The following is a 72,089-nucleotide window of genomic DNA, read 5'->3' as shown; positions in this document are numbered from 1 at the left end:
GGGCGGTGCATATCATTACGTTTTCGTGCGCAGGTGCCTGTAATAGCCAATATTACAGTCCGCTCAGCTTGGTTTTAGCCAGGTATAGCAGCCGACCAACGCCTGTGTGCCAGTGCCAATCGTTGTTCTTTTAGGAAAATGAGACAATATATTTTAGGTTTTAGCGTTATTAAGCAATTCTGTAAGACAAGCGGCCGTCTCAACGATTACGATTTTTTACGGAAGATACCATCGAACTTAATACCTACTGATAAATTCATTCTTATGCCTTATGGCAAAATTCGACAGTTGGTTTTTCCTACTTTCAAGTTATGCAAGAAAATATTTCCTACTTTTAACTTATGGAGTTAACGACTTTCCCTGATAAAAAGTTATGAAAGAAAATTCTTGGGTACTTATTTATTTATTTAAACTTTATTGCACAATTAAAAAAGTACAAATGGCGGACTTAATGCTAGCAGGCATTCTCTACCAGTCAACCATGGGCTAAACCGAGAGATCGTGTTGGTGCAGGGTCATAAAACACAACACAACACACTTACGTACCTACTTTCCAAATTTTTTTTTAAATATTATAGCTTATACTGAAATATTACGCTACTTCAAATAAATCATTATTCTTGACACTGACAGATCCGAGCTATAAAGTAAGATCTAATATTTGACGTGTCTGTATGTAGTTCAAATTGTGACGTTATGTTAGTCGGCCATCCATAAAACGAGCATTCCTTGTAAAAGCCTCCATTACAACTTTTATTATAACAGCCACTTCCCTCTAAACATCAGGCAAGTGATTTTAAATAAAAGTTGCCCAAGTAGCTCACAGGTGTCATTCAGCGTCCAAAGTCCGTAATTAAGAAAACTTTGGCATAATGGATCTTAATTATAGAAAAACGAACTTCAGCCGATGAAGTCGTTTTTGTATAGGCACCATTATTTTAAGTATTTTAACCTTAAGATATTAACGAGAAGCAATAAAAAAATTAACCCTAAGTATAATACTTTGAATAATTTTAGGGATAGAGGGTGTTTTAATTAAGTGCGTAGATATACTTATTTTATGGAGACTATTGGCTGGGTGCACGGTGACAGCGTCAGCTGGCGGTTACAATTACGGCGGACTTTGAAACGCCACACGGCTTTCTGTCAATACGAAGAGAAAGTAATAAATAAACAAATAATTCTAATGAAATAGCGTAATATATCATTAGACCATATAAATTTATAGTGTCGATGTCGATAATAACATTCACTTTTTTTAATTTCCGTCTACAATGTCACAATCAATAAATTTCAAGTAGTACACACGAAGTGTGTGTGTGTGTGTGTGTGTTTGTGGTGTGGTGTGTGTGTGTGTCGCTGTGGGATATGGGTTAAATTGTGGCGTAGGCGAGAGGCTGGCAACCTGTCACTGCAATGTCACAGTTTCGTTTTCTGTCAACCCCTTTTGCCAAGAGTGGCACTGAAGCTTGAGTAGTTTCATGTGCTCTGCCTACCCCTTCATGGGATACAGGCGTGATTGTATGTATGTATGTATGTACACACGAAGTTTCTCATGGAAAATATGTAAATACTTAAAGAAGTAAACCGATTTTAGCGAATAACGCATTTCATATATATCGGAGAAAACTATTTTATGGCTGGAGTGTCGTTAATAATGCAGAATTTTTGTCATTTTTAAATGTTTGTTGTTTTTCCCCTCACTAGCTCGGAAACACGTGTTTTGTCCTTTAATACCAGCGGGTAAAAACGCATTTTATCCACTAGTGGGTAAAGTAATTTGACCTTGAATAAAGTCAAATTAACTGCTTTAAAATTGATAAAAGTAGGTGAATCTAAGTACTCGTAATAAAGATGATTTACCACCTGTGGAACTACTGGAAGCAGTGATAAACGCATTTTTTGCGTTGTAGTTTCCTCGCTACAGTGAGGGGAAAAGTTTTGTGTTACACTATGCATTTTACTTCTCGTGTGTTAAAAAACTCGCAAGTTCAGGATTCTATTCTCGAACCACTCGCTTCGCTCGTGGTTCAACTATAGAATCCTTTCACTTGCTCGTTTTTCAATTCCACACTCGGCGTTAAAATACAACTTTGCCCCCTTGTATAACAAATAACTATTAAAAGTATGTTAGATTACTTATTTTTTCCGGCGATTATCCATTTAATTTTTTGGTCTCGTTTCCAATTTGCTTGTGCAAATTTATAAAATTAGTGATCACTGTTTTTTCTAGTGTTCTTACAGTTAACTACGCAGCAAGTATCGGGACGCATATTTATTTATATTTACTTTAAATGCACGGATACGTAAAATCGTAAATATCGCTGTAAAAAGTGACAGTTGGTCTGCCGACACTTCCTTTTTTGGCCACGATGCGCGCTGCGATCGATTCGTAGTTCTCCCACCACCTACTTTGCACCCAGCCAATAACGACATATTGCAATCAAATCATCTAATGGATTAAATATTTTTCAATCAAGGTTTATAGTCTGATATTAATCCCCTCTAGGTCGTTTGAATGTAGCTGTCTTATTGACTTGCTGCTTTATTCACGTTTTAAGCAAGTATATATGTACCTACACGTATTCCAATTCAATCATACTCATTTCAACGAGATATGATATGATTTGTGTAAATATTCTATATTCTTAAAATACGCACGCTGAGAGCAAATGAATTGTCTATGAATTTGAAGGACCAAATTCCACGCCAAAAGGTCCCGAGTAAATACATCGTACCTTTTTTATAAAAGGATTGTCGTCAAAGCGATAACAAGTAGGTAACAAAAAGCTTTGTTTGGTTTGTTACTGTGCTTGAAAAGACGTAAAAGTGCAGAAAAGTTGGTGTAGGTGTTTCTCATGTTGACAGTTGAGAGGATTTTCGAAACGCGGACGGCGAGACTACTCTGTTTTTGCAATTACCTGAATACCTATATTTGCTTGTTTTTTTCTTTTCTCCGAGCGTCGAAATTCGGCACTGTGCTAAATAAAGTTGCCGCTTTTGAATAGATAAATATTAGGTATGGACACATTATTCTTCGTTTTTACTGCAAACGGCAATATATACTGGAAAACGTCGTACGATACACGTGAACGAAATTCGTAATTGGTGTCGATTTAAAACGCTGTAATCCCTTCGGTAGTGTTTAAATTTATCGTTCAAACTACCATCGTATTGCTCTATGTATTCTATCTCAAGGCGACTTGGCGAAACTGTGAAATAATTAAAGACGTGTAATGTAAAATACCCTATAATGGACGGTGATGCCATTATGGACAAAAAACACAAATCCTTAAAAATAAGTACCTATCTAAAATTAGATTCTAAAACTGACGGCAATGTACCATAAACTAGGGTCATAGAGCTGTTTAATTTTGAAGTTTAATTTAATTCGGTTATTTCTGAAGGTGAAGGATTTGGCGGCAAGATAAAAGTCATCAGTTTACTGAAAAAAAAATATCAAGACGAATTCTTGGTAATGTTGCTCAGAGAGTTGAGTATAAATAATAATAATAGTCCCGATAGGCAGCTTTGGCGAGCTGACGGTGAGTGGCGACACCGCGGACCCCTATTCCAGAGGGCACTTCCATCTAGCCCTCGCCTCTGCGCTTGCCTTAACCGGCCGGCCAGAGTGGATTCGCAAGAGCGGGACCTATGCTCCAGGTTGGAAGTGTAAAATGTCATAACGCCGGCGGCCTGCTGAATGGAACACCAGGAACCAAGCTACCGCAGACTCACCTCTCGACAACCTTTTAGCCACTCTCAAGTGTTGCTCTGTTGTCGCACCGTGCGTGCGGCCGTTTTGCAGGGCCCACTCAATGAGTTGGCGAGTCACCGCCTGCCTTTTACAATTGTGAGACTAATTGTCACGGCAGGTGTCCTATAGTCTCCTCCCATAGCCCTGTAACCAGTTCATCCAACTTTCAAAACAATAACCTATGACCTTAGCTCCCATCGCAACACAAAAGTGCTGCACTGCAATAGTCTTTGCACCTGGCGGGGACCATCTCCGGTTGTATCATATTGTGCGCTCGGGGATGGTATCCGCCACGTGTATCCCTTGCCTTTAGATTAAAATGTCTAAAAGGGCCTCTGTGCTGTTGGCTTCGGCCCCACGCATGCCTCCCAAAGGTCCGGGACCCCATGGTCCCGAGATATGGAAAAGACAGACAAATAATAATAATAAATAAATATAATAAATAAATATTATAGGACATTCATTCATACACAGATCGACTGAGGCCCACGGTAAGCTCTAGAAGGCTTGTGTTGTGGGTACTCAGACAACGATATATATAATATATAAGTACTTATATAGACTCAGGAACAAATATCTGTGCTCATCACACAAATAAATGCCCTCACCGGGATTCGAACCTGGGACCGCTGCGCAGCAGGCAGGGTCACTACCGACTACGCCAGACCGGTCGTCAAAAAAAAAAAACTCGGTACTCGGTGTAAACTTGAATGAGTTTTACTTACTGCATTATCCATGAGAAAGATATAAAATATACTAGTTAGTTGCTCCAAAGCAAAATTTTATCTTTAACTGTCCATGATTGAGTCCGTTACCTTATTAATCAACAAAATAAAGCAATGAATAATTATAATATGTAACTAAACTGTAAACTCAGTAAACATAACTACTTATTTGCTTCTGACCGGAAAATGGTTAATGGACTGAACTTACATACCGAATTACCGACCGAAAGCAAGCTGACCTCAAACCCAACTATTAACTTTATATTTACCACGAAAGGATTTCGGCACAAGGAGTTAGTTTTGTTATTATTCGTATGTTATTGCCGCGACATTCCAACACAATTACCTAAACTACTTAGGTACCTACATATTTCCACATTCGCGAATTTCTGGTTTGCCCTATGGTTGACTGGTAGAGAATGCCTTAAGGCATTAAGTCCGCCATTTGTACTATTTTTATTGTGAAATAAAGTATAAATAAATAAATATTTAAAAGCGTGCGGAAAAAAACTAGTGAATTAACCATTTATTTCAGGAAACATTCACTATTGTGCTGTTATAGAAGAAATTATAAAGAAAATGAATAAATATACTATTTAGTTTACCACAATTTCCATTACTTCGGTGCAATATGAGTTGGAAGTTGATTGTCGACCTAATAATTCACATCTGTAAAATTAAGTCCCATTAGTATTTTGTTATGAGACTGACAAGGTTTATATCAAATTTCGTCAAACGGGAAAATACTAGAGAAGGAAGCAAACCACCACGTACCTTGTTACCTCCACTGAAATACATTATTTAAGTTGGAAACAAAAAAAAAATACATATATTTATTAAATAAAATACCCATACGGAAACCGTGAACAAATTAAAGTAAGGTACAGCGGGGCAAATCTCGACTGGGGGGCAAATATTGGGTTGGTAAGAAAGTAATGAGCGAATCATAACCAATATTGTAATTTTTATTTAATTTATTATTTTAATCATTTATAAAAAATATAATGGCCTTCGTTATCTACTACTTGTCTCCATCGTTCTGGTAAAGAATGAATAGCATCGGCGAAGTAGTTCTTAGGTTTAGATTCAAAAAACTCAGCTATGTACTGTCGTAGATGGGCTTGATCATCGAACTTTTTTTCATTCAAGGCATTGCTTAGCGATCTGAACAATGCGTAATCCGTAGGTGCCAAGTCTGGAGAGTACGGTGGATGAGGTATCACTTTCCAACCTAGCTCCAATAGCTTTAGCCGAGTCACTTTTGCAATGTGTGGGCGAGCATTGTCGTGTAAGAAAAAAACTTTAGCATGCTGTGGACGATTCTGACAGATTTTTTGGTTTAAATTTTCAAGCTGATTACAGTATACTGATGCGGTAACAGTCATTCCACTTGGTAGGAGTTCCCAGTGAATATCCTTTTTCGTTTGGAGCTAGCCACTGACGTTTGCGTGTGTGATTTAGTAGTAGTAGTAGTAATACACTTTATTGTACAAAGATAAGAACACACACAGTAAAGAAAAAAAGAACACACACATCATTTGTACAAAGGCGAACTTATCCCATTAAGGGATTTCTTCCAGTTAACCTTGTGAGTGATTTATATATAAGACCCATTTTTCATCTCCAGTGATAAGATGGTCCAACCAGTTGAATGTGCGGCGAAAAGACAGAAGTTGTATGCAGATATCGGCACGGCGGTTTAGTTGATCTCTATCAAGTTCGTGCGGTATCCAAACACTGTATTTGTAGTTTTTTCCCAACTCGTGTAAATGTGTTTCTATGGTGACATGAGACTGCTCTCATCAGCAACTAACTCGGTAGCAAGAGTGTCGAAATACGGGCTATGTGGGATGTTTATAAAGGTTTCCCCAGCGTATATAGAATTACCTACGCTGTGGTCGATGTGTAATATTTCTACAATCATTGCAAGCAAAAGTATTATGTGCAATCGAAATAATCGCAGATAAATATACCTACAGAGAAACCTAAGGATCCAAATGAAAATCTTAATGAATACTTTTATTACGCGGGCGAAGCCGCGGGTAAAAGCTAGTACTGTAATAATGGAAGAAATGGATTAGTTACAATGGCCCCCCAGTCGAGGTTTTGCCCCGCTGTACCTTACTTATTGTAGACGTATTTAAATATAATATACAGGTAAATTTGCACATAAATTATTTAATCGCCATTGAGCGAATTCGGTTACCAGTGCGTTGTTTTGTCGGATACGACGCGTATGCACACATTTGGATGAGGGGATCTCGCAGCCGACCCCGCCAAGTAGGTATAACGTATTCAATTATTCAGCAGCCACGACCGTCGAAAGGTGTGCGAGGAGCCTACCTTTGTTCCGTATCTCGGGCCTTTTATATCCATCACTAACCGACCATATGTTCAACTGGACATGTGTGATCTCCAGATACGCATTTTTGTTATGATTTCAAAGATACGTTTACAATGGTTTCTTTAATGGGCTCAGTAAGCGGAGAGAACAAAAAGTATAAACTTCCCGCGCAGTATCATTCCTGGAATGCCAAAGGTCGTGCCTGCTCTGCGATAAGTGAACTGCTAATCGCTATTCACTTTTTCGGAGATTAACTCTGTTTTCGATTTAAATCGGATCCGTTGCCCTTAAGCAAAGCAAACGTTAAAGAATTCAGAGCCCGCCTAATGCAAATAGGGCTCGCAAGCAGGCCAGGTATATTGTGCCCTAGATTGAGCTTGTTCATAGAAAGCCTTGCGAATATTGCTGTTGCCAGTTATATGTTTGTAATTGGTAGTTTTTTAAACATGTTTGCTCTACATGTGAAGATTATTTTTGGGTTTTTCTAAAAACATGCTAAAAGATATAATTAGCGTAGTTAGACCTAGAAGGTTTAATAAGATACTAAAGACCTACCTTATAAATTGCCTGCTAGTCAATGCATTAATTCCAATAAAAAAAATTTGTTGGTGTATGATCTTATGAATAATAACGAAATAAATTCGTAGTACCTGTAAACTTCATTTTCTGTTAACATAACTAACCATTTTGTTTTTGATACATACCTTCACCGTGTTTTTTTTTTGTTTTCCGCTAAATTTGACACGTGGTTAGGTTCGTTATCAGGAACCACCCTGTATATCACTGTTAGTTAAATTCGCAAAAAAATTTTTTTCATTATTTTCATACATAATAAATGAATTTATTAGTGTGGGAGACCCTTAAGGATAACATTCAAGTTGGTGTCAAGTGATTGACGGCACATGTCAAAACAAATAACATTAGGAATTGGTAAAGGCTGCCACACACTTGTTCAGTAATTATCTTTATTTTTTTAATAACTCGATAACTGTAAGAGTTAAGACGCTAGTTTCTTAGATAAATTAATTGTATTTGATCTAAAGAACCTCTGTAAGAGTTAAGACGCTAGTGTCTTAGAGAAATTAATTGTATTTGATCTAAAGAACCTTCCCTTAAAGTTAACTGAATTCAATAAAAACAGGGTGTATAAAACTTTTGTCGTGACGGAGACGCTGAATCAATACCGCGACTCCACAATTTATATATATGCGTATCATAATGATAGGTTATGTTTTTAATTTGAATTGCAATCTTACATAGGATTTTACAAAAAATAATGTTTTTCTACTCGTCGACTTTAATCTGTCAATTAGGACACCACAGACTAAACTATAAGTGCTGACTTTTCAGTGTTGGATAGTCTTTGACACTTAGTCAACTATAATATTTCATTACACTTCACTTTAGTTAACTGAAATAAATTCAAAAATAGAACTTCATACAAGTTCTATACTAATTTGCGATACCTGGCAAATTTTTCTGCATCTGAAACACATTTTTTTTAATCTATGGCGTATCGACCAATCCGAGATGGGTATTATAAACAATTGGTTGCTAGGTAATTCGATGTTGATACAACGGTGAACGACGCTATTAACATTAATTTTAAATTGAATGATGATATTTTTCGTCCATTGATGATGAAAATGATGACTCATAGAAAAAGTATTGTATACAATAGTGATATAATTAAGCTTTTCACTCTCGTACCGAACTATTAGGCCACTCAGCAAGCTTCGTGGCCTAAACATGGTACTCGACTGAAAAGCTTTGTATTATATCACGATTGTATAAAATACTATAAGGATTCTGTCATAATAGCTAATTGAAACTTTACCTTAGTAGCATTTTCGCAACACAATGACATAAAACTAAGTCCGAATTTTACGAGCATCCTTTTCCCGCTGAATAAGGACGAAATACCGCCCCACAGGGACTGGACAAAATCTAATTTAGGGCGAGATTTCATGAGCGTCACCTCCGTTTATATGCAACGTCAGCTCCCCCAACGGGCGGCATAATCGCGATATTGATTCCTAGCCGACGGTATGATGCGATTAGCATTTACCTTACAGCCGCTATCGTTGCACTTACAGACGTGATCCGCATTTTACAAGTAAAAGTAGCATTCAATTAATGTTACCTGCTACATTGGGGTAGCATTAAGCATCTGGACAAATCTGACCTTTTAGAAACTTATACGGTTTAGAAAAGGTCATTAATTTTCGTTTAAATTATTTATTAGCGCCGTACCTAAAAGGATAACACTACTTCGTGAATGTTTAAAGATTTACTTTAATCGCGGACTGTAAATTTAGGCGTAATTCGAAGGAAAAAGTAGGGATTTTCCGCGTTGGTATTTGACAATTTGTTTAGCTATACGTATTGAAAGTTTAAACTTATAATTCTTTGTTTAGGACAACTGCGCTTGTGGTGGTGCTGTGATCGTTTTTATTCTCTCCTGTACATAGGACATAGACTCAGACCTAACTATGTTTACCTGCGTTACCATAATATGTATGAGACCTAATTCCGGACCTACTAACACAGCGCCGGATTTAGAGAAAAATTACCTATTAAATTTCATCTAAGTAATTTTAGAACAAAACAACAATCTTTTTATTTTTGTATCGATAGCTAAGATATAGTAGATATGCTGCCGTTATAACAACAGCTTGAATGATGATGTCGCGCGCACTTTTCTTTTTAGTGCCTATCCAAACAGTCCCACGGGACGATAAAATATGTAAAGAACGTCTTTGTTTTGCACATTATACTTCTAAGGTACCCAAGGGATCCTAGGAGTGTACTGTGTTCCCTTAAACATAAAGCAATGAAAAGGTTTGACTTAAATACACTCGGGTGCAAAGAAATCGGACCACCCCAGCAATTTTAACATTTCTTCAATTTCTGTAAAAACTGTAAGCAACACCGCGATGTGTTATATACCAAATGAAAGCTACGGCTTTCCTTTACACATTCATATGCTTTTCAAAAGTTTCCGCCCAACATTTACAGATTTTCAGGGCTTCGAACGTTGCTGCCCTAAATTCGTACTGGAGTTAAACTTATGCCTAACGGGAAAAGTGGGGTTGCAGGGAAAATAAGGAAAAATGAAAACAATTTTCAGCTTTTAATAACGTGTATTGCCTCCTCTAGCCTTACGATAAGCAATCATTCGGTTTTTCATTGACCTTATCAATTTCACCACGACGTCTTGAGGGATGCCCGCCCATTATTCTTCAATCGCTTCAGGGGCGGGATTTCTGGCCCGAACTCTTCTTTTCAACTCGTCCCATAGGTGCTCGATCGGGTTCAGGTCTGGACTTTGTGCTGGCCAATCCATAACCTCGATGCCGACCTCCTCCAGGTACTCCTTAGTGATCCGGGCCGTATGTGGTCGAGCGTTATCTTGCATCAGGATGAACTCGTCGCCGATGTATCCCGCGAATGGGATCACGTGTTCATCCAGGATTTCCTCGATGTACCGACGAGCAGTCAAACCACCCGGATTTGGCCTGGTACCTGGCCCTGTGATGAAAACGATGTCCGTCTTCGCTTCCAAAGAAATTCCTCCCCAGACCATTATTGATCCTCCTCCATAGACGACACGTTCTGCGATGCAGCATTGCGAAAACCGCTCTCCAGGTCTTCGGTAGACTTGTGTCCGCCCATCGTTGCCGAACAAAGTGATCCTGCTCTCGTCAGAAAAAAGCACAGGCCGCCATTGCTGAACGGTCCAATTTTCATGTTCCCGAGCGAAGGCAAGTCGTGCAGTTCGGTGGTCTGGGGTGAGCTTTGGGCCATTGGCAGGTTTGTGAGCTGTCAATCCCTTCTCTAGCAGTCGTCTTCTGATGGTCCATCTGCTAACAACCACATTCCGGGTGTCTCGTAGCTTCTGCTGAACAGCATTCAGTCGACGGTTTCGCAGCGAGGATGTTACGATGAATCGGTCATCTCTCTCTGAAGTGATGCGATGTCTGCCTGATCCGGGTCTTCTGGAGAGAATGTGGTCGTTGAGGAACCTCTGGTACACACGTTGAACTGATGATTTCGATAGGTTGAGTTGGCGAGCCACTTCACGCTGACTAAGACCATTTTGCAACAGGGCAACTGCTTGGCCAGCTTCAGCCTCGGTGGTATCCATTTTTCTTCAGTTTTTCCGGGGCAATTCGATGAGAGCAGTATTCAAGATGACGTATCAATCAGGAATGATGCACACACATTGACAATTACTGGTTTTATGCCTAATTGTAAGTTCTTGTCAGTACATGTCTCAACGAGACATTTGGAGGGGGGTTGAATTCCCCGCCCAAATTTTACTCAATATCCACCCCTACCCTTGAATATTGATGTCATTTGATAGGGCAGAAAATTATCTAACAGGTGGTATTAAAATTATTTCAGTCACGCTTATAGTTTTTACACAAATTGTGAAAATGCTGAGGTGGTCCGATTTCTTTGCACCCGAGTGCATACCTTTCAAAATTGATTCACGAAAATATTTAAGAATACCTTTTTACCTTTTGGCGTAGAAACTCGAGGTCCATTGGGTCCCAGCGCGAACAAGTAGTTAACAGAAATCGCGAAGCGTCTGGTTGAAGTAAAGTAACTGGTGACCGAGGAGCTGGCGACTTCCTCGCACAACGTATCAGCATTGCGATGCAGCGAGGAAATGTCGCCAGTATTCTTGGTACAATGCCTCAAGGGCCTATTTTAGACATTAATGTCTAAAATAGCTAGCTGTTAAGATTAGTCTTAGTTTCTTATATAATTATGTAAATATATTAATTTAAACTAACACGATCTTCAGTCATATTATTAAATTAAAACGGGACTTAATCGCGTAAAACTTACGTTTATATTAAACCCGGCGTTTCGGACAGGACATTACGCTGTACGAGTTTTTCGAACTACCCGCACTTGATTGTCATTAGTCACTTTTACGCTAGGGTTGCCACTTTGCCTACATACAACACTCACGACATCCGATGGTATGTGACCGGAAATTTTCTCACGTTTGCACTTGCTAATCGCCGGATTCCATGAAGATGAAAATAAAATATGTTTAAAAATATGTAAATAATGATTCTTTTGAAACTGTAGGCTTATACTTATCAAGCTGACGAACATTTCATTGTTTAAAAAAAAACTTTATTTGGTTTTTTGTTACACTATAAAGTTTATTAGATGACGCAATGTGAGTTATGTGAGTAATTGCATGATCTGTTTCAAGCGTCAAATGAGAAGCAACGTCTATTGAAACATTTGAAACATTCACCGCTGAGCTACAGTCGTAGTCGTAGCGCTAATACGTCGTAGCACTCGTAGCCGACAACATGGATTTCCCCGTATGTAGCGAGAATGTGTCGTAGAGGCAAAACGACATTGCGTTGAAATTAGCGCAGATTATTACATATGATGACATCGCAACATTGAATCTAATATGAATATCTATTTAGATATTAAAAATAAATAAATCTTAAAACTTCATAATGGTTAAAACTTACTGATGAAAAGTATCATCATGTAAGTAAATTAATGTAACATGAAACAGCCTCTATACACAATTGTCATTTTTAATAGAGTCCGATAGTTTAATTTATACCAAAAATTTATTGAAAAGATCAAAAAAGTATTATATAGGTATTTACATAGAAAAGAAAACCAACCAGCTCCGTCGATTTGTATACAATTACACTTGTTCCTAGTGAACCCTTTCCGTTACAAATCTACTGCGGCAGCCAAATAACTTCGGTATTGTATAGGCGATTACATTACTGAAACCACAACAGAACCTAATACTTTATAGATAGGTATTTGCTCCGCGTAAGTAGCTTAAGAGCCCCGCTGGGCCCTTTTAAGATATTTATGTCACTGTAAAGCCTTTGGAACGCCTCCCGCGGCTGCCTCGTGATTTACTGAGAGCAACTTCTGGTACATTTTGAATAACATGAAAGGAAACCGCAGGCTGCATTCATTAGTTATGAAACTGTTGACTGTAAACATTGTACTATTTAATGTTATCAGCATTTTTTGTACTCCAGTGTATTAACGTACAACTTGTTGTATATTTCACAACTGTATTGTACTAAATAATATAGGTAGTCCTCAGCAGTTCTCGAAAAGTTTGTACAAAAATTAAGGAAAAAGTTAAATTTGTTTTTATTATTCCTATTTTGTTACCAAGATTTTTTTGACGAGTTGAGATTTTAGTAAGTTTTATTTCGTCATTAAGGTTCTTTAGTATCTATATTTTCTTAATTATAACAATTATCCTGTATATATCTTACGAAAGTCGACTTATATTACTAAATGTTGGTAACAAAATAGGATCAATTAAAATTTGCTGACGTGGCTATGTACAAAGTATTCGAGAACTGCTCTCCTTCATCACAGAACTAGATTTGGATAGAAGAAACAAGTTCATATATTTGTATTGTATAGGGTCAGGGGCCGAGCGGGTCAGATTTTGTATTGAAGTTGTTACTTGCCTGTGATTTTAAATATGTCTAGGGCCCTTGGGTGTTCTTAATTTTTGTGTTGTTGCAATTAAATATCACATAGCGGGGCATTTTTAATGTTTTTATTGACTTCAACTTGTACAAAAATGTACGTCCAAAAGCGGCAAGCTGCGATTAAAGGCGGACAACTCAGTGGATTTTACTCAACTGTGTACTTCATGGATCCTACGCATTAAAGTCATCACTCAGGACTATTTTACCGCTATCCCACACAAGGTACGTCCAAACTTTATATTTAAGATAAAGAAAGGTCATACAATTCGTGTCATCCATGATGGCGCGCAGATTTGTCAAATCTAATCCTTAACAACATGACATTACGAGTGAAGACTCGCGTCTTCGTGAATGACACGGTCTGTACATTTGATTGATTAAAAAATGTGCCGACGGGCGGCATGGGTCCTGTCGGAAGCAATGTGTCTCGACGACAATAGCCGTCGTCCCTAAACAGCGCTGCAACCAATTCTTAAGTGGATTAAACGTTTGACAAAGACGGTTTATTGCGCTCCACAGATCGTCCACCCACTGGATCAAGTAATGCCAACACAAAGTTTCCGGAATTACGAAATCACATGGACGTATTGCGGTTCCGGAGCGGAAAAACACCTTATGTTGTTCTCGAGAAATTTTGGAAACTTTTACAAAATCATTCCTTGAACCATGAACGCCGGTATGCACATCCTGTGTCTGGTTTTTTTTCTGCAAAGCCGATGTTTTTATTTTGTTACCTTTACATGGTTGTCGAATTTCGATAAATATTTGGATAGGTACTTAGCACAATAGTGTGATAGGTCATATGATAGTACTCTTTCTTATACTGTGCTACCGTGCTTGCCCGTGTCTCTGCCGGGCATGTGGTATGGCGACCTAAAGGAGTTTTTGAGCGAATTGTGTATGGTGAATTGTTTATTCATTGACATGATCCAACGATATACATAATAAAACGTTTTAAAATTGTACAATGTACATCAATTTATAGTTAATAGTTTTGTTCTTCTTCAAATACGTATCTATGGGAGGTAGTCGAATATTGCGTTTCAACTTGCAAACGTCACCAGCACAGTTCCACTGGCTATTGTTTTTCCCGACATACTATATTTATTATGAACTCCTTTTCAAGCTTGCCAGATACGGACGCTTTCTTGTTAGCACAAACGAGCTAATTTGGTTCGTGTCGCTCACTTCTGCTCCGTGAATCCCGCGTGGATTTCAGATAAAATGAGATAAGACTGATAAAGCATAATTAGAGACGTAAAATATTTTGATGTCTAAATAGACTGTATGTATATGATGTTTTTAGTAAAGCAAATTACACTTTTTGCATTAGATTGAAATTTTTTGTTAGGTACTAAACATAAGTACCTTGGTATAATTTGTGATATAAACCTTTATCGCTGACTCTACTGTATTTAAATGGCGACTAGTACATATTATTCATCAAGAAATCAAATGGTCTGAGGTAATAAAGCACAAATTGGTTATTTATAATTTAATTTACATTAGGTGTGTAAGTACCTGTACCTAAGCAAACTTTCAGCTTCAGCATAGACCAAAAAGATGAGACTTGCAAGAACTGATCCCTACAAACATGGTTGTAGTATATACATAATTATGTATTTACAATATTTATATACACAGGTAAAGCTACATATTTTATCATCGCATGGTAAATAATCAAAATAACAACTAACATATTGAATAGCCCCCGGCATCCCAGTGTGGTTATATTTATTTGATAAAACATAATTATATTTGTTCCGTTCTTAACGTTTAGTTTTACAATAATAATTCATATTCCGCGCGCTTCCAACCATTTATCGATGCACTGCCAAACCGTAGTTCGCAGGGATGCGAATTTTGAAATGCTAGCCAATGAGGATCGCCTAAACTGTACTTAGGCGCATGCGCGTGGATACCGTCTGCAGCGCCTCTGTCGGCGATTGAGAGAACTCCGCGACGCCGCGAGCGATGACATCGACCGCCATTGAATAAAATCGAAATATCATGTTTTAATCGTTCAATCTCCAAATTTGTGTGTTTATATCGTGATTATTGTGCGTGACAAGGCCTGAGACTGTTTATCGTACCACCGGCCGGTGTGTGAAGGAGAAGGGGTGAACGTGAAAGAACCAGCCACGCTGAGGAGCCATATTGCAGCTGAAGGTTAGTCCAGTGCATGATATCCTTGTTGGCCAGGTTTCTCAATTAGTATCGTTTGTTACCGGCGAGTATACATATTTATGCTCGATCCAGACAGTTACGAATTGGCATTGCATCATATTTTCGAAAACCGCGTCAATTTGTAACATCTTTTTGGTGCCGAAACAACCAGGGAACGCCCTTTGATCCTCATTCACAATCGTCCAACCAACTACCAATTTTACTTCGTAATATTTCTTCCATTGTCGTTAATCCTCGTTTAATATCCTTTTCTACCGTGTAAACGAATTGCAACGTCAATTTATCGCGTAATTACGAAGTTAAAATCAGAGTCTTTGTGCCATCTTTGTCTCGACCTACCGCATACCGTACCGATAGATAATATTATATTCGCAAATTCATTCATTCAAACTTTACCGAAATAATACCTATTCGTTTCAATCCATTTGACAAAATTAGTTACCGTTTTTATTATAAATAACTGAATTTCTAAGAAATCGAACCATATTTCTTAAAAACCTACAAGTTGCAACGGGTACTTCGCACAGCTGTTCGAGGTAACCACGTAAGCTGATCCCTCGCCCGCTGAATAGTGTACGGCGGCACGGGTTATATTCGCGTTTCCCTATACGCAGGTGTTCACGTAGGCATAACATTTGTAACTCGTTCATTTATTTTGACCGCTCGACTTATCGTATTAAAAAATTGTCATTATTTTATAATTTGCAAACCTTACGCCATCGTATACCTATTTCGAATCGGAATAAATAGAACCTTTCAATTCTTTAATTTTAGAAAATTCAAATCTTTCGAATTAATTACCGTGGTATTAAAGTTTAATTTTATACTGGACCTTCCTTCGTTTTATTTTCTATTGAGTATTCCGAATATCGCTGACCGTATCGAGTGCTACTTGAGTTCTATTTTGTATAAATTGACTAAGTTGATATATTTCACCACATTAATTCCGCGAACTTGGGGTGCCCATTTTAATAGTTGCCGCGCTATAAAAACATCGAAGTTGGTTTTATTTGTGCTATCACTTTTAACGTATAGTGTTTTTAAATACAAGCTTGTTGTTCAAGTAGGCATTACTTACGTATTAGTAAACATTGTTTTATAACTTTAACAATGTCTTACCTAACAAGGCGTAAATCAAAATCGAACGTAGGTAAAAAATGTACCGATGAGACTTACACTGTTAAAAACTTACCAAGTTTGCGGCGAAAACGAACTATGGCGTATAACCGTATAGCGAAGGCTTTAGAGATAGGTATTTTAGCCAATACCGACGATTCACAAGTCGAGTTATTTCTTTCGTATTGTCAGGAAATAAAAAATATTTCTGACAGTTTTCAAGAATCTCACCTTATCATTTCGGATCTATTGGGGGATGATGCCGACGAAGGAGAGAATGAGATTCAAGAACGTTTTGATGAAGCGTACTTTAAGGTGGTTGCCATGCAGCGTAAATTTTTACCGTGCTCGTCTCAACAACCGGATATTTCGAGGCAGGACACAACAACGGGTTCGCATAGTAGTAACATGCGACTACCAAAGATTTCGCTACCGACCTTTTCGGGTACTATTAAGGAGTGGCCCGAGTTTATCGCCACTTATAATGCGCTTATTCATGAATCTACTCTTTTGAGTGAAATTGAGAAATTTCATTATTTAGTGTCCGTTTTACGCGGTGACGCTTTATCGTTAATTAAGACGTTTCCGGTTTCAAATGAACATTATTTGAGTGCATACAATGCGCTTAAAGCTCGTTATGAGGATAAACGCGACTTAGCTTTTACGTGTTGGCGGGACATTTTAGATGTCAGTTTTAAAATAGGTAACGCTCAAGATTTTCGACACGCGCTAGATACTATCGATGAAAATCTAACTATTTTAAAACAGTTGAAATTACCGACGGAACATTGGGACTTTGTCCTATGTTATAACATTCTTGCGAAGTTAGATACTAAGTTGCGACGCGAGTTTGAGGAAAAACACGCCGACGTGGAAATGCCTCAATATAAACAAATAAGGGCATTTTTACACTCGAAATGCGAAGCTATGTTGCGCGATACGCATTTTACCGCCGTTACTTCTAAAACCGCGAGTTCTTCTAAAGAGGCAACGGGAACCGTTCAGAAACCGAAGCGACATAACGTCACGCATACCCTGCTATCACCTACCGTTAATGTAACCCCCCATGCGAAGGGTGAGAAACAAGAGGTGAAACCGAAAGTTTCGGGAACTCCGAAAGTTGTCCGAAAATGTTCCTTCTGTGATGAGGATCATCACATATCAGCCTGTAAGGCTTTTTTAGCTAAATCGGTAGATGAACGCATGGCTGTCACTACAGAGAGAAAGTGGTGCTACAACTGTCTTAACGCATCTCATTCAGTCAGACAGTGCACATCGATTTTCTCTTGTCAGAAATGCAAGCGAAAGCACCACACTCTGTTACACCGAGAGGAAGTTGCCAGCCATCTTGAACCTTCAGGTGGAAAACCTAGTCCAGTCGTCTTACTGGCTAAGGAACCGCGGACTTCGTCGAACTCACTTTTAAACACGACCGTGCTACTGGCAACCGCGCTTGTCCAAATTCGTGATGCTTCGGGCAAGTTTCATACCTTCCGGGCGTTATTCGATACCGGAAGTCAAAACAATTTCCTTACTACGCACGCAGCTCAACGGCTACAGCTGGAGCCTACCGTGACTAGTGAGGGGCCAAGCGTCCTTGGTGGAGCACCCGCATCGGTGACTGGCCAGGTCACCTGTGATATAGGCTCCAAGGACACCGTACATTTCCGTCTGGATATGTTTGTCGCACCGCACATTTGTGCAGATCAGCCAATTGGAAGACTCAATACGAGTGGATTGGGCAACGTCAAAACATTACCGTTAGCAGATCCTGGTTTTGACATTCCTGGTCCAATTGATGTCTTGCTCGCTGCCGACGTCTTTGCTGAGGCACTTCTCGACCAACGTGTGAAACGCTGCGTCAATAAACCGCGTGCTCTCAACTCAGTCTTCGGATGGCTGATTGTCGGAAGAACCCGACTAGCTTCGTCATCCTTATTGAGTGTGCCACCACCCAATATGGATGAAAACCTGAACAATATCGTTCAACGCTTCTGGGAAATCGATACCGTTCCACATTCTTCCCGATTAACCCCAGATGAACGGCTCTGTGAAGACAGCTTCACAAATGAGCATTACCGTGACGAGACTGGTAGGTACGTCGTCTCTCTCCCTTTCAAAGATAACGCTGAGCCTTTGTTTGAAGGCTCTCGGGAGATAGCGTTACGACGCTTCCATGCTATCGAAAAGCGCCTGTCTCGTGATCCAGACTTGAAACAACAATATGTTGATTTCATGACCGACTACATCGAAAGTGGTCACATGACTTTGGTGCCTGCTAAGCACATGGGTCAAGGGAAGTATTACGTGCCGCATCATTGCATTTTGCGCCCTGAGAGCGCCACAACGAAGCTGCGCGTCGTTTTTGACGCGTCAGCTAAAGATGCGCATTCCAAATCCCTGAACGACACGCAATTAACAGGTCCAAAGTTACAATCCAACATTGCGGAGATTCTTCTTCATTACCGGGAGCACGAAGTGGTCTTTATGGCTGACGTGCGCCAAATGTACCGTCAAATTAACGTTGCTCCGCAACACCGGGATTACCAGCGTATTCTCTGGCGAGCTCACCCAGATGAGCCTCTTCAGGAATATATTTTAAACACCGTAACGTACGGGGTCTCCTCGGCTCCGTTTCTTGCTTGCCGAACGATCCAGCAATTGGCCAACGATGAAGGGCACAAGTACCCAAAGGCCAAAACCGTTCTAGCTTCCGATATTTATGTCGACGACGTTGTTACCGGAAGTTCTTCGCTGGATGATGCTCGTGACATCAAGTCACAAGTTATCGACCTTTTCAAGCTCGGCTGTTTTGAGCTTCGAAAATGGGTAAGCAACCAACCCGAACTTCTAAGGGACTTGCCCTCAGAAATGTGTCTTTCGGAGGCCGTCGTATTTACCGAAGCCGAAGACACTACCGTTAAGGTTCTTGGCCTTAAATGGGAACCCGCTTCAGATTCGTTCGTTTTTAACGTTCAACCTTCCAATCAACCGTGTACCAAACGAACGATTCTAAGCGAGGTCGCCAGAATCTTTGACCCTTTGGGTTTCTTGTCTCCTCTGACAATCCAAGCCAAAGCCTTAATCCAAAAACTTTGGATTCTTGGCACATCATGGGATGAAACTCCACCTCCGGAAATTGTCTCCCAGTGGAACAACTTCTCCCAGCAGCTCCCTCAAATTAGGGACCTGAAAATTCCTCGCAAGCTCACCATAAAAGGTGCTCAAATGTATCAGCTGCACGGGTTTTGCGACAGTTCGGAGGTAGCGTATGGCGCCGTCATATATCTCCGTGTCACCGATTCGGACGGTTCCGTTCACGTCTATCTCGTGTGCGCAAAGGCGAAGGTTTGTCCACTCCGTAAACAATCTTTGCCTCGGTTGGAACTGTGCGCAGCAGTGCTGCTTGCTGACCTCATCAAGTTCGTCAAGGACACGCTACGGTTGCCTATTGACGAAACTTACCTTTGGTGTGATTCAACCGTTACCTTGGCTTGGTTGCGTGCTCCGTCCTCGCGTTGGGTGACATTCGTCGCCAATCGTGTTAGCCACGTGCAGGACATCGTTCCTACCGCCTGCTGGAGACACGTTCCCTCTGGAACGAATCCCGCAGATATCTGTTCACGTGGGCAGCTGCCACATGAACTTTTGACCAATACGCTATGGTGGGCGGGTCCAGAGTGGCTTTCCCAATCACCGTCTGAATGGCCAACAGATCTATCGAAGGATCGTAACAACGACAACGTTGTACTTTCCGAGCAGCGTCGGGTAACTCTGGTAACAAGCCAAACCGAACCTATCAAGCAACCGTCAATCATCGATCAGCTGTTAGAGAGGTACTCGTCCTTGGACAAAGTCTGTCGCATTCTGGCTTACGTTCGTAGGTTTTGCACCAACGCGCGTGGCAACGCTTCTCGATCTGAAAGCCTGTTCATAACAGACACCGAGCGCCATCGGGCGCTACTCGAAATCGTTAAGCATTTCCAAAATCGTCATTTTTCCGATGAGATATCGAAACTTAAATTGCGGAAACAGTTACCTCGTAGTCTTCGCAAACTGAATCCGTTTCTCGACGACCAAGGTATACTCAGGGTGGGCGGACGACTTGCGCGCTCCGGATTAGAATTTGAGCACAAGCATCCCGCTCTATTACCTAGAAAATGTGTACTTACGACACGCGTAATCGAATCGGTGCATCGGAAATGCTTCCATCCGGGTTTAAATACGACTCACTACTTGGTCCTGCAGCAGTTCTGGAAACGATGGAATAATGAGTACCTACATGCTTTAACTCAGCGGGCAAAATGGACCAAAGACTCGACACCGTTAACCGTAAACTCACTCGTACTTATTAAAGACGACAACCGATCTCCTCTTCATTGGCCGTTGGGACGAGTTGTGTCTCTCCATAACGGACCTGACGGAGTAGTTCGGGTGACAACCGTTAAAACCGCGAAGGATAACCTAGTTAAAAGGCCCCTGGTCAAACTATGTCCTCTTCCATCCGAATAATCACTCCCAACAACGCTCCTAGTTTTAAGATTAGCTTAGTAAATCGTAGTCTAATAGTTATGTAACGTCCCTCTTTTATTCGGGAAAATCCCATTGGTATTTTGGTGGGCGGAATGTTCCGTTCTTAACGTTTAGTTTTACAATAATAATTCATATTCCGCGCGCTTCCAACCATTTATCGATGCACTGCCAAACCGTAGTTCGCAGGGATGCGAATTTTGAAATGCTAGCCAATGAGGATCGCCTAAACTGTACTTAGGCGCATGCGCGTGGATACCGTCTGCAGCGCCTCTGTCGGCGATTGAGAGAACTCCGCGACGCCGCGAGCGATGACATCGACCGCCATTGAATAAAATCGAAATATCATGTTTTAATCGTTCAATCTCCAAATTTGTGTGTTTATATCGTGATTATTGTGCGTGACAAGGCCTGAGACTGTTTATCGTACCACCGGCCGGTGTGTGAAGGAGAAGGGGTGAACGTGAAAGAACCAGCCACGCTGAGGAGCCATATTGCAGCTGAAGGTTAGTCCAGTGCATGATATCCTTGTTGGCCAGGTTTCTCAATTAGTATCGTTTGTTACCGGCGAGTATACATATTTATGCTCGATCCAGACAGTTACGAATTGGCATTGCATCATATTTTCGAAAACCGCGTCAATTTGTAACAATATTTGTTCTTGAGTCAAAGTTATAATTACATTTTTCTTTATATGTATCTATGTTTCATCGTTACGTTCCTAATAAAAGCTGTGTTTTTTTTTATGATATAAGGTAACGGACCCAATCATGGACAGTTTAAGATAAAATTTTGCCTATTATTGATATTTCACTGATACGTGTAAAAATTCTACCGCTAAGCGTATTAAAACTTGAATATCTTATCCTTCTTTTACATTTCAAGCATATTGCAGAATAGATACTCCTATTGGTTTCTTCATAGTTAACAAATTGAAACTAGGTGTTTTTTCTCCAATCATGGACGGCAGTTAGTTCTCCATGTTAGTTTGGGTTATTTTAACATAGGATTGTTTCTTGTAAATTTTGGTTTCGTAAATTGTTCCTTGTCCATCATAGGAGGTAGGCAGTTTTCTGGTTCCAGTAATGGACAACGTGTATAATAGACATCGTGATGATAGCTTTCACGGTTTTCATGGAAATATTAAAAAACTGAAATCAGGGATACAAAAGTGGGGGGAAAGAGGGGAAACATTGACACCTCGGCGTGTTTCTACTTCCATATTTTCTTATAAACCTATAAGCTATATATATACATGCCAAGTTTCATGCTTTCTGCCAGACCGGACTGTACATCTGGTTAAGAACTCGGACTAGTATAAAATATTGACAACTACAAAAACAATCTGTGTTTAGTTTAGTGCTACGCTGATCTGTATAACATGTCCAATATTTATTTATTATTTACTAAAGGACGAAATAACCGCAAGTGGAAACCCTTTTAAGAACTCATTCCGAAAAGGACGATCAGCAGATCCTTCTACAGGTAAGTTAATCCAGGCGCGTTCTTCATCGAGTCAGGACTAAGGACCACTTTACTTGATCACATTATGATTTTTAGATGTAGTCGATATTAGATTGATATTGGAATCTAAGTACCTACCAGATTGCAACTTTAAAAGTTATTTACTTTACAGGTGCATGACATGAGCAATGTATATTTATGGGAATACCTAATTAGTATACAGCAATATTGTTAAAAAAAATCTATACAGTTTGCTTATTTAACTCATTGTGCACGTGGCATTGAGCAACTCACTTATCCATGAAGCTAATTCGCTAGTAGATTTATGTACACGTCGTCGTGCAGTCGTGCTTATCGTCATGCCGTATCTCATTGAGATGAAGTACACCTGCCCTTTGAAAGATTACCCATTGCATTAGAAACGATCTCGTTTTGCCGCGCTCGCGGATTTCGGGAAGGTTCACGTGGTGACGTCAGAGGCAGCGCGGGGGGCCATGGCGCGCGCCGCCGGAGCAGCGCAGCACCCGGGCGGCGGCGGCGGCGGCGGCGGCGGCGGGAGCCCTATTACTCTCTGTATCTGTTGCGCCGCGCCGAGCGCGGTGGACGCGCCTCGCATCGCGCCCGCCGCTCGAAAACAATTCGTAAACATTTCATCTCGCGATCACCAAACAACTGCCAACTCTTCGAAATCGGTGCAACAATTATTTGTCTTCACTTTTACTTCGACTTTTTTGTGATAAAAAAATATTGACGTGACTTTACCGCCGTTTAAAGTACGGCCGTGTAGACGAAAGGACAGCTGAGGTAAACGGCCCGTCTCCCGCCCACGGACTGTAGTACAGTTGTAGTAGCCGCCCCACCAGACTTGCCCACACCGAGACAACTCATACCACGATTTAGGTACGGTATACAAGTTCAATATAACTGATAATTAAAGTTTACAATCACTTTTAAATTAGGTAGGTAGGGTCAGCTTCACCACAATTGATATTTTAGGAACAGGCAGCATTACTGCTTAACTATTGATGTGTGACTGGTATTATAGTATTACTCGTAAAGTAGGTATCCGATTCCGATAATATGCACTCATTCCTTGTAACACGATAATGAGAAGAGTATTACGTGACTTCGCTTAGGATTACTAGACGGTAGGTATGCATAGTGCATACCGTAGAAGTTATTTTATTTCATGATTTTCTCTAAACTGTAGTATGTAAGTTACCTACTTACTTATTCTCCAATTCTACAATTATAGTTAGGAAATCAGTCAAATGTGAAAAAAAATGAAAATTGTAATAGCAGTCTGTTTGAAGAGCTCTCCAGAATTGTATCACAGACAAAATACTTAGTTAAAAAAACATAATAAACGTTCTTTTTTAAAATGAAACCATGTAAGAAGTCATTTTAAAAGCTACAAATTATTCGTAAATATTTAAATTATAACTGCGTTTCGTTATTGAATAAATCACGAAATCATTTAAACCGAATTATTTTGCTCCATTTGGAACGAACCTAGTGGACCGTATTAACACCGAGATTGATTGCTTTGCGTAAGCAATTTATTATTAATATTTGATAAGTCATTACTATATAAACAATAGCCATTACCAATATTATTGACAACTCGGGACAGAAAATTGATGACTCAAGTAGCGTTATATGTATAATTCATTCGTAAGTAGTTTAGACTTGTTGTATTTGAAAATTTTGGTAAATATAGTAAGTTGTCGAATATGTTTTCGCATAAAACAAACGATATTTTTAATTTAATTTAGAATAAAAGATATACTCGTATTGATATATTATATACAACTTAATATACAAACCAATGTTGTACCTACGTAAAATCGTACAAACGATAGTTTAGAAAAATACCGGATGTTTCCTGCAACACGAGTTATTTACTCATATTATTACTCTCTCATTAAAACGTATTGTACTCTTCAACAAAAATAATTTTGTTCAGAAAGTTTAAAAACTATGAGGTCTTTAGATTTCTAATATTTCATACGAAGTAAAGATAAGCTTCCATGTACCTACGCCGTTATTGCTGTAAGAGACCTGTCACACTTACAACGTAACAAAATACGCAATGCATTGCGTCTTAGCAAAAACTTATAAACAAAACGAAATACAAGTTAAAATATTAATCAAGGGTTAAGAGTAGCTGAACATAATAATGATAGTCAGTTTAAGGAGTACATATATGTACAAAGTATATATGTATTATATAGCCTACAGGTTAATTTATTGCTCCTGGAGATACCAGTGCCGGATAACATAATAAAATAAAAGCTATTGATTTTAGCTTGTAATTTATTACGCAATAGGCCTCTGCCGCCTCCGGCATCTTATTAGTTGAAATTGTATTAGGCTTCATTAAAATTGAACACGATCCCTAATGTCAGTAATGTGTCTAATTAGACGTCGCTTACTCCCGCTCAATCACAGGCGAACTCGCAGCGAAACGCGTTACATTAATTGCTGGCACGGCATCGGCACAGGCGCTAAACGTCGCTTAGCGTAACATATGGCCTTCCGCCGGTCCTACCCTACCGACCTCGACAATTAGGGGTTCGATTTCGGAATTTACGAGCATACACGGAAAATCAATATTGACATTTGTTGGGACCGATGTTGTTATGTTGCAGGAAAGAAAAGCTACTTAGTTTAGGTACGATCATGTCGCACGACATTTGTTTACGCAATGCAGGTAGAATCCAACACGTTACACCCATCCCTAGTTCTAGGGACCTCAATAATTGACATTATCTGGGATAATCCCAAAGCTCCTCTTACTATTATCCCTGAGAATGTCAAGAAGTCGGCTCAAGAAGAGCCAACGTTCACGGTGGCAAAAGACTGACGGATTAAACCGTCCAGAGACTCATGTCTTAAAAACGGCCTGAACTTATTTGATAAAATAATCCATGGTGTTCCACTCGGTCCACGTCTGTGCCACGCGGTTTGGCTAGTCCAAGGGAGATCGGGCCCTAGAAAATACATACCAGTAGGTATTAAGCGACATACACACATGCCAGCTTAATTACCATTAGTATGATAATGAACCCTGGATGATAATGGTTCTGAATTGTTGGTGATAAACATCCTCTTAGGATAAAAGTTTTAGAATTGTTGATTGTTACTGTCTACTTCATTTGAATTTGGTACCTAATCCCCGTATAATGAATTGTAAGCAACGACATTTTATGCTGATTTGTTTGACGTACTTTTGCCGTAGCACAATAACTTTCAGCGCATATTTGCAAAGGACCAAAATTCATGAAACTCAAATAAATCAAACCGTTAACTTAATACTGGAGCCGCTGTTAGTACAACAGGGCCAAAGTTGCATGAATGACCGGAAATTATCATACTTACAGTATATTTTGGTCTGAAATATCTACGTTTACTTACCCAAATAGAATTTTGCGCGTAAGGCGTAGCAGATCGGGCCGCGGGTGATGAAAAATATATACACGAAGGTACTATTTACAGCTTATTAACAACACAGACGTCAGGCACATCACTAAATATTATTTACATGGATTAACAATTACAACAACTATTGTATAACAAAAAAAACTAAACAATTGTATATACACAAAGCGCTGCGTAGCAGTTTTCAGCTAGCGAGAAAATTTTCATGACTTTTTTAAAAAACAAAAGAAGCGCGATAAGCGGTCACCCCGCGCTCATGGCCAGTGCCTCACATGAACCTCCCTGGTGCTGAGACCAAGGAGGCTGACACTGAGCCCGTCGCTTACAAGGCCAATGCAGTAAAATTCGTATTTTTCTTATTTTTAGGGTTCCGTACCTCAAAAAGGAAAAACGGAACCCTTATAGGATCACTCGTGTGTCTGTCTGTCCGTCTGTCATAGCCGATTTCTCTGAAACTACTGGACCGATTTACTTGAAATTTGGTACACATATGTAAACCTGTGATCCAAAGACGGATATGTAATTTAATTAAATGAAATTTAATTATAAGGGCCAGTTTTCGAGGGTAAAATTGAAAATTCAAAATCTAAGTTATTAAAACTATATTGTGTTACATATCAAATGAAAGAGCATTTTATGAGCATTTGAAATATATTTTTTTTATATTTTATATTTTGGTAATTTAAGAAAAAATAGGCAAAAAATTACCATTGGGGAATGGTAATTTTTTGCCTTATCTCCGAAACTACTTAGCGTAAAATTAAAAAAAAATACACGAGATAGTCCTCTACCTGTAGATTACAGGAAAACCTATTAGAAATCTACATTCAAGCGTGAGTCGGACTTAAGAGAAAAAAACTCAAATTATGAATTGCACTCACTGCCGCTGCAAGGAGTTCAAGTCCAAATCTCTTGAAATTGTGTGAGCGCATTTGAATATTACATATAAACTCATTTCTGTTTCGTTTTGTTCAAAATATCTATTATTCGCAAAAACGACTTAAGTTCCTATTAAAAAGGAGGAGCCTTAAGCCCTTCTTGTAGTGTACGGAACCCTTGCAACGCAAGTACAACTCGCACTTGGCCGATTTTTCAATATTTCACTACCGAAAATAAAATTACCTCATTCCAGATTGACTTTCTGTAGTTTCTGTGTATAACTCCTAATTACTCTAATTAGGTATACATATAAGAAATGAACCTACGTCACCGGATTAATTTATTTTCAGTACAGGTTTATTCATTGTACTATGTAAATATCTCTTAGAGGAAAAATCAAGAACAAAGTAATACATTTGAAATTTTCCCTATTGATAATTCATTCAAAAGAATATCAACTAACAAAACCAGCAGACTCGTTCAACCATGGAAACATTGGAAATATGAAAACTTACTAATATGTACAAGTATAAATATGTAGTTGAATATTTTGTTTTTTGATTGTTTACATTAGGACCTTTTTAGGGTTCCGTAGTCAACTAGGAACCCTTATAGTTTCGCCATGTCTGTCTGTCCGTCCGTCCGTCCGTCCGTCCGTCCGTCCGTCCGCGGATAATCTCAATAACCGTTTAGCACTAGAAAGCTTAAATTTGGTACCAATATGTACATCAATCACGCCGACAAAGTGCAAAAATAAAAAATGGGAAAAAATGTTTTATTAGGGTACCCCCCCTACATGTAAAGTGGAAGCTGATATTTTTTTTCATTCCAACCCCAACGTCTGTTATATTGTTGGATAGGTATTTAAAAATGAATAAGGGTTTACTAAGATCGTTTTTTGATAGTATTAATATTTTCGAAAATAATCGCTCCTAAAGGAAAAAAAAGTGCGTCCCCCCCCCTCTAACTTTTGAACCATATGGTTAAAAAATATGAAAAAAATCACAAAAGTAGAACTTTATAACGACTTTCTAGGAAAATTGTTTTGAACTTGATAGGTTCAGTAGTTTTTGAGAAAAATACGGAAAACTACGGAACCCTACACTGAGCGTGGCCCGACACGCTCTTGGCCGGTTTTTTTTTAACTCCTCTAAGGTCCACTTGCACCAACCACTTAACTCAGGGTTAGTGGGCTGTCAACTGTCAAATTCCATATAAAATGGTGGGTTAACCCTTCCTTTTTTGTTGGTGCTAGTGGCCCTAAGATATGTATATCTTTATTCGATGACCAAAATAACTTAAACATTTTTACCTACTAGGTAAAATGAAAATTGATTATTAGTCAAGAAATATCAAATGAAATAAAACAAATGATGTTAAACCACAGAAAAAGAAAATAACAAACAGATCACGTGACAAATTAACATTCAGAGATCTGATTGCAAACTGCTCGTTAAGAGTCGATTACATTTTCAGAACGGATATTTATTTTACTTTTGAGAGGGAAATGTAATAAAAGCGAGCGATATTATTTACGCAGTGAAACGTCGTCCTGCTGCGAACGCCGAACAGCCTCCCCTGGTTATAACTTTCTAACATTGTTATTTTGGATACAGATTTTCGTATCTTATTCAACCATAACGTTTTTTTTTAAATATAAACAGCTTATTTCGCATGATTTTTCTAGAAACTTTGTGTACGAGTTTATAAATACAGATAAACAATTTATTTTCCTTTCTAAATGGCTGTACTTACCAATATGCGTTATATAGATTCACGAGAGATGAGGATCTACGTTATACCTATAGTTCTCATACCTAATTTAGTTACTAAAAATCTTGCATCTAGAAAAATGTTCGTAGAATCTCGACTGACAAATAATTTCAAAGGATGTTGCATAAATAATTAAGTTCCAAAAAACTCATTGATACGAATAAGAGTATGAAACTCTCTTACTGCTAGGCCACTAGGGCACTAGCTTTACCGAACAGCACTTCACTTCTGGTCCAAGCTATAAAATTAGGTCAGTACCAAAACTATTGTAAAATGATAGCTTGAGTAGGTATCTGAATCACTGTTAACAATCACCACCTCTTCACATTAGTATTCAAATTGAGCGGCGTAATCAATATTTGCGGTCGTCTTTATCGATTTCACGTCGCTCCGGGGTTGCTTTGTGTGATATTCAGTACTTGAGCAAACTTCACATATAATTTTTGTAGTTCTGACCTCATTCGGCTTTAGGCACTTTCTTAACAAACTTGTGGGTTTTATTCGTCATGTGTGCATAATAAGGTCGACTTTGAAAGGAGATAAAAAGTTGTCTTCCTGAGTTACGGACGCATGCCGTATAAATTTCCTCGCACGATTACGTTTTGTAGCAGCGGGGTTTTTAATATTAGGGATATAAATACTGAACTGACTTTGAGTAATACTACATAATTTATTTTAATTATTGTTTAATAGGAAGTACATATTTCACGTACACAATAACAATAAGATAACTCGATCGAAATTGTAATACGAAACGAATTTGCGAAAAGTTCTGACAGTACCCTAATACTATGGCTGTATTGTTAGAAAAATCAGCATGTTTTGTAAACCAAAATATGTCGTGTATATTAGGTACCTAGCCACATAAACGCACTATACAATATTCTTGTGCGTCATGGCTCATGCTATGGCTACGTTACTGTTTCGGTCTTCATACTATCGGCATCCAAAATTGTATCAGTGCCATTCGACTTAAATACTTACATCTTCATAAGCACCCAACCTTCGTTTCTCATTTTGCGTTCTAGATCATTCACGATGTAGCCTAAACGCGATTACGACCATTTATGAACCTTGTCTGTTTGGTTTCTAGACATTGTGATACTAACCCAAAACAAAAGTAAGCTTTTGTTTCTATTATTCACATAAGGTAAATAATTATTAATTACTTAAGTAACCAGCAATGAACGATTATAATCAGATATCCTGAGTAGGTAAATGTTGTGATTAGGTAAACTGTGAATACACTTAGCCAAACACAATTTACGATTATTTTGTAGACACAAGGAAAGATTATTAATAAAATAAAGTCCCCTGTAATCGCAAAAACGAACAAGCCTGAAGACAATTTAATTTATATTCTACGCGAGATTTAATTAAACCGTTCATGGGCTTGGGCTTTGCCTAGCCTGTATAATATCTAATTAGGCTTAACATCCATAGCGCGGTCGGCAAAATGAGTTTGCGTATTAAGCTTTCGTCACGAAGCAAACAATATTATATGTTAATCCCCTTTTACTGTGTGCATAATCACATATACGTATACCAAGTAAAACGGAACGTACGGCTTTCCCTCTTAATCTCTTATTAACGAAAATTATGACAGTCATTTTGGGTTGCACACAGTCACTGACTAATAAGAGCGTTTCAGGGTGCGTAGCCGAATGGCACAAACGCTCACAAAACGAAACGCTAGTAGATATCTATCTCTATCGCTCTTGCGTATTGACGCGACAGAGCCAGACTATCTTTCGCGGCGTTTCGTTTTCGTTTCGCGTCGGAGAAATGCCATTCTGCTACGAGGCCAGGCCAGATTCTTATAATTATGCGTATGCGCTTGTACGTACCTATAGGTCAAATGCAGCGAAAAGTTACGCACGTGTAAGCTCGGAAAAATGTAGGGAAATTACTATCATGCGTGTAACTTCTAACACAGAAATAACCGTACCGGCTATACGAGCAAAAAATACGCTATTTTGAATCCTAAAACCACATGAAATCAACACAAAAAGGACGCACAATTTCATAGTATAATTTTATATCACTTTCCATCGTTATCAAATTATAACCGGAAAAATTAAATTATGTTGGTAGAATACGCTAATTGTAGTTTGAATGGACAAACCAATTTATAACAATTAATATCATAATTATATTAATTACCATAACCATAAAGGTTTAATTTAACTAGCCGTCAATTTTTAAGCAAAATGTCCTAGTCGAACGTTCAATTTTCATGAAAACTAAAACAAAATCATCCACTTGGCTCTCCAGTGATCCCTACTAGAAAAGACCAATTTGACCTATCCCCACTTGAATTCAGAGATGCTCTGGCACTACGATACCACAGAATACCGGTCTCCATGCCCAAATCGTGTGATGGCTGCGGCAATGACAATTTCGACGTCGACCACGCTCTCTGTTGCAAAACTGGCGGATTTATTACGCGCCGTCACAACGAAACTAGAGACCTATTCAGGGAGCTTTTCCCAGCACGCCTGGGGAAACGTAGTAAAGGAACCCGTCATCACGGAAGGCGACTGCGGACTTCGAGGAGACCTTTGCTGCCGCGGCGTTTGGGATGCACAGAGGGAGGCGTTATTTGATATCCGTGTCGTAGACACTGACGCTCCCTCTTACATCTCACGTCCGGTAGCAGCAATACTTCAATTCGCCGAAGAAGAAAAAAACGAAAATATCTACTTCCTTGTGAAAAACGACATGCAACATTTACCACCCTCGTAACATCCGTTGATGGTATCTTCGCACCTCAAATGTCTGCCTTTGTGAAACATCTGGGTGAAGCAATCGCCGAACGATGGGATAGATCCCTCAGCGTGGTTATGGGTTGGCTAAGATCAAAAATTACAATTTCCATAATCCGTGCTACAAGCATGTGTATCCGGGGTACGCGATACAAATTTAACACGTTCAAAAACTTCTTTGGCTTAAATGATGGCGCAGCCCTACCCAATCCTTCCTCCACTTGATAAATTTCCCTGTTTGTTGATGCAAGCTCAAGATACGTATTTGTAATATTTTAATTGCCTAAAAAAAAATGTCCTAGACATAACGACGCTTTGACAGGTTGTTTGTATAGGTACAAGCCAATTCTTTCCTTATGCGTCCGCGGCTTGTAGTGTATGTAACATAGACTGTTCTCTTGTACCTAAAGTCTGGAGTAGGTTTGCATGATAGTAATTTAAATAAAATAAAAAAATATGTAATTACAATTTGAGCCAATTTACGTAATATGTACGTCCTTTTTCATGACACACGTAGCCTTTGACAGAACCATCCCGAGCCTAATTTGACAAGAGACGAGCTTTGAATACAATTTACGGCTCAACCCTGCTGGCCTAGTCGAAATAACAATCGTTAACGCTACGTGGCTCGCGAAAAGCAGTCTGGTTCTGTGCGCCACTACAAAAGAGCGATAGAGAGAGTCGGCTACGATACGCTTACGAAGCGTAAGCGACTGTGACATTGGCTAGGTACTCAGGAGCTTTCATTGAATTCCTCCACCTTCCAATGTTTACGGTAAACTTTTTAAGTGATATTAATTGATTGTGAAGACCCTCCTAAAGTGTGCGAAAGTAATTTAACTCACAGTAAACCACACCGCTTGGCTACTTTGAGGAAATCTCCTGGGATTTCGTGGCACTGCGGAAAAAAGTTTGTATTTTGTAAAGGATAAATTATTTTAAATGGGGAAAGGGACAGAGTTGCGTTTTGTAGGGTCTTATTGTCAGAATCCATGCGAATTGTGAATGTCAGCGTACTCCATTATAGCTACGGATGCCTGAAACCACTAGGCCAACAGGTCAGGGTGGTAAGGGTCAAAATTTTCAAATATATGACACAATTGCCGAGGGCTTATGGCGCCCCCAGCCAGCATTGGACACTTGGAGGCCTTGGTCTTGGTTTTTATTTCAGTTTATAGTTAAAATAGTAGTGTGACTACTACAAAACGCAAATTAAAATATTTTCTATGAAAATAATTTAACTTGTTCTTAGAACCACCATAATAGTACAAATTCAGAAGCACATATGTCACTAGGAAGGGAACCGGAGTAAATGTACAAGGTGCACAGAATGACTGAACTAGTAGGTTGGTGTGCGCGACGGTTTTAGGTTTCAGTCTGCGGTCGAGTGCCGAGCGCGGGCGCCGAGTTTGAAATCTGTATGACAGGTCCTATGTACTGAGAGAGTGCTGGAATCAGACGGAACTGAGATTTATTGTGTGCTCGAAATTACAAGTCAGTCAATTTTAGTTAAACATTAATAAATATGTGATAGGTTCTCCATCAGTTTTCTGTTTTCATTCATTGTCATTTGAAATGTACCTTAAAAGTCGTAAACGTTAATAAATTAATAACTTTAAGCGAAATATGTAACTAATAGGTATTAGTAGCTATAAACACTTTAGTTCAAAATATTGTCCTAACATAGTTGCATGCTTTATCTCTACTAACAATAGTATTCACATAAGACACAACATGTAAACAGTTACCTATCAACCAGTAAGGATTAAAGTTAGAACTGAGCGCAGCGCCAACAAACTGGTTATTCCCGTTTGGCGCATTAATTGTACAGCATAAGTGTAATTGTTTATTATGAATAAATAAATAATAAATTTAGTACGTCGAGAGTAGCATGATGATGTAAATGCTTTGCCCAGAATAGGTACCTAACCACAAAATTAAAATTTTGAAAAAAACCCCGACATAGTAGACCGATTTTCATAAAACATGACTAAAACTCCCGACTAACTCAGCTTTCAAATAAAAAAAAATCTAAATCGGTTCATCCGTTCGGGAGCTACGATGCCACAGTCAGACACACACACAGACAGACAGACAGACACGTCAAACTTATTACACCCCGTCGTTTTTGCGTCGGGGGTTAAAAAGTACGTGTGCTCGACAGTGGCCCCGTAGATGCCACTTTCAAGTCATTGTCAATAAATGTTACAGAAGGGTATCTATTGGGTATTAGAGTTTCGAGCACTTCCACCATTAATATACAACCTGTCCATAAAAACGTTTTTATTATGAGAACTATACACCAAAATAATGCTGAATTTAAAGTAATTGAAGTATTTTTATTTACGCACTGTTTCATAATTACCAAGGACGATATAATACGAAGCCCATGCAAAAAAGCGTACCCCTGAAATGTTTAAGCCTAATGGCTTAAAACTAGATGGCGCTGTTTCGCAGCCTGGAATTGGCCAAAATCATATTTTCCCCAAATATTTTTGCATGTTTTTATTTTTTATAAGAACAAATGACATGTTAATAATCCATATGTTTTTAAATATAAACATATGGACTTTTCCTTTTTTATTGTGGAACGTACCACTTTACAAATCGCAAATTATAAATGCAGACATCAATCGCAATGAAATAAATTAATAGTTTAAAAAACACTATAAAACACGCTTTTATAAATGCATGTAAAAGCCAAAATTAAATTATGGATCGTTCAAGTTGTCTCTATTTGTGAGCTGAAGTTTAAAAACTATGTGCTTTTAATTATAATATTTGATTGTAAAAGCGTGGGGCGCTGGAACAGGAAAGACTTTTTGTATAACTTGCTGATAAATCAAATTATGCTATGTTACGGGAAGAAGGTTACACAGATTGACGCGCTAACTGGAGTTGCAGCATGACTAGTAGGTTCTACATTAAACAGTCAAATCAATTAAAAGTCAGTGTTCAAAGTAGGTACCAGTTTGTCGAACTCAGACAAAATATGCGCTAGTAGCGAGGAGAGTCGACAGTCACCGACACTTAGAACGCCGCTTTTTTCCGGTAATCAAAGTACAAAAGGGGAAAGTGTCTACAGTGACAGGATGCAGAGTTCTTGTTCGTGGACGAGATACCTTTGGTTCTCTTTGGTAACCCTTAGGCGGCATATGTAAACGTTATGTTCTTATGCAACTTCATTCGCCAGGAAGTTCGGATTAGTATTTGTTTACAAGAAAGTCTTTCCTGTTCCAGCGCCCCACGCTTTTACAATCAAATATTATAATTAAAAGCACATAGTTTTTAAACTTCAGCTCACAAATAGAGACAACTTGTGTAGCCGGCTAGTCAGAGGAGAAATAAAACAAAGGTTCTATAAGTAAATAACAATATAATGAAAAATATATACAATAAATTAAGAGATGTCTGTCAGTACGCGAGTAGGTAATAAAAGGTCGTCACTGGCCTCAACGTTCCTTCTGCTGGTCTTCGTCTAGCCGTATACGTGGTCTGTCCGCAGGTGCCACTGCGCGAGTTGTACAGAAACCAGGCTGAAGATGTTCCAGCGCTGAGTAGTATAAGCAGCGACGTTCAGCAAAGTTCTTCTTAAATTTTAAAGTAGAAGAAAGGGCTGCAACAATCGTGCGTGCTTAGGTCTGCAGTCGGAACCTAGCCCAGGCCTTATTCGCTTTCGCGAAACAGTGACGTACAATAAGACTTGGATTAGGTTTCAACATTAAACGAATAAACTTAACTATTTACACATATTATACAATTATAAGTACCTGCATAAGAGGCAGCCCAACACAAACACACTGTTTTTACAATAGAAGTATTTCACAAGTTTTAAATGCAATGAAATAATTAGCACTTGAAATGTATATGAGCCTTCCCTGGCAGAGAAAATTTTGTCCAAAAAACAAAAGACGCGTGATATGGCCGTACTTTTTCTTCTTAGCGGCCAGTGCGCGCGGCGACTGCAACATGCAGGTTTGCCATGTTACACTTGAACGATTCATAATTTATTTTTGGCTTTTACATGCATTTATAAAAGCGTGTTTTATAGTGTTTTTTAAACTATTAATTTATTTTATACTTTTTAGTCATTAATAATGAAATACTTTTAACATCTATACATAAATTTATTTCAAGTAGGCGGATTTTACATGCCATTTGTGGCTTAACGTGTACTTATTGCTAATTGCTACTTAATAATAACTAGCGGCTACCTTCTTATTACGGTATTATCATAAAAATGTTTAGACCTAGTAAGTTATCCGTAAAAGATAGACAGTATATAGACATGTGCCATCGCGGACTTTTTGAAGACATTAGAGAGACATACTTTCGCCATACATTGTTTTGAAGCTCTCAGCTAGTGGGATTTTGTTTGACTCGATTAGAAAATATTGTCACATTTCAACTAATTCAAACAAAATTTAAGTATTTCTTTTTTGCCGAGCCCCCCTTTATTTGCTCACACTTTGCTTTATTTGTCACAGCACAGGAAAACCATTACCCAACTTATTTTAAATACAACGTTGATCTTTCTTTTATGCGGGGGGCTTCGCCCCCCGAGCCCCTCTTTATTTGCTCTGAAAGGTCACAAGAAAACCCTAAACCAACTTATTTTAAATACGACGTTGATCTTTCTTTCATGCGGGGGGCTTCGCCCCCCGAGCCCCCATTTGTTTACTCTTAAAGGTCACAAGAAAACGCTAACCCAACTTATTTTAAATACAACGTTGATCTTTCTTTTATGCGGGGGGGCTTCGCCCCCCGAGGCCCCCTTTGTTTGCTCTTATAAAGGTCACAAGAAAACGCTAACCTAACTTATTTTAAATACAACGTTAATCTTTCTTTTATACGGGGGGCTTCGCCCCCGAGCCCCCTTTTTGTTACCCTTAAGGGTAACAAGGAAACCCTAACCCAACATATTTTAAATACAACGTTTATCTTTCTTTTATGCGGGGGGCTTCGCCCCCCAAGCCCGCCTTTGTTTGCTCTTAAAGGTCACAAGAAAACGCTAACCCAACTTATCTTAAATACTACGTTGATCTTTCATTCATGCGGGGGCTTCGCCCCCCGAGCCCCCCTTTGTTTGCTCTTAAAGGTCACAAGAAAACGCTAACCCAACTTATTCTAAATACTACGTTGATCTTTCTTTCATGCGGGGGGCTTCGCCCCCCGAGCCCCCTTTTTCTTTACTCTTAAGGATCACAAGAAAACCTTAACCCAACTTATTTTAAATACGACGTTGATCTTTCTTTTATGCAGGGGGCTTCGCCCCCCGAGCCCCCCTTTGTTTGCTCTTAAAGGTCACAAGAAAACGCTAACCCAACTTATCTTAAATACCACGTTGATCTTTCTTTCATGCGGGGGCTTCGCCCCCGAGCCCCCTTTTCTTTACTCTTAAGGATCACAAGAAAACCTTAACCCAACTTATTTTAAATACAACGTTTATCTTTCTTTTATGCGGGGGGCTTCGCCCCCCGAGCCTCCCTTTGTTTGCTCTTAAAGGTCACAAGAAAACGCTAACCCAACTTATCTTAAATACTACGTTGATCTTTCTTTCATGTGGGGGGCTTCGCCCCCCGAGCCCCCTTTGTTTGCTCTTAAAGGTCACAAGAAAACGCTAACCCAACTTATTCTAAATACTACGTTGATCTTTCTTTCATGCGGGGGCTTCGCCCCCGAGCCCCTTTTCTTTACTCTTAAGGATCACAAGAAAACCTTAACCCAACTTATTTTAAATACGACGTTGATCTTTCTTTTATGCGGGGGCTTCGCCCCCGAGCCCCCCTTTGTTTGCTCTGAAAGGTCAGAAGAAAACGCTAACCCAACTTATTTTAAATACTACGTTAATCTTTCTTTTATGCGGGGGGCTTCGCCCCCGAGCCCCCCTTTGTTTGCTCTTAAAGGTCACAAGAAAACGCTAACCCAACTTATTCTAAATACTACGTTGATCTTTCTTTCATGCGGGGGCTTCGCCCCCCGAGCCCCCCTTTTCTTTGCTTATAAGGATCACAAGAAAACCTTAACCCAACTTATTTTAAATACAACGTTGATCTTTCTTTTATGCGGGGGGCTTCGCCCCCCGAGCCCCCCTTTGTTTGTTCTGAAAGGTCACAAGAAAACGCTAACCCAACTTATTTTAAATACTACGTTAATTTTTCTTTTATGCGGGGGACTTCGCCCCCCGAGCCCCCCTTTGTTTGCTCTGAACGGTCACAAGAAAACGCTAACCCAACTTATTTTAAATACTACGTTGATTCCAGTTCCAGCTCATATCTTCCGGCTCCATCATCAGACCTTGAAACCTAATTGTAGTCAAAGTTCATTACAAGACTTTCCTAAGAAGCTCAAAAACAGCTATGATACGATCTTCCATCATGTAGTTCCAGTTCATATCTTCCGGCTCCATCATCAGACCTTGAAACCTAATCGTAGTCAAACTTCATTACAAAACTTTTCTAAGAAACTCAAAAACGGCTATGATACGATGTTCCATCATGTAGTTCCAGTTCATATCTTCCGACTCCATCATCAGATCAGCTCAACAGTACCATATTATTGTATTGTCATCGGAACTACATATAGCTGCCAATTTTCATTACGCTACGACTCCTGGAAGGTGGTTAAATTAGCTTCCTTAGATTCCATTACATACATAGTTACATACACGACGACCTAATAAAAGCGTGTTAAAAATCAACAGTGATCGACTCTGGCCAACCAAGCAAATCAAGCAATCCAAGGATGTGGGTTCGAGTCCCACGTTGGCCAGAGTCCATCACTGTTGATTTTTGCATTGCGATTGATGTCTGCATTTATAATTTGCGAACAAATGACATGCTTCATTATTTTGATATCATGATATCACGTCAATCAAAATTTTGAAAAAAATAAACGTGTAGACATTATCAGTGCAGTTATGATAGCATTTAATAGGTGGCGCTAAAAAAAATAGGTATTCTCAGTATGAAGATTGTAAATCCTATTATAAATCTTCCTTGATAATTATTAAGCATAATTTCTGTAAGCCAACAACTAAAGATTCAACCAAAAAATACCCTTTACGATAATTTGACTATCGAGCACCATTTGCAAGTCACCGTGTTGAACCGAGTAGTTGAATAAGCAATTCCTATGAAAGAACGTTGCATACACTTCGTTGCTCCGCGTACGGTAGCGCCGCGCCGCCAGATTTACTACTGCATAAGATATCATACTTACCCTCGGTTACGTATAGAGATGGGTCGTGGGTAAATACCCAATCTACCCACCCAGGTATTTACCCGGTAAATACCTATCTACCCGGTATTTACCCGTATCTACCCAAATTGACGGGTAGATTCATTTCATGTTGCACATGCTGATTTGTGTTAAAATAGAGATAAATACTAAGTTAGTGCTTGTAATTATTATACACAATTCAAAACGAAACTGTTCAGTCAAATATACAATAAAGATTACAGAAGTTTTAATGTATATTTTTAAAAATAATTAAAAAAATATGTTTTACGTGTGCTTTTTAGATTGCATTAAATAGTCGTATTTATACGATAAAGATAAACTTCCTAGTACTGGTTGAAGGGGGTTATGGTGGGGTTAGGGGGGGTAAAATGTATTTTTTTCATATTTCATGGAAACTATCATGAATATCGAAAAGTTTTGTATGTACGAACTAAAGTAGACACAATTTCCAACAAAAAAGTTTATATACATTTTTGTCATAAAACATACTATGTATGAGTTATGAGCTTCAAAAAGTGATTTTTGAAATATTTTTATTCACATATTTTCATTTACAATTTAATTTATCAGACTTATAATTTATATTAAAAGTATTTTAAATTATTTCCGTGTGTCAGAGAATGATATTACACCATTTTTATAAGTAGTTGGAAAGATACACTAAAATCACATTTTATCTCATAGCAACCTATTCGTTCTCAATTTGAATAAACATTATGTGTACAATTACAAAGACTGACTTAAATTAATCTATTTTAGCCCAAAACACCATTTAAAACGTCAAATTTGGAAGAAAAATGAAAATACCCGCGTATTTACCCGCGGGTAGGTAAATATCGGGTATTTACCCGGTAAATACCCACCGTCGGGTATTTACCTGGGTAGTTACCCATCTCTAGTTACGTACAGTCACACCTCGGACACTGGCGATCAAATATATGAAAGAGGCGCGATCCTAGCACACAGTCTAAGCTCGTGTAGGTGAACGCGGAATATGCTTGTATGAGTGACATATGACAGGTCGATTGTTCGCGTTTTTGATAGGCGGTAACTGTGAGGTAACCGAGAGGGGGTGGGCGGCACTTTCAGCGGGGAGCGCGAGTGGCCATACTGTACGATAGTACTCTATATTATACTGTGGTACAGTTCAGGGTAAAAGATTTTCGTGGCTAGTTTTAAAGTGTCAATATCGAAGTTATACGGTAGGTACCTACATAAAATTAAGCGACACATAAAAATTCACATAGGAATACTTTTGTTATATGTTTATATATTATAATGTATACCCAAATTCGATATTGTTGTACCGATTGTGGCCTGGTTTTAGCTATCTGAAGAAAGAAATTTAAGGAAGGTCTAATTTGATTAATCCATGTTTACACAGTGTAATTGTTGTCATTTGGATAAAATTTCCAAACGCATTCGTAATCGCTTTCCCCGTCTGCTAAAAACCGTAAACTTCTTAAACAAAAAGAAAACGTTGTTCATCAAATAAGTTTGTACTTGTTGTTTGTTTGTCAACGTTAGGTTAGGTTATCCCAATGTTATTCTAGACTAAAGTAATTTCAAATCTCATAAAGTTAGTGTACAGTATATATGTAGTGCATGTAGGGCTACCTATGTAGTTTTTAATACATCACTGTAAATAGTATGTTAATTCATAAACGATGTCGAAATAAGTTTTCGGCAAACATATCTGGGTGGCTAGCCGAATGGCACAATCGCTCACGAAACGCTCACGAAACGAAGCGCTAGTAGATATCTATCTCTATCGCGCTTGCGTATTGGCGCGACAGAGCCAGCGGCGTATCGCTTTCGTTTGGCGTCGGAGAAATGCCATTCGGCTACGGGGCCTGTTGTTTGGGGCAAGTTTTTATAACTGATGTAGTTTAACTAATTTACTATCGATAGGCAACTAATAATCAAGAAAATAATTCTACAAAACTAATAGGTACTTACGTTGTTTTAATCAGAGTTCAGTCAGGGGCGGCTCACTCCGCGATTCCATCGCCGCGCTACAAGTACATGCGGGCGGCCGCGAGTTCGCGGCCTAATCAGGGGTGGCTCGCATTCTCACGAAACGCTTGTTCGCTCTTTCTATTTTTACTATACGTCGCGAGTTTTTTTTAAAGTTCATATGCGATATCCGCGTGTGGAATGGCTAATAACGCTTAGTTAAACAAACATTATGAATAAAATAGGACAATCTTACACAGATCTACTATTGATTATGTCATTTATGACCCACGGAAACGTTCAATCAGGCTTGTGACGTTGGGATTTAAACAAAAATATATAAATACTGTATATACCGAGAAAGTACCCAAGACTTGAATATAATAGCATAACATTTTATCTGAGTATTATTTTTTTTAATACATAGGCAACCCTAGCGTCCGACGCTGCGCACGTGCGGCTCGCTTCTTTGTAATCATTTTGTAGGTATTTAAAAAGGCGGCATTTCGTGAATTTCAAAGCAGTGGGCCTTCTGTACTTGTACTATTATATATTCTGTGGTTCAGTTATCAGAGTTATTAAACATGGCCAGCTCCTTTCTCCATATTCAGATCAGCTGCATGTTATTATAATATTGCATACGTACAAACATAGTTATGTTACATACGTAATTTCACGGCAAGTTAAATAAACGCTTGTAACAATAAAAAGCACAATTGAGTAGAACTGTACCTCCGACGGCGGCGCCGGGTGTGCCAAGTGTTCACGCGTCACGGAGCAATCCCCGGGAAAGGGTTTCCCTCTAAAAGTCGTGCCCGAAATTACTTGCGCATTCAACAATGTGTTTGTTGGCTGCGGCCCTTGATACCTACTATTTGTGCCGTGTATGATGCTGATATTTGGAAACTTATTTGTGGGTCTGTGTTTAAAAGATATACATACATACATACAATCACGCCTGTATCCCATATAGGGGTAGGCAGAACACATGAAACTAAGGTTTCAGTGCCACTCTTGGCAAATAAGGGGTTGAAAGAAAACGAAACTGTGACATTGCAGTGACAGGTTGCCAGCCTCTCGCCTACGCCACAATTTAACCCATATCCCATAGTCGCCTTCTACGTCACCCACGGGAAGAAAGGGGGTGGTGAAATTCTTAACCCGTCACCACACAGGCAAAAAGATAAAGATAAAAAGAGGGTTTAAAAGATATATGTAAAAGAAACAAAGTTAAATTATAGATAATGTTTACCTGTCAGACCTAAAGTCGTAGAGGTATTATTTTTCTTGTATATCGTGCTCCCAATGTCCCAATGACATATGTATAATGTTGGTTCGAATTTTCGTCGTCCATCGGCTTAGCAGGCAGGATCACTATCTACTAGGCTAGACCGATCGTCAAATACCTATAGATCGGTTTATATCCGTGTCAAAAATGATGATTTCGTTTGAGGAAACGAATATCTCTATGGGAATTATATCTAAGATGATCTTAGGGTCACTTGCACCGAAGGTCACCCACCAGTTTATAAGTATGGAATTTGACAGTTGACAGCCTACTGACCTTGAGTTAAGCGGATGGTGCAAGTGGCCCTTAGACGCCTTGTTTGAATACAAAGTCCGAAGAGGTAATGTCCCGTGAAATGCCGTTTTATTCAACCCCCGCCGGTCTTAACCGCCGGTTTAACTGAAAATCTATATTGCATAACTGAAAACTCTTGAACTAGGCGGTAATAAGCAATCGGTAAAAACATGTTAGTGCAAGTGGAATACTGCAGTAGTTGGAGCTAAAATAAATAGGTTATTTGGCTTTGTGCTTACACGTGTTTATGTAGTTCAGGTATATTGTCGGTTATAATGCCGTGTAACTAACAAAGTCCGTAGAATTCGGAATTCGAACAATGTTGTAAGGAAACATGACCTTTCCGACGATATGTAGCTCGTTGCCATTTGCTTCTTGTGAAATTGGGTTTGACTTACTTTCGAATTCGCCATGATGATATCCGTTGTAACTGTGTGAGACATGATATGGAACTAAAACAAGTTAATGATGAGATGAGTGATAGAGATGTATGGAAGAGGAAGACATGCTGCGACCCAAAGTGACTGGGATAAGGGCCGGAGAATGATGATATCCATTGTAATAAAACACGAGAATTCAGTATTTTGTTTACCATTCTTTAAATTATATTTAGATGTAAAATAGTATATGGGATTTCTTAATTAAATAAATAAACGAAGAATATGCTTTCGATCTCATGTACCTACACATTGCAAGTACTTAAATTCTAAGTTTAAGTATCTTATATCAGTTTTGAAACGGAACATAAATCTAATTTGATTGCTAAATAAATAAACTAAGTAGTCAAACTAAGTTTTGTTGTTCTTGGATCAAGCTTTCGTGTTCTAGTCAACAGTCCCGGTTTCAACTTATTTATGGGCTTGTTTATTAAGTTTCACTATTCAAACTCGACCTAAGATTCTCTGTAATTGTTGTATATTGCCATTGGTCCTTTTCAATAACTTACTCGTAGAGTTTCTATGTACCTATAATATCTAGAGCTAAGTAAAGAATATGATCTGACTATTTTTGTTCTTAGTTGTTAATCCTGTACCTACACGGTGTAACGCCAGGAAACTGAATAATTTTAACAGCGTATTCCTCATCATATTAGGAGTGTAAAATGTCATTTAACTTTCCTGGATTTCGCCTAGTTTCAGATTTATAAGCATTAAAAAAAATAACAATTACTTATTATTTCTCAGAACAAAACGGTGTTTTGATGGGTAGGATGCCATTATCGGACATAATCTTACTATCCTCGTTGATAGGTATCAAAAAGTAACTAGTAACTTATTGCAAACAAGTATTTTTTTAAGAAATAAATGTAATTTATATTTTAAGTGCCAGTTTTAGAAATAACATTCACTTTTCATGAGAAAATACATCCACTAAAACTAAAATAAATTACACAAAAAAAATTGTCGAAATTTGCTTGATGTCATATAACATTTTATCTTTATTTTGCCTTCCGAAATGCTTAGTTAAAATTTTTCGGTTTCCTCATGTCACACCGTGTATAAAGAATTAGTTAAAATAGTTCGGAATACATATATCAGTCCGGTTATATGAGGCTAAACTATGAGCTTTTAACGGAATAGAATAAGTCATAGACCACGGGGTAAATACCACGGAAAATTTAATTTATTGTATGGAGGAAGTACATAAACGGCGCACTAACCGGCAACCCGGTTATGTACTTAAAATCAAACTTACATTTTCCGTGACGTTTACGATAAGTTTAGCTTTAAGTAAGTATTAAGTATAGCTCTTTCCTCGGTTCCTCATGGCTGAGGGTCGCAATCACATGAGGTCGTTATTTTGCGCACCAAAGCTCTCATTCTCATTCTCATTCAGCAGTATTCTAAAGCATCATACACTCATGCTAGCTTTGATCTCATTTACGGAGAGTCACATAGTTCGCCACATAAAGTTACACGTGTAATTTGTCCCAACTAAAGGGCCTACAGAGGATAAAAATGAGGATCGGTTAAGGTAAGAATGGCATTTTGGAGACCTCTTTCCGTGACTTTGGAAAAGTCCATTCAGATACAATTTTATTGTGATGTTAAGTATACTATCGTTGCGATGTTGAAAGACTACTTGAAACACCACTTTGAGTAGATTACTAGCTTATTTATTTTTATATTAAAGGAAAAATGGAAAAATTCACACCTCCGCAAGCGCGATGGCCCCGGCAAGGCCAAAGGTCGCAGGTTCGAGTCCTGCCGGAAATAGCCTTTAACCGTGTGAATTTTTCCATTTTTCCTTTAATTTAAAAATATGTATATCGCTCGCAGACGTTTCTGCATGATAAAAAACAAATTTAGTATGGGTTAGCACATTGTTACTGGCGAATTCTCAATGTAAATTGAGACTCCAGTGCCTGTTAAGATCTATTCTTACGGGTAGATGTTTGCTATAACGCCACCCTAAGGCGGTTGAGAATTGAGGGAAGGCATGGATAAATTCGCACACATCCAGCAGGCCTCCGTGGCGCAGTTGGAAGCGCGATGGCCCCGGCAAGGCCAAAGGTCGCAGGTTCGAGTCCTGCCGGAGGTGTGAATTTTCCATTTTTCCTTTAATTTAAAAATATGTAATATCGCTCGCAGACGTTTCTGCATGATAAAAAACAAATACTAGCTTATTTCGTGAGAGCCATCAGGTTGACGATTTTAACCTTAGGAATGAATGAATATTATATAATCTACCTATCTAAAATATATTTTACTTCATCTACAACGACGATCACTGCAAAAATACGCAGCTTAGATAATGAACTAAAAATAAATATAACTACCTATTTATAAGGGTGTCTAAATATTTCCTAGTTACGTTTTCCCACACCGCACGTGACGATACCGCAGCCTTCCTCCACGAACAACCGATGGCTGAAATTACCACCATAAAAGCCCAACGGGTAGCCGCCGAGATTAATGGCACACTAAAACTTATATGTAGTGTCTCAGGCGTGAATAACCCGTTTCAATAAGAGCTCCTTATATTAAGAACATAAAAGCTGATTTAATCCTGATTCGCCAGGTACTTGTGTTTATGGATTCCTATTAAGCTAAATTAAGTATTTACGTCACAATCTCGCTAAAGGCCAATCCGACGAAACAGTAATCTAGTGAATCGGAAACTACTCGTAACCAAAGAGATCGTTATAAACATTAATTTCCTAAAATCGTTTTCTTGAAGTCTAGATTTAAAAAAAATATCGTTATAATATAACAAATATTTCCTTAGAGGATGGGTAAAGTCTCCAACCAAATCGTGATAATACCTATTTGTAGAAATGTTATATAGCAGTAATAAACTGCAGCTAAAGCCACAACTGTTCCACATTTCAGCACATTTTAATCGCGTTGAAATATAAAAACCATCTCAGTGGTTTTTCTGGATTTATTGGGAATATCGAGCAAATGTGTTCTGTATTTAACGGGGAATATCGCTTCGGTGTGCTATATTGCATTTCACTATTCGAATGTATCAAGCTCGGGTTTTATTGGTTTTCAATCGGTTCTTTTGTTGCTCAATAGGCCTTTTATACTCTGACGCAACGGCTCGTTGTCTGCGACACGTAATCCACGCATATCCTCACAGAGTTTTAATATCGCGGAAAAAATTAAATCTATTACATGGCTATGATTAAAATACGTCTTTTTTATCTAGATATTCTAGAGTCACCTATTTAAAACAATTTTCTATCAGCTTTTGTCCTCTTAGACTCACTGAAATAAGAACAATTGCTTTTCGCGAGAGTGGAGCATATAACTGAGCCAGGACCCTTTTGTTTTTGCTGCAACGCACACAGCAAACCCACCCACATTTTAATGTATGCTATTGTTGTTTTTTATGTAGTGTTAGTACTTTTTATTGTTTATTTTTGTTTTAATTGTTTAATTTTGGTGTGTATTGTAGCAAACAAATAAATGATTATCTTATCTTATCTATCTTATCTTTTCCGATAGGAGCGCCAAGCGCACGAAGCCACGAACTGACTGGATAGGTATATGTATTTTTTAATTAAAATTTGTGCACCATTTGTCAAACGTAGGTATGTTTATTGTCCACCGAGGTACCTAACCAAACTTAACGTTAAAACAGTCAAGTGCAAAAATACGTATCGATTTTATCCGCTCAAAAATATGTACCGAGACCTTATTCCGCCGACATAAAGTGCTATGGGACATATTTTTGATAAGTTGTTCGCACCCATATTTTTACACTTGACTGTACTCGAGTTTTATGAAAAAACTAGATGTGAAATAACAAACACGGGCTAAGACTCGGAATTGTACACAATCCTTATACTATTTATTGCTCTTGCTCCAAGTAAAATAATCAATATTAATCTTAATCTACCTGACCTTATCATAATGAAGTCCTTTCAAATGGATTTAAATACTTTATAATTATACGGCCATAAAAGAGTTCGTCTAGTTAAGATTGAAGCTAAAACAGCAGGGAGCGCGGACGCCTCATTCAAGATTTACGTTTATTGTGTTCCGTACAATGAGTTGTTTGTCTCGTATTTGTCATTACGGTTCAAATGGCTGGAAACGTCATTTGTCCGGGCACCCCCTCTGGGACATTACATGGCGTAAATACATTTATGATATCGTTTGGAAATTGGCCTCGTTTCAATGCCGTTTGAGATAAGGTTAAATAATGCAAAAGCATCATAGATAATCGAAATGCTGTCCTTTATTTTAGTTTAGCTCTTTGCTTAGTTTATTAACCCTTAAATGCATGATTTTTTCTTTTAACGAGATATTAATATATGTGATAGACAATGGTTTTCTGACTCTGGGAAAAATAATTAAAAAATATTTAAGATCGATTTTTATACTAAATCAGTGTTAGAAGTTAAATAGGCCAAATCTTATTTATATAGCTATATCGTATTTGGTGAGTTTTATTTAAAAAAAATGACTACTATTAAAAATGTACACTATTTATGGAACCTCTATGATAAAATTTTTAAACATAAACTAATTACTAACTCCGAAAAAAACAGCCTACATCACATACTAAAAATCGCCATTGTCCTGATTTTTTTCACTTTAGGAGCGATTTTCCGCCATTTCATCTTAATCCTTAAATAATAAATAGTAAATCATAAAATTATTTAATTTATTTAATTGTTTATTAAATAATAATAAATAATTAATAATAATTAAGCAATAAATGTGATTTTGGATAGCTACATATCGAGCCACGGGCCATCAAATATATGATGCATATATACATCACCATGCATTTAAGGGTTAAGTCAGGGACCCACTGAAAATCAGCGCTTCAGCATGCCGTGGCAATATGCTGAGTGGGCTCCCAATTCAACATCTAGATTGTGTTGTATTTATTTCTGTTATATTTGTCCAACTGATGTTAAATAAAAAATATTCTATTCTATTCTATTTAAAGTAGGTACTTTTAACACGAAATTTCCTCGCTGTATTGCAAGCGTGATACGTTGAGCGAGGAATTAGCCAGCCCTTCGGTCACCACACCAGGCCCCGTAGCCGAATGACATTTCTTCTCTGCGAAACGCCGCAGAAATATAGTCTGGCTCTAGAGATAGAAAACCATCTCTATCGCTCTACGAAAGAGATATATTATCGTGAGCGTTTGTGCATTTGGCTACGCACACTGTTACGTCAACAAAAATTCAGGTTAATTAAAGTTTCGAGGTAGACTTTGAGCTTTTTAACATGTTAGATTAGGTCTTGAATCTTGATGAACTGAACTTTATAGCCATTTATAGCAATTCTCGTTAGGTATAAGTAATTATACATATAAACAACATGAAACTTAACCTATCGCCTTAACACCTGTGTAATTGGTATTGTTTGGACTTATATTGACCGGGATATAGACTGGCTGATTACCTTTTTGATTTTTGTCGAGCTGATAACGCAGCATGCAGTCATGATCACGGAAAACTGACTTCATCTCGTTCGTTGCGCGTCGGCCGCGTTCACTTTCAGCGTTACCATCTGCGTCGCGTTCACACTCGATGGTCTGTCCAAACACACTACACCCACACCGGGGCAAACGACAATTGTTTAATTTTATTTTTTTTAACTTTTATTTTTTGTTAAAATCTAAGTTTCGTGACGCACAGAGCCACGCTGTGTCATCGTCACAAGTAAATATCGGGAGCTCGTTAAAAAATCGTGACGCAAAAGGTAATCACGGTCTATATCCCGGTCAATATAAGTCTAATGAAAATAACCGTGAATCATTCAAAACAAATTAATTATTCTTGTTCTAATTTAAATTGTCATGCAGTCTCTTTATATTTGTGTTTCTCAAAGTTTACTGTTAAATATAAAACTCAATATTTTCAATTTAGATAGAATAAGTGTCATTCCTAGAACTTAAAAACCATTCCAGAAGCGCACTGCACATTTAGCCGGTACTTCCATAAAACGTACTCCTGTACATACATCATGTGGGAGCAATTTAGTTCCCGGCAACGACGCTAAAGTAGCTATATTTACACTATAGCCAATGTGCTAACTTCAAGCTGACCTAAGCTCCCAAGACGTTGCGGGGACGTGACTGCTCCAAGCGTTCACATCTATGATATCACATCGTGCCCGGCTCCGATATTACGATGCCAACGAAAATTCAATCGAAATTGTTGACTTTAGACGAAGTGCAAACAATAGCCGCCCAAGAAGCCACTATGCTGTAATAACCTAACATATTGCTAAACCGATACATACAATACATATTTTATTACATAGCTATTACATAAATCTAGTTCCTATGCATAAAAATTACATAATCTGAGAATTTGTGTTGCTTAAAATTTGATTTAAAAAAATCTTTCGAACCTTTCTTCTCGTGGGTGTCGTAGATGTCGACTGTGAGATATGGGCTCAATTGTGTATAGGCGATGGGTTGGGATTGCTTGTGTAACGACTACGTAACTCCGTCAGCTGTGTGCGTAGCCGAATGCAAAGATAAGTATTGGCGCGACAGAGCCAGAGAGCTCGCTCCATACATCAATATTCTTACAAAAACGTTTATTTATTATTTTCGCAGTCAATAGATGTCACGTGTGTCGCGAATGACGAAAACCATTGACAACTAATATATCATAGCAGAAGGTGTTCATAATACAGTTCGGTTCAATTGTTTATAGTATGGGCTGAAAATTAAAATACATGAGAATCGTTTTTGTTTGTCGGGACATCTATTATCAAGTATAATTTTAACAGTATAATTTGTAGTATGTATTTCTTTCTAATAATAAAGAAAGTTCATTAGGAATTTTTATACAATTATTTTTAATAGGCGATTTCACTTAAACACGAGAGACCTTCCACCCTGTTCTTTCAATTAAATAATTTTACTTGTATTCATTCTACTCAAGTACAAAGTCGTTAAATTATCCTTAATCTTTTTTTTACATTTTGTAAGAATCTCGAGTTACTTGCTTCTTATTCAGACCAACAGATCATATGGAAAATTGGTAAAAGAATCGTGATAAGCAGTGTTAAATAGTGCATGTGTAAGTATTATATACTAGAAGTCTCTACTATTTCTCTAGTTTTAGGATTTAAAACTAAAATTTTATGAATTTTCATGAATTTCATTATAAACCGATTGGCTTTCAAGGTGGAAATCTTGGATTTGACATTACTGTTTCATCTCTCACAATATACATACTTACTTAATATAAATGAAGACTGAGGACTGAAGACCCCATAAATGATACGATTTCAATGCATTAATATCGCTGAAAACCCTGTATAGTAATTAGCAAATTGCAGAACTTCACCCTTAATTTAGCAAAAATCACTGAAGGTCGTGAGTTCAAATCTCCCCAGCGCTGAATATCATCAGATCATCACTGATTCTGGTTAAATACATTTCAAAAAGATTGGTCAAATGTCAATAAAATTGATAACAGAATTATAATATTATCTTTATTTACATGAACATAATGATATAAGAAACTAAGACAACAGCTAGCTAATATCTAAAATAGGCCCTTGATCCATTGTACCAAGGATACTGGCGACATTTCCTCGCTGTATCGCAATGCTGATACGTTGTGTGAGGAAGTCGCCAGCTCTTCGGTCACCAGTTACCTCAACCAGACGCTTCGCGATTTCTAATAAAATATTACTTTTAAACTTTTTGTGAATTTGTGGAAACTTATCGTGGTAAAATTTTCCACTTCGCACACAATGAATGATGGTTCGCACGCACATAATGAAATAACCCTCTCATGTCAGGTGTACACGTGAAGGTCATCGCCTGCAATCAGGCGATGCGTGTTCGCTTGCCTCGTAAATAAGTCACAAAAATATTGTCTTGGCTCTATAATTATACAGCGCGTAAACCTAATAAGGGCGATAAATGAAACCAGGCATATAATTCAATATTGTTATCATTAATTAAGAGGTGTTTTTGAGTTACTTTTAATTTTCAACGAGGGTGCGGTGTGCTGATGACGGGAGGACTTACGGAACTAACTTGTTCCGTTTATTGTCCTTTGAGTCGTCGGCAACCCGAACCCTCCTTGGAACTTGTACACTCCTTTTTGCTGTGTACTTAACACAGCAAAAGGGAATGTACAAGTTTCTAATGGGGTGGCAACGCGCATGTGACACCGTTTGAGTTGCAGGCGTCCATAGGTTACGGTGACCGCTTTACATCAGGCGGGCCGTATACTTGTTTGCCAACGACGTAGTATAAAAAAAAAAAAAAAAAAATTTTTGAAAAAAATCCCAACAGCAATGTACTGTAAACGTTGTTGCGATGACAATCAATGACAACTGTCAACGAGCGTTAAACGCGAGTGTGTTTGCATTACGTTGCGGGCCGAATTAATTTGTATGGATAAAAAAAAAATTCCATTTTAAGTAAAAGTTATCTAATATTTTCCATTTTTTATGTCCTATACTCACCACCGTTAAGAGGTTCGCCCGTATTAGGTTTACACCCTGTATACACCCATACAGACGATAAATCTACCAACATGAATACGTGTCGTTTCGCCTCTAGCTAGAGTAATTATTAATCAAGCGATACTTTAAGTTTAACGCGTTGACTGTAACATAAAGAAAGGCTTAAGATGATGAAGAATAACAATGACTTGCTTACACGATCCATCTAATAAAAGTGCTATCAAGGGGCCGATTTTTGAGTCTCACGGCGTTCGAATTCAGAAAATTGTCACTGAAAATAATAGACAATTCACCGTTTTCAACCGGTATTTTAGTGACAGTGAGACTCAAAAACCGAAACCTCTTCTTAGATCACTTGCCTTGTTTATGGTACTTACGAACATGAACATAAAATTTAAGCTCATTTACACAGAAAGTGTACAATTTTAAAAGCTTTCCCAAGCTTAAGACCCACCACCAATTGACAATGAGTAGTCCGATTTTTAATAATTTTATAAATATGAAATTAAAAAAAATGAACTCGTCTCGTTTTAATATAATTTCTAAAGTACCTAATTATAACGCAATGTTTACGTTTCTTGAAGAATTAAAATTTCAATTTGTAGTAGGTTAGCTTAAGTCATAAGAACATAGGTTAATGGAGTAATCTCCTTATGGCGAGCTTTTAAATTAAATATTTCAACAAAACAAAGCTAGCATGAAATGAGGTAAAATAATGCGTTGTTTTCCATTTAACTTCCGGGTCTCAGAATGGCACATAAATTAAGTACCTACCTAGTCAATAAGTATGTTCTTATACAGAGTGGGGCCTGTAACAAAGGCGAAGAATTGAACTCTAGGCTATTCTCCTTATACTGATCAACATTTGTTCGGCGACTTTTAAAAATAACTTATATTTTGATTTTTATCACTCTTGAAAGTTTTTTCTAAGAGGTAATGTATTGCGAATTCTGTTAAGTTTAAAGTGTGACAGAGTGACAGACAACGTCAATGACAACAATAATGGCGTACATTGAAGCTAATATTTATTTTGTATGAAAAATTAAAAATTTAAAGACTTCATAATTTTTAAAAGTCACTTAACAAATGTTCATCAGTATAACGAGAATAGCCTACAGTTCAATTCTTCGCCTTTGTTACAGGCCCCACTCTGTATAAATTGTGTAGCGCCCAGACCACCTGCATGAAAAATGACATGACTTGTCATAAGGTTCCGACGTTCGGTCCAGTTCCATACACTATTTGGTCATTGTCGTAACCACGAGGAGCTTCCGTTATTAGTTATTACTTTCCTTATATTAGACTAATTACAATACTAAAGCTTATACCTTTCTCAGTAAACAGTGCAGTACAGCATTCCGCTGATCTAAATATATGTATAAAAGAAGAAACTGACTGAGTGACTGACATATCAACGCACAGCCGAAACCACTGGTCCTAGAGATACCAATGGAACGTAGGTTCCTTATATTACAGAGGAGCATTAAAAAAGGATTTTTCAAAATTCACCTCCTAAGGGGGTGAAATGGGGGTCCAAAGTTTGTATGGAAAAACAACATTATAAACACGGGCGAAGCCGCGGGAAAAAGCTAGTAACAAATAATGAATTGGACTGGAAATTCAAAGTTCATAGCAGTTTATGATGTAACATACCTATTTTAAATGAATAAGCAACGAAGCTGGCAGCAAATAGAATTGTCCGTTGCTAGCGTCTGGCAGCCGCCGGCCACAGGCTAGTACAATAATAGATAAGCTGGGCGCACCTAGGGAACCACATTTAATTTGTTTTAATCGAATATTTGTATGTACAGTCGCTTCTTTATCATGTGTCATCCATGTTACCATGCATCCATGTCACAGTTTTGTCGTCACGATAAAATACCTACGGATCTCGAGTTTTTGAAAGGCCTCCCGATTTTAGAGCGCTAATAGGGGCTAAGACAAGTTATTGTCTATTTTACGATTACATCCAATTTCACCCAATAAAAGTAGACCCTTTTAAAATGTTACGGATATTTATTAGTTGAATTCAGCTGTAAGTATTCAGGTTCCGCATCATTATTACAATTTTCTAAATACTTATAGTAGCAAATAGGTGCAGATTGTCACGGTAGAAAACTTGTTCCGCTAGGCAATAATTATGTATTTACCCTATTACCAATACATATATTATAATCTCGCTCATTTTCATTCGAAATCTGTGCATATAAACCAAACTGCTTCCAAATCAAAATGAATGCAAAATGTGAATTTTGTAGTTAATCGAAAAGACAATGTCCATGGATGCCATTTTTGTTTCGTTTTACCGAGCTTCATTTTAACAAGGAATATATTTCCATGGGTAAGTAGGTACCTACCTAAGCTTTACCTTCGTCATTTTTTCGCTCTAACGAGATGTGACATTATAAAAAGGTGGCATTTGGGTGAACTCATAAACAAACGGTAGGCTGCGATGGCACGTTTGCCGCGTACTGAATCCGCTGAATTCTTTATAAGGGCTGGATCATTAATTCAGACAATGCCTCTCGATTTCACTTGATAAAATTTATCTTTTCCGAGTACCTAATTGCAAATTGTTATTAGGTATTTGGACGCCGATAAGTTATTTAATGAAAACTACGTATGTATTATCTTACTTATTGCGGGCCAAATTATTTATTGATAGCCATAACTACACTATTGGCGAAAAATTATAATAACATCTCCACAAGCTTATAGCCAAGCACTGCTGCCGCGATAAAAAAATACAATTGTATGTATACATATGTAACTACGTTTATTTAATCACTACTCGCTTTGCCACTATTACATTGACACTTGCTAAGGCGGAACGCAATGCTAAAGGGTTAACAAAGTATAAAGTAAAGTCGTTTCCATCTGCCTGTCCGTCCCTATGTATGTTTAAATCTTTTAAAGTATGCAACGGATTTAGATGAGCTACTTTTAAATAGAGTGATTCATGAGGAAGGTTTATATCGTGACTACTTTGAAAAAATCTCGTATCTCACACTGCTACTCAAAGTTGAAATGCACCCTACATATGTACTACATTTGTCTTTGACTGACAGAAGAATATCTATACGAGTTTCTTTTTGTTCCAAAGTAGTGACGACATGTATAATTTTATTCTCGTGCAATGCCGGGGTGGGTCGCTAGTTAAATTATAAATTCAATACTCTAATCTCATAAGTTCCGTAAGCACCAAGTCAACTTTAAACGGGGAATCGTTCGAGCAGTCACCCGCACACGGGCTCGCTAATATCGCGGCTACCCGGCTAGATTTACGACCGCAAACCCACTCATTACTGGGATAATAAATTACTGTTTACTATCTAGTTAGGCAGTTCGTGAATATCATAATATGCTTCCTGCTGTTTTGATTATTATAATAATATCTCATCTCATTTAAGTAGTACCTAAAGGTATACAATACAATACACTTTCTTTATTGCACACCTACACTACACAAGTATCTATCTATATTCCTAAAACTAAGGGCATGATTTGAACTTAAGCCAATAAATAAGGCACTGTTTACTATCTAGTTAGGCAGTTCGTTAAAATGCTTCCTACTGTTTTGATTATTAAAATATTATGTGTATAAATATAATATGTACGTTTTTAGGGTTCCGTAGTCAACTAGGAACCCTTATAGTTTCGCCATGTCTGTCTGTCCGTACGTCCGTCCGTCCGTCCGCGGATAATCTCAGTAACCGTTAGCACTAGAAAGCTGAAATTTAGTACCAATATGTATATCAATCACGCCAACAAAGTGCAAAAATAAAAAATGGAAAAAAATGTTTTATTAGGGTACCCCCCCTACATGTAAAGTGGGGGCTGACATTTTTTTTTCATTCCAACCCCAACCTGTGATATATTGTTGGATAGGTATTTAAAAATCAATAAGGGTTTACTAATATCGTTTTTTGATAATATTTATATGTTCGGAAATAATCGCTCCTAAAGGAAAAGAAAGTTCGTCCCCCCCCCTCTCTAATTTTTGAACCATAAGTTTAAAAAATATGACAAAAATCACAAAAGTAGAACTTTATAAAGGCTTTCTAGGAAAATTGTTTTGAACTTGATAGGTTCAGTAGTTTTTGAGAAAAATACGGAAAACTACGGAACCCTACACTGAGCGTGGCCGGACACGCTCTTGGCCGGTTTTTTTTTTCTAAATATTTAAGGCGAGATGATCTGTCAAACTAACCAATCCAAGGGGGCCCGCGCGGCTCTGTTCGCTTGTCGCACGCGGGAACTCAAATTCGCGCGGCAGCATGACACAGACGGATCGCAGTACAATGATCGCCGTATTTTAACTGGGCTTTCTTATTTTTTTCATGAAATAGGAGGTGTTTATGAACGGACAAGAGGGGGCAAAATAGAAATACAAAAATCTGTCAAGGTGGTCAAAGACATGCACTAACCTTCTCTCCGGGAGTCAGGAACTGCAGGCAGGATTGGCTGGGGTCCACACTTCATCACGGAAGCACAACCGTTTTTGCACATGTCTTATAACAGTCTATCCGGTGTCAACAACTAATTAGAGGGCCGCGCGGGGCGGAGCGAGGCGCGAGGGGAGGGGAAACATATCTTTTAAATATATATGGTTAGGTAGGTAGAATTATAGGTAGAATTTTGAACAGGAGGCAAATGAGCAGCTGTATCGCCTGATGTTAAACGATCACCGCCTTTATTTTCTTTATTAGGTTTCATCATTTGTGTAAGTAATACTAATGATTTATAGTTACAGTGTCTTTGGTCAGCGTTGTCGGTGCTTTTAAGGACGTACCTAAACTACAATCAATTTTATCGATTTTTTCGGGTTCTCCAACTGCCATCGTCGAAACTTCTTAGTAATCGCACTTAGCTACAGATCGACAGGGTGAAATAAAAAGGACCATTCAAACTTTGCATAGTGACTTTTGAGGTCATTATGAACAAGTTTTATTAAGGGTCCAATGCTGAAACCACGAAAAAAAATTGGATGTTCCATAGAAATGAGCTGTATAATGACAGTCGAAATGTATAAAAAAGATATTTTTTTGCGTTTTCAGCATTAGTCCCATAGTAAATAGGAGCACAATTTGAAAATTACGAGTTACAACTATTTACCTGCAAAAATAATACTGTGTAGAGAATTTTATGGAAATATACCTACTTCTCCTAAACATCATAACTGTAGCTTTTACGGTTTTCCTGAATATATAAAAAAAACTGAAAATGAATATATGAAAAACTGAAGGGAGGAGGGGAAAGATTAACATCTCGGCGAGTTTTCTACTTCATGTAGAAGTTTTTTCTTATAAACATATTGTTAACAGAACACAGTAACCGTCATTCAGCTTCTTTGACCATAGACTTTATGTAAAAAGTTTATTATGTCATGTCACTGTTGTTTAAAAATACACATTTTTGTCAGTCGTGAATAAATAACGCTTTTTCATTTTCATATTGAAAGCTTTTAAGCTGTATACATGCCAAAGATTCGAATTTTATTCTTGTTGTTTATGAACCTACTAATAGCAGGTTAGTTACTTGTATATTTTGATGATCATCATTCAAACATGATGAAATCACATCCAGTCACTGATGAAATCTATGCTATTTATATTTTAATATATGAATAAAATCAAAAGTATGAAAACTATGCAATTAAAACTTTGTCTATTTAATAAAGTTGCTATTGATATCATATCCTGACAATTATATTTATCTGGTTTAAACCAGACCCAAAATTCGAGGATTCAGAAGAACGACAAAATGCTTTAAGAAAACAGCTTTTCTCTTCGCTTGACTCGTGTTGGCGGGGGCACTACCGCCACTACCGTACCTCCAAATAAAATACAACCCAGCACAAAATAAAGTATCAATACCATTCTATGCCTACCTTGAATTCTCAAGTATATTCATATCAAGTATCAACTGTTGTCAAAGGAGTCAGACAGCTTGTTGAAGGATTCATGTGATCTTGCAAATTAGACAAATATCTGTAAATATAAAGTACCATAATCATACCCACCAAATAAAATAAAAAAATGTCCAGCTTTATCAATGTATGATTATGGACTTTCATCAAAATTTATTGAGAAGTTAAAATACTGAAATCTTTTAACTATTGTGGAAAAATGGCGATAGTTGTCAAACAAAATTTCTGTCAGGCTGGCCACATGTTTGGCATAGACACAGAAAAAATATAGACGGAGGTTAGCACGATCTAATTAACCTTATACCAAATTTTTAAAGACAGAAATACCTACCCTACCTGATCTTCAATCAATACTGTACCTACCGCCGTCTTTTCTTTCTAAGAACTCAATATTTTTATGAAAATTATACGTAAGTTTCTTCACTAAATGGATAATGGATGGCACAATCGAAAGTCGAATAGTATTTTCCAAGTGGCGGACAGAAATCGTTTTGTTTGGCGTTGGAGAAATGCCAATCGGCTACGGGGCCGTCATATATTTTCCAAGTGGAAAAGTTGTGCTGTAATGCGTCATCTAGGGGTTTCTAAAATCTATGATGTTTAGATATCGTAAATGTCACTTGATAACATCATATGAAAATGAAATACTTACGAGTATATATAAATTATCATTTTCCTCCCTTTTCACAGTCTTTGATTAGAATTTTCTTTATTTATTTGTTTTCTAGCACGCAATTATTTTTTCTGCCTCCTCAAAGCTTTGTTCCCCATTGTTTCAATGACACGTGACCACGCGGAGAAAACTGACATAGGTCCATCCTCTGAAAGCGCCGCCGCGCGACTGAAGAGGCCATAAGTGCCATCGAAAATGTTTTCGATTTCAAATTTTTTTTTCAAAAAAAATATTTTTTTGCTAAAACAGGATTAGTAACAGGTCTTAAAATTGGGTTCATAGTTGTTCCATCTTTCCTTTGCGGATTTGGTAGTATTTGGTAAATATTATATTATTTTAATGATGCTACCCGCACAAACTCATCAGATTCGTCTAGATAATCTTATTACCTATATATTGAAGTAAAAAACAAGTCAAATAAGTTTTTATCCTAGCTATGGGAACAATTTATTGTTAAAAGAAGAGGTAACTTTGGAGTCATTTTCTATCGAGCGAAGTTGTAACATTCATGTTGTTCAACTCCATAACATACTAACCAGATCCTGAAATTTAACATATATCGTTTTCAGATTTTTCCATTGCGTTTTCCTATGTTTTTAACGGCTTCAAAAAACGAGTGCGCGCAGCGTCTACGGAAATATATCGCCTGTAAGTAGTTTGTATCTACCTTATATTTTTAAAACTAACGGCATGATTCGAACTTTAATTAAACACGTAAAAAAATTAGATCGAAATACGATTCGGGGCGTATATTATGTCAAAGTCAAAGTCGTTTCCATGTGAACACACGTCACTTTTGACATTAATATATTCAATACTGTCCTCTGTTTATGAAAAAGCAAAAGAAATATTTTAACACGTCTATGGGGCAGGTCGGCCAACCCTTCATTTATCAAACAAAAGAAACTTGTTTATCAAACGCAAAGTTTTTTTTTATTGACCATTGAAAATACTCCAGAGTAGGTATCAATTTTCAGTAAGTGCCTAATCGTTATTTAGCTACTATACGAGTATGTATTGAATTATCTACGCGTACAAAAGTGATATATTGTTCAGTACCCCATTAAAATCATATCAGTAGAGAGATACCTCACTTACATACCAAATATACCCATTGTCTTAACGGAAAAAAATACCTTTTACAAAAGTGTCACGCATGTATAAGTATATTTATTTCGTTTATGATCAAATTAAATCCAATCCGGTTTTCATCCCATCGACAAGTATTTCGTTTAACTTTTTCTTTTGACCCGCCTCGGTTAATTTAGATTCCATCAATTCTAAAATAGTCCTCTTATATGATTCCCCGGCAAGCTCAGCTGATTTCACCCCAAGCTAACGTAAAAACATTAAGTTTTTTAAAGCCGGTTTTTAGTCGCCAAAGCGGTTCTGCATTAACTTTTCAATGTAATAAGTAATAATGTGTATTGTCAACCATCTTCAAAACTCGACATGATAGTTCATTCACCTACTTAGGTATCTTTTTATCAAGCAAGAGATATGCTGCTGATAACCAAGAGAGATAGGCATTTAAATTGTACTAACATAACTAAAAACAAATGATAAACTGAAATAGATACCATACACTAAAGAAAAAGCGATCAAGCCCACTGGTGGCGAAGCCGGGAATCGAACCCGGGTCTCCAGCTCTACATTAAGCGATTTTTAATATGTAAATAGACTTTAAAGATGTAAAAAAGACCTAAAGCGTCGCATGTCAGCTTTATTTACTTTCACGAGATGAAATTAGATCGCAAGTTAATCTCGACAGGAAGGAATAAAAATTGCCGCAAAACAAGAGAGTAATATTCTGTAGAGACTGCGAAGCTTACTTGCGTGCCACTTTAATAACGAACTGTAGTAAACAAGTTGTAAAATTGAAATATCAAACTAACAAAGGACTGATTGCTACCAATTGCTACCAAAAGTTTATGTTATTTTTAAGTTAGTGTCGTTGGTAGTAGTGTACTGGTGATGTGGGTGGTAATCACGCTGCAAAAATATCTTTGACACACTTTAATTTTGAACTAGGTACAGTGGTTGCACGTAGATTATATAAGAATGCTGTAAAAAATATGTTGCTGAAACATAATTAGTGATAATAGTTAAAATTCAAGAAACAAAGTTTGAATCGGGCATCTTACATATTTGTGACACGTTTTAACCGGGCATTTTGTAGGCGAGAGGCTGGCAACCTGTCACTGCAATGTCACAATTTGGATTTCTTTCAACCCCTTTTTGCCAAGAGTGGCACTGAAACTTAGTAGTTCATGTGCTCTGCCTACCCATTTATGGGTTACAGGCGTGATTATATGTATGTATGTTTTAACCCCTGAAACGCCGATGATATTTAAAATTAGCAACTGAATTAATAACCTTTGATTTGTTAATTAAAGTCCACAATGTCTGTGACGGATACGGGACAAGGTATTCGAGGGGTTGACGGTTATGGTACCAAAATAATATTCAATAGATGTACAATACAATACACAATACAAATGTAATACTCTTTATTGCACATCTTGATAAAAGACAACAATACAAAACAAGGAAGCAACACGAACAAAGCTAAACAACAGGCGGTCTTATCGCTAAAGAGCGATTTCTTCCAGACAACCTTAAGACCGACCTTAAGATGTAATTTAATCATTTGCTCATCAGCAAAGGTAAATCCAAGAAGGTGCATAGACAAATGCCACATAATAATATAAGTTCCTTATTGGGTAGCTCTAGGCAGGAGGCATAAGCTGCTGCTTCTCTCGGAAAACATTCTAGATAGCGAATGTAATTTCATAAGCGCTTGTTTATCAAATAGCGACCTTGGCTTCATTATACTTTAAATAGAGTAAACGTACAGCTAATTCAGAATGGGTAATTAATTAGCCGCTGAATTTAACAGTCACGATTATTTTCCCGGCCCGGCTGACGGGCGCCATTTGTTACAAAAATAGAGCTTATATAACGAAAACAAGGATTATTTTTTAAGTTAGTTTCATAAATTATCTGGGAAGTGAGTTTATATTTAAATAAAGATAGGTTAACAAATAGGGATGAAAGATTTATTTCTGGAGATAGGTATTTTATGAAACAGCTAATGAATAAATCCATGATTTATACCGGCTTCGTTAACAGATTAGTTTAAATTAATAATGTTAAATATTTAGGATATTGAAATATTTTGTACATAGATACGCCTTCGTGGACCGAGGTTAGTATCCTCGAGGGCGTAATTCATTATTTTTGATTGATGACAACATCTCAGACGAATAGTTTTAGATAATTGTGATCTATGAGTGTAATCCTTTTAGTAAAGATTACTAACTAAAACATAAGATATTTAGATATATTATATATTTTGATTGAAATCTGTATTAAAAAGCTCATCTCTTTACCATGACATTTTGACGTTTTAGAATATGTTACTATATATTGCAAGAGTCCATTTACACGATACGAGAACTCGCATGCGAGTTTCATTACAATGCAGTTTTTGATTGTAACAACAATCCCATCGCAATGTAGGTAACAACAAATACTATATAAACTCTACGAGTTAATACGTGCAGCTTGGTGCCAAAGTTGGCAACACGCGATACTAGCGCCTCTAGCGGCATGAGTTGATCAAAATAGTTTAGTTCATACAGTTTAAAATTTAAAAAAGTCACACACTCATATTTCTTTGTTTTATTCCGTCTAAAAATGTTAAAGTAGATCAAGTAATCGCATTTTGTGTTGTTTTACGTACTACGCCTATACTGACAACTACTTTGAACAACTCGTACCGCTAGATGGCGCTGCTAAAATCGTTGCCGCTTCATTGTATGGGAAACGTCACAAGCTGCACGTATTAACTCTAGAGTTTATATAGTATTGGGTAACAAGTAACTAGAATTGCATGCGAGTTAGAGCGCCGTGTAAATGCAAAATGCAGTGTAGCATGGTAAATTTTTCAGTTAGTACTGTAAAATTGTGTAAAAAAAATAAGATAATGTCTACATTTATATTACAACTACCTTTTGCCCGCGGCTTCGCACGCGTTCGAAAAAGACAAAAAGTAGCCTATGTCACTCTCCATCCCGTCAACTATCTCCACTTAAAAAATCACGTCAATTCGTCGCTCCGTTTTGCCGTGAAAGACGGATAAACAAACAGAAACACACACTTTCCCATTTATAATATTAGTATGGATATGGATAGTAAATTGGAACTTTCAATAAATAAAGTAGAATAATTATCTAACGTATATAACGATACCAAATACTCGGGCAGCATCGTAACTCGACCACTAATGGGGTCGTTGAGAAAACTGCGTGGAATTCGTCCCTCGGGAAAACACGATAATAACTTTTAATCAGAGTTTCCATACTCACCAACAACAAAACTAATGAAGCCCATATTTTATTCCAATTTTGGTCTCTAAAGAGCATGACAGCTTTTGACAAGTATTATTTTTACTTGGCTCGATGGCTTAAAAATAATGAGTCAAAATTTTTAAATGCCAGTGCTCTACATGCTGAATCGCTACAGCTGACATGTAATTTAACGTTAAGTGATATAATATTCATATAAGGTGTACTCGGGTAATTCCGAACGTCAAAAACGGTCGGTAAATCCGAAAAGGGACCCTTATTACTATGGAATCACGGGTGATTATCATTTGAATTTCGGAATTATCCGATTAATGGCATTACCGGAATACACCTTATTATAGATTATATTGTATTTTTATACATAAAATATGTATATTTAAACAATTCACAGTCGGCAGCCAGCCCGTTATTAGGCGGATGCTCAGCTCGTATTTTGTTTGTCACTACCAAGGATTATGTATATAGGATTTACGGTCTCCATACTAAGAATCGTACATTTTTAGCGCCACCTATTAAATACTATCATAACTACACTGATGATGCCTACAATTTTTTTTATGTGTATTGACGTCATACTTATTAAAATAAAGAAGCATGTCAATTCATTTGTTCTTATTAAAAATAAAAACACGCAAAAATATTTCGGGATGATTTTGGCTACTTCCAGGCTTCCATACATTTCAGATGGGCGTTGTCTGTGCCGTATTATATGGTCCTTGGTCGCCATATACAAATTTTCGCCTGTTACCGGCTACGCTCGTAGCGCGTAGCACTAAATGTGTTATTATAACAAAGAGGATCGTACATAGAGAAGTGTATAAAATGGGTGCGCCAAAGTTCATATAAAATTGTTATATAGATTATTGGTAGACCGAAAATGTTTCTTATACAATTTTACATTATAATGATCATTATTTATAACAATTTTATGTTAATAACGATCGTAACTTCGAATAACTTATGTTCATAATGTCATTCATCATAAATACGTTTTATACTAATGATTATGTTTGTATACTTATTGATCATAACGATTGCGAGTAATATAATTTATCGTTATATTATTGTTAACAGAACAGACATCACATGTGATAGTCCAGTTAGGTGCGACGACGAGCGTAGCGAGGAGGAGCGTGTTAGGTTAGGTTGACCGTGAGCGAACCAGAAACGACTTTTTAATGTAAATTGTATATGTCACTGTAAAAGCTCCAAGCGCGCTTCTATAAATGGCACAAGTTTTTCATAGAACTTCCCCAAAACGTTTATAAATAATTTTATGATGAATCATTTTCTTAAACGCAAAATTATGAATGTTATTAAATATTTGTATAGAATTTATGATTAAAAATTTTCGACTAAATGATTATTATGAACAGTGATAGTAGTACTATTGATAATAATGAAACAAAATTATGATAAGCAAAATTATGACAAATGATCATTCGGAGCACAAATCGGTATAAGCAATAATTTTATAACAAATAATTTTATATGAGCCAATATGGACCCGTATAAAATATAGAGAATATCTGTCAGAGTCAAATCAGTCAGTGCGTAGACTGCCATGTCTCGACCCGGGATGAAAACTTTTTAACCTCAGTTTTGACAATTTGGCCCATATTATTAACATGATAAATGTCAATAATAAATAATAGCGCCATCTAGCCGAGAATCAACCAAAGCCTTAGCGCCATCTAGGCGACCATACCTTTTTCTGATGGTTCCGAGGTACGTTTTCTTTCTTAGATGCTGTCTCTATACGTATGTCTTTGGTTATGACAAGTAGATAATAACACAGAACTTTATTTATATAGAAGAAACAAGTTCATCTATTTGTATAGGGGCCGAGCGTGTCAAATTTTGTACTGAAGTTGTTTCTTGCCTGTAATTTTAAATATGTCTCAGGCTGATTCAGGTCTTGATTGTTCATAATTTTTGTGTTGTTGCAATTGAATATCACGTAACGAGGCATTTTTTTATGTTTTTATTGACTTCAACTTACAAAAATTGACGCCCGAAAGCTGCAAGCTGCGATTAAAGACGGACAACTCAGTGGATTTCACTGAGTTCATTTGACACGCTGTGGATAATAATATACAAAACCATAAAAACTGGTACTATTTTTCAAAATTTATGAGAAAATTTAATTAGGCATGGCAATCATGAAGGAAAATGATCTCTACTACAAACACTAGTTTTCTACATAATCCGTAACATTATAATTCGTGTTATAATGTTTTCTGTTATTACAATTTTCATCCAATATTATATTCTCTGTTCTGGAAAAAAAGTATTGTTCGGTAAATAGAAATATGAAAAAATTGTATTGAATTAAACTTGAGCGGGTCAGTTACAGATACAAATGTTTTGTGGAGCGCACTTAATCGACTTCCCAGTTTGTACTTTATTGTAAAATGTTACAGATACTTTTCCAATTTCATTTATTTTAGTAATTATTATACTGACACGTTCACCTAGGTTTTAATAAACAATATATTTTTTGAAATTTTGCTACGGGAAATGAACTTATTATGTAAGTTAGAAACCGTTCTAATTTTAAGCGTATCTAAAATTTATCGTGTAGGTACCTATGTTAATTTTGTGCCTAAAATCTTAAATGAAACTTAATTACGTAATCCTACTTTCGCCTTTACAGTCATGAGCGATTATAGGAGTCTGCATGCCACATAATTAGTTTCGTATTAATAACGCAATTAACTACACACATGTCGCTTCATAGAGACGCGACCGCAAATTACATCTGAGTCAAGTCGCTAGTTTGCATCAGAACTAGGAAATCTAAGATTACCTCGTCTTATTGAGATGTCAACGGTCTAGGTACCGACACTAACGACACAAATACAGAGTGGGGCCTGTAACAAAGGCGAAGAATTGAACTCTAGGCTATTCTCCTTATACTGATCAACATTTGTTCGGCGACTTTTAAAAATAACTTGTATTTTGATTTTTATCACCCTTGAAAGTTTTTTCTAAGAGGTAATGTATTGCGAATTTTGTTAAGTCTAAAGTGTGACAGACAACGTCAATGACAACAATAATGGCGTACATTGAAGCTAATATTTATTTAGTATGAAAAATTAAAAATTTAAAGACTTCATAATTTTTAAAAGTCACTGAACAAATGTTGATCAGTATAAGGAGAATAGCCTACAGTTCAATTCTTCGCCTTTGTTACAGGCCCCACTCTGTAGATCAACACGAATTAGTTCGAATTAATTTTGTGTCCAGCGGAAACGTCTACAAACGATCCTATTAAACTAGGAGATAAATTAAAGGTGTTGAAATTCACTGTCTTGGGTAGGACTTGAACCCACGTCCACTGGATCGCTAACCTAGTGCTCTTCCATCTAAGCTACAACGACGCTAACAAACACAGCGAATATTTCCACCTCATGAATTGACATTGTTTTACGAATAAATATCTATCTATCATCAATTCATTTCTCCATGTATTCTATTACTTCGAAGTAATACGAGTATAATATACTTACGGAGAAACGGGATGTACGTTACAATATTATGCATAGAGATGTTTGCTAAACGTAAACATAGGATAGCTGCGAAATGGTCTCTAGGTACACGAAATAATATTAGCTTACATTTGGGCTACATCGAAATTGTAACATTGCACAACTTTACTATTCCGAGTAATGCTAATGGATCGATGTGTTAAGATATTATTTTAGCCGCTATTTATTAATACATGTGTAGATTTTAAATAATTATACTATTTATACTTTATTACACATATACCTATAATATCATAAAAAATACAAAAAATACAAAACATTGTGTCGGAATACAATATCATACTTAAACAATATTATATAACTAAGGTCAGCTACCTAAACTGAGGTTAACAATAAAATCTTTTTTACAGATTGGAACGGAAGCAATACATAAATTAGAAATAACGATGGTGGACCGAGCATTGAGTCTCTTGCTCCGAAAATACAACACAAGCAGTAAGTACATATCTACTATACACTACACATATGTCGCAGCCAAGTTTTAAGAATCCGACGTTTACAAACGGCCCTGTCGTTTTACAAACACGAAACGATTTGACAAACGCTTAAACTACTAAGGTAAATTGTAAAAAGTCCGCATTTTGTAAAATATCTTATGACATTAGCAGCGCCGTTTGCAAAATGTCGCGGCATTTTGTAGAAATTGTAGAATTAGGTAGAATATTCACCATTCATAGTTATCCTTTTCACGTTATATGAAAAGGCAAGACGGGACGGGACGACTCGTGCAAAAGCATAGCGACATCTATGTAAGTCATCATGTAAAAGATGTGAAATAGCATTTGTCAGCAGGTGGCGCGGTGTCTCGGTGAGAGGACATGGGGGGCGCGGACGGAGGCGACCTGCTGGAGTGGGAGGCTCTGTACCTGCGGCTGCCGGGGTCCAGCAACCACTCGTGGAACGCCACCGAGTGGGTCCCCGAATGGAACGCCACCGAGGTCTCGAACGTCAGTTGGTGGGATTCGTCCGCGCCCTTCGACTCCACTGCCGCGCTCGTGCGCGCCGCCGCCAAGGCTGTTGTTCTCGGCTTACTCATTCTAGCCACTGTTGTAGGTATGTACATAATCAAATATTATTTTTCTTGTCATTATTTAAATGGAAAAATTTACATATTAAAACTAAGACTGAACATACAAATACAGCGCGTAAACGTAATAAGGGCGATAAATGAAACCAGGCAATCGATCGCATCATCGCAAAAGATCAATATTGTTATCATTAATTAAGAGGTGTTTTGGAGTTACTCTTAATTTTCACCCCATAATGAATTTTAAAATTTTTTCCAGCAGCAATGTACTGTAAACGTGGTTGCGATGACAATCAATGACAACTGTCAACGAGCGTTTAACGCGAGTGTGTTTGCATTACGTTGCGGGCCGAATGGATAAAAAAAATATTTCAATTTTAATTAAAAGTTATGTAATTACATTTTTTATGTCCTATACTCACCACCGTTAAGAGGTTCGCCCGTATTAGGTTTACACCCTGTATAATGACACACAATAGATGTTGGTAACTCTAAGATCATTCAATCGCATAGCACGGGTAATTAATATTCATTGTTTTGAACGCTTTGTACCATTTTCTTTGAAGTCTTCAATGGTATTTATGCGTTGGGCTGATTGATTAAAATCTTTAGTAAGACTTCTTACTCTTTGTCTCCTTGAAGTTAAGATTCTTTAAAATCAAACTATGTAAGTACCAATACTAACAATACATTTATCTGGAGCATCAACAACAGCAATATAAAAAAACAAACACAGAAAGCCAAGAATAGATTAAACCAAGAAACGTCAAGCATAATGCACACAGTTTTTAATTAGACAATATTTTATGTTTTTTGTCTGCATCTCGAATCCGGAGTTTGGAATTGCGCAAAAAATTGAGGCTAATAAAAGGATATGGCTAGTAGCCCTACCTATTTCGAATTTACCTACAATTTAATTTTGTCACTTTAAGTGCCTAATTCAGTAAAGTATAACAGAATAGATAAACTATTCTATATATCTTTGTGAATTCACTACATAATGTTATTTACCCGGACAGGTAACGTGTTCGTGATAGCCGCCATCCTGCTGGAGCGGCACCTGCGCAGCGCGGCCAACCAGCTGATCCTGTCGCTGGCGGTGGCCGACCTGCTGGTGGCGTGCCTGGTCATGCCGCTGGGCGCGGTCTACGAGGTAACACAGCACATTCTACTCGCCTGGTCAGCTAACGTGTCGTGATAGCATCCTGCTGGAGCGACACCTGTGCAGCGCGGCCAACCAGCAGATCCTGTCGCTGGCGGTGGCCGACCTGCTGGTGGCGTGCCTGGTCATGCCGCTGGGCGCGGTCTACGAGGTAACACAGCAAATTCTGCTCGCCTGGTCAGCTAACGTGTCGTGATAGCATCCTGCTGGAACGACACCTGTGCAGCGCGGCCAACCAGCAGATCCTGTCGCTGGCGGTGGCCGACCTGCTGGTGGCGTGCCTGGTCATGCCGCTGGGCGCGGTCTACGAGGTAAACTAACATAAGGCATTTATTTCTTAAAAAACAATTCGAAATTATAACTAGGTATCATAATAAATGTAATGTACATTTAAAAAGTAGGAACACAAATAAATGCAGTAACAACCGTTCACTATCTATGGAGGACCAAATCGTTTACTATGTAGAGCAAAAGAAAGAGGTAACTACAAAATACGATATCTACGGTATACCGTTATCTGAAGCACCCACAAAACAAACTTTCTTGAACCTACCGACGGGCTTAGTCAACCTGTGTAAGTGCGTTTTCACATGATCCGATCCGATATCGGATGTAGGAAGGATATCGGAAAAATCAAAGATGGCGGCTTCAATATGTAGGATATCGGTCTACATCCGATATGTGTGTAAGATTTTATTTATTTTTAATATTTGACCTGACTACCTAGACTAAGTAAGTGTATTGTTGTAGGTGGCGCAGCGCTGGACGCTGGGCCCCGAGCTGTGCGATATGTGGACGTCGGGCGACGTCCTCTGCTGCACCGCCTCCATATTGCATCTCGTCGCTATTGCTCTCGATAGGTAACTGATCTCGTCTCTTTATCCATACTAATATTATAAATGGGAAAGTGTGTGCGTCTGTTTTGTTTGTCCGTCTTTCACGGCAAAACGGAGCGACGAATTGACGTGATTTTTTAAGTGGAGATAGTTGAAGGGATGGAGAGTGACATAAGCTACCTTTTTGTCTCTTGCTAACGCGAGCGAAGCCGCGGGCAAAAGCTAGTGTTTATATTATGATAGACTCAAGATAAACTATTTACTGTTTCGTCATAGGTCTAGTGTTTGTCATAACGACCATCGAATTTTCACTTTAAATTTTACTGATTAATTATTAAAGGAATTAGTAAGTTTCTGAAATTATATCTTATTAATAAAATTTAGGAATTATTTTGGGCATAATAATGAATCCTATAAAAAAAAAAAAAAAAAATTAAACTTCCATTATAATAAAGTATCATAACGCGCTATTACTGATGTTAATGATTGTTATGAACGTTTCTTGTTAACGCCTTGTTCCATTTCAAAACACCTGATTTAATTCATTTTTCTCAAACATGGTATGAAATATTGATGTTATGTGCCTTATAATTGGCAGCGAATTATGACGTTGCAGGTGCGGCTAGGACGATTGATAGATAATGGAATTTCATCAGCAATTCCCGTTAAGTTTGTACATTTGGATCACGTCTCCGATTTGGATAAAAATTGGTAGGCTGATAGAGTTCATGATGCTGAGCAAGATCCACTAGGTTTCCCAAAATGTCCTAGGTTGATTGTATGAAACTTTCCTTTTTTGTTACCGAAAATGTATAGAAATCTGGTAACAAAAAAGGAAGGTTTCATACAAACTACATAGGACATTTTACGGAAATCCCTAGTGGATCTTGCTCAGCATCATGGTTGGCGTGATTGATATACTATCAGCCTACCAATTTTTATCAAAATCGGACGGACGTGACGGACAGACAAATGTACAAACTTAACTACGGAATTGCTGTCATACAAACCTTGCAGGCCAAGGCCGGCAAAGTCTTCTTTTTTAATTTCCAAACACAGATAATTGTGACATAACATCCAGGTATTTAGCCAATTAAAAAAAAACTATAAGGGGCTTATTAACTGGTACGGGCCCTAGACAATATTTGATTTTGGGTGCGTTTTCATACAAAAAAAAATTTTTCATTTTTTTTTTTCATTTTTTGTTTTTTTATAGGCGTATACGGGGTATTAAAGGGGAACGAAAATTCGATTATTTTTGCGCTACGCCGCACCGTTTAGGAGATACAGCCATCCAAAGTTACTATTTTTAGTAGACTTTATTTATTTCATACCATGTTTGAGAAAAGCACTATACATACCTCGGCGGGAAATGGGGTTGCCCGCCTCAGACCTATCCTCTATATGTCTATATGTCTTTTATTTGTCCCGGCCTCTGTAGTAATGTACTAATGTTTTGTTCATAGGTATTGGGCTGTGACAAATATAGATTACATTCATGCACGAACTGCGAAGCGGGTGGGCGCCATGATCGCGTGTGTGTGGGTCGTCAGCTTCCTCGTCTGCATCGCGCCGCTGCTGGGCTGGAAGGACCCCGACTGGGACCGACGGGTCTCTGAAGACCTACGTTGCCTCATTAGCCAAGATGTGGGCTACCAAATATTTGCAACGGCTTCGTCGTTCTACGTGCCAGTACTGGTTATATTAATACTGTACTGGCGAATATATCAAACCGCTAGAAAGAGAATACGCAGACGGCGAGGCGCCACGGCCCGCGGCGGTGTCGGGCCGCCGCCCGTGCCGGCGGGCGGGGCGCTCGTGGCGGCCGGCGGCAGCGGGGGAATCGCAGCCGCAGTTGTAGCCGTCATCGGACGGCCGCTCCCCACTATTTCTGAAACCACCACCACCGGTTTCACCAACGTATCATCAAATAACACGAGTCCAGAGAAGCAGTCGTGCGTAAACGGCCTCGAGCAAGACCCGCCGACCACCGGCTACGGAGCCGTCGCCGCCGCCTACTACCCGACGCTGGTGAAGCGAAAGCCGAAAGAGGCCGCCGACTCGAAACGAGAGAGAAAAGCGGCGAAAACTCTTGCAATAATCACGGGCGCGTTTGTCGCCTGCTGGCTACCGTTCTTCGTGTTGGCTATCCTGATGCCGACGTGCGGCGACTGCGAAGTGAGCCCGGTGCTGACGTCGTTCTCGCTGTGGCTGGGCTACTTCAACTCCACGCTCAACCCGGTGATCTACACGGTGTTCAGCCCGGAGTTCCGGCACGCGTTCCAGCGGCTGCTGTGCGGCCGGCGCGCGCGCCGCCGCCGCGCTCCCCCGTAGCGTCCCCCCGCCCCGCCCGCCCCCGTCAAGGTCCCCGCCCCGTTCGCTATTGTCTCTGCTCGACTGACCTCGTCTAGATCGACACACGTTATGTTACCTTGTTACATTTTCAGAGATATATTTACACCCCTTTATTTTTTGTACGTGATGAATGTGAATATGAATAGCTGTCTAGTAAATGAATCTAAAACTCTCTAAATAATGTTTTATTATTGTGCATGACGAAATATACGCCCATCGTGAACAGAAGAACCTTCCCTCGATTTCTAATGGATCTCATCATCAGGTCAAATGGGACCAATAAGTAAATATACAGGTAAATTTATTTAATAAAAAATAATAATGTGTTCAAAATATTAAGCATACTACTCACAGTATTTAAAACATATAATTCCATCCATCAATTATAGCATTAATTTCAAAGTGAAATTAAGCAGAAATGGCCTTGCTAAAAAGCATCAGAGATCAATCCATCAAGTCTTTATTGCTAATAATTCGATAAATTGACACTTTGATCAAAGTGGATATAATAAGTTCAGAATGTACCTACGAATAGTAAGTGTAGGTACAGAAACTACAGTGTTTGACCAAAATTGTGTATAAATTACCTGTAAAATAAATAGTAGCTACTTAATCAATAATAAAATCGAACATTTGTATTTTAGGACCAATAATTATGTCGAAGGGAAATAGCATGAAATCTCTAAGTTAAATATACTTATGATATGATCAACTGCACGCTGGATGTAAAAATAGCGAATCCATTTCATCATTTCTCTAGAAAATTTCAGTCATTTGACTAAATCTCTGACTCTGTTTAGTGAAATCACAAAATCGAGCAATAAACACGCCATGTTTTGCCATTTCACTAAATTTGTTTAGGGATTTTGTCAAATCCCTAAACCACGACAGTAAATTGACGAAACAAATTTATAAAGTCAACTAGTTTAATCATTTCGCTAAACAAGTTCCCAGATATCTGTGAAAATTCAATACGGCATAAATTTTTAGAATGT

The 72,089-nt window shown here is 38.0% G+C and overlaps 1 protein-coding gene across 3 annotated transcripts; it reads left to right on the top strand.

Moving 5' to 3' along the window:
• Positions 1–23,207: 23,207 nt before the first annotated feature.
• On the top strand, positions 23,208–71,272 carry LOC125227928 (5-hydroxytryptamine receptor). Of its 3 annotated transcripts, none has more exons than XM_048132333.1 (6): positions 23,208–23,541; positions 66,065–66,149; positions 66,507–66,767; positions 67,761–67,894; positions 68,654–68,763; positions 70,206–71,272. In XM_048132333.1, the coding sequence occupies exons 3-6, from the start codon at positions 66,533–66,535 to the stop codon at positions 71,071–71,073; spliced, it is 1,347 nt and encodes a 448-aa protein (XP_047988290.1). In that variant the 5' UTR covers positions 23,208–23,541; positions 66,065–66,149; positions 66,507–66,532; the 3' UTR covers positions 71,074–71,272. The 3 variants fall into 3 exon arrangements, with proteins under 3 accessions (XP_047988290.1, XP_047988291.1, XP_047988292.1); XM_048132334.1 differs by having other exon boundaries at positions 66,504–66,767; XM_048132335.1 differs by having other exon boundaries at positions 66,494–66,767.
• Positions 71,273–72,089: the final 817 nt, after the last annotated feature.

Source organism: Leguminivora glycinivorella, chromosome 7 (assembly GCF_023078275.1).
Source record: "Leguminivora glycinivorella isolate SPB_JAAS2020 chromosome 7, LegGlyc_1.1, whole genome shotgun sequence".
Classification (NCBI taxonomy): Eukaryota; Metazoa; Arthropoda; class Insecta; order Lepidoptera; family Tortricidae; genus Leguminivora; species Leguminivora glycinivorella.
Note: the sequence above shows the minus strand (reverse complement) of the source record. Positions and strands in the feature narration are given on the sequence as shown.

Bases quoted from the DNA above. Each gene is read 5' to 3' on its own strand.
- LOC125227928 (XM_048132333.1), top strand. From the start codon at position 66,533: ATGGGGGGCGCGGACGGAGGCGACCTGCTGGAGTGGGAGGCTCTGTAC. The intron at 67,895-68,653 runs GTAACACAGCAC...GTATTGTTGTAG, and splicing joins CGCTGGGCGCGGTCTACGAG to GTGGCGCAGCGCTGGACGCT. The intron at 68,764-70,205 runs GTAACTGATCTC...TTTTGTTCATAG, and splicing joins GTCGCTATTGCTCTCGATAG to GTATTGGGCTGTGACAAATA.